This window comes from Cynocephalus volans, chromosome 5 (assembly GCF_027409185.1).
Source record: "Cynocephalus volans isolate mCynVol1 chromosome 5, mCynVol1.pri, whole genome shotgun sequence".
Taxonomy (NCBI): domain Eukaryota; kingdom Metazoa; phylum Chordata; class Mammalia; order Dermoptera; family Cynocephalidae; genus Cynocephalus; species Cynocephalus volans.
Genome location: NC_084464.1, coordinates 48,241,138 through 48,312,397, shown reverse-complemented (window position 1 = coordinate 48,312,397; position 71,260 = coordinate 48,241,138). Strand labels below are relative to the sequence as shown.

Below are 71,260 nucleotides of genomic sequence, written 5' to 3'. Positions count from 1 at the left end.
AAGATAAAATGGTGATTAACAGGGGCTGGGGGAAGTGGGGAATGGGAAGTTAGCGTTTAATGGAGAGTTAAACAGAGTTCTGTTGGAGTGATAAGTTCTGGAGATGGTGATGGTTGTGCCACCGAATTGTACATTCAAGAAGGATTAAAATGGGGCATGCTCAGTTGCTTAGAGCACGGCCTTATAACACCAAGGTCAAGGGTTTGGATCCCCATGCTGGTCAGCCACCAAAAATAAATAGAGTTAAAATGGTAGATTTTATGTTATATCCATTTTACCACATTTGGGGTTGACCCAGTGAGCGAGGAGGAGAACACAACACTCGAGGGAGACCAATGGCAGCCTGTCCGTGCTCTGACCCTGTCCTGGTCACCTCAGAGAGAAGTCAGGTCAGGTCCAACCCATGGGAAACTCGTCAGCCAGAAAACAGGCATATGTTCCCCTTGTGTGTGATTGTACCCTTTCCTCTCCCCTCGCAGGGGTAGCTCTCCAGCATGCTGCATGAAGAGGAGAGATTTGTTCAGTATGTACTGGGAGCGGTAAGAAGGTGATCTAGGTTGTGGAGGAATGTTTGTGCAGGGGGCTTGCCTACCTTGACCTTGGGCCCTCCCTTACAAACACTCCCTCCAGCAGGGTTTGCTTGAGCTCTAGGTGTCTCCACCCCCTAGCTGGAGCCAGCCTCTAGAGTTCAGGTCTAACCTCGGCTTCTGGAGGCCTGCCTCCTGGGCCTTCATCTGCACAGCCGTAGCTTATCATAAAGGCATCCTTATCCTGGGCAGAGAAGACAGTAAGTCTTAGATCCGTAAGCCTTTCCCCATTCCACTCCCTGCTGGCCAAACTCAACTTGGGACAAGACTGGGGCATGTCCAGGGAGCGAAGCAGGGAAATCCCGTTTCTCAGGGCTTAGAAGGGAAGAAAGGAGGGTCCGGGGAAGGGTCAGGGTCCTTGAGGAGCCGTGACAGTTTTCTGACTTCAGAGAAACAAATTCCCATAAGAGGAGCCCATAACTCACCCCTTCATTATTCTAGATACAGGAGCTTCCAAATTCCTACAAATCTACACCAACAGAAGCACTCTTTTTACCACCTTAAAGCAAAGCTGGCGCTGGAACAGCAGAATTAGAAACTGCCTAAGGAGAACCCAGGCTGGTGATGCTCTCATTTCCCAATGATGTGAAATGAGGGAGTTAGGGACCAGACCCCATGTCCCTTGACTTCCAGCCTATTGCCTGTCCCCATACCATCATTGCTCTTAGCTCCCCTATTTACATCTAGTGGCTTGGGGAATTTGCCTAGGTCTAGCTCTGCCTTCTTGTCATGCATCTCCATGATTTCTCTTCTGCAGGAGATGCTCTGGTAAAACAAGTACAAAATGAATGCCAAGATGTTCTCCTCCATGGTGGGCATCTTCTCTGTCCTCAACACCATCCAGTTCTTCATCTTTGAACTCAACCAGGTTACATACTTTGGCTATGAGGACATGTTCACCGTATATCTGAACACAAAGTCCAAGGCAGTCTCTTGGATAATGACCCACAGGCAGGCCATCAGTGTTGGCCTATCCGTCACCACCATCGTAGTCAGCTGCTTCCTCGTTTATTGCATTCACAAGAGTATCTACACAGGGCTGCCGATCTATGCCCTGTGGATCATCACCTACGAGCTCATCAGCTTCTCCGTGGTCCTGCTTACCAATGGGGCCATCAAAGAGCAGTTCAAGGAGATGAGATACTTGCACTTGATCTTCCAAATCTCACGGATGCTCCTACACTTTTGCTGTCTGCCCTTCATCATCAAGCATGCGCATTCCCTTTACAAGGACCCCAAGCAGTATCCTACAGGCCAGATAGGCCACCACAGACATTCCTCCATCAGTACAATGGACTCGTGGCCACCTGTCGGGCTGGGAACGTTGTACCGCAAGTTCAGCTGAACAGGAAGAAGAGTGAGAAAGAGAAGGAGGGAGCGATGAAGGGAGGGACGGCCCTCCTCGTCAATGGAACCTTCCTTGTCCTGCCTGCCTTCTCCTGACACTTCTTGCCTTTTCAGGGCTTTTGAGTTTTATGAACTGAGGAGTGATTCTTGGGCAAGGGAGGGGGCATAGATCAATTACTGTGTGAGTGAGTATGAGAGAGAGATTTGTTTTAACAGTTAATGATATACTGCCTTTGTGCTTACTTGACCATCTCATTGGTATATGTTTTTGTTTCTCATAGTCCCCTCCTCTCTGCACTTCCATAGTTTCTAATTTTTCTCTTGTGGATTACCCCACAGATGCCTGGTTCTGCTGAGTCCTTTTGGAGCAGCGCTGGCCAATAAAACTTACTGTGCTGATGCAAGTGTTCTATATGTGTGCTGTCCACTAGCCACATGTGGCTGTTGAGCACTTGCATTGTGGCTATTACAACCCAGTAACTAAATTTTAAATTTTATTCAATTTTAATCAATTTCAACTTCAATAGCCACCTGTGGCTGCCTCGCGGCTACCACATTGGAGAGCATGGTGTTCTGGAGACTCACTTACTCCTGCATGTTACCATAGAAAGGACCCCTCTCCACCTTCATGCATCACTCTCCCTTCCTCTTACTTTTCAGAAAACAATTCCTTGTGTTGATTCATAATAACATGGCAAGAAGAATTTTCATTTAAGAAAGCTCAAGGATTTCTCAACTTGAGCACTACTGACATCCTGGATGGGATAATTCTGTCTTGTGGGAGGCTGTCCTGTGCATTGTAGAGTATTTAGCAGCATACGTGGCCTCTACCCATTAGATGCCAGCAGCATCCTCCCGTCTCCTCCTGTGGTGACAACCAAAAATATCTCCAGACATTGCCAAATGTCTCCTAGGGGGCAAAATCGCCCCCAGTTGAGAACCACCATTTTAAAGCAGCACATCCTCAGTGTAGAGCTGGTCGGCCACTACTGTTAACTAATGGAGAGCACGTTTTACTGAGATTTCTTTACATTCACCACCTTGTGCGGTTTTAATCCTAATGCTCCCATTTTATAGTTTGATGAAGCTGAGACTCAGGGGGCTTGAGTGATGTGAACAAATACACGTAATAGCAAGAGTAGGACTAGATCATCCAACTTCATATGTGAAAGTCTTACATGGCTCCCTGAAACACTTACTTTTACTAAGACAGAAAGGAGGGACCTCAAAAACATTTTCCTCAAAAAATGTTGGCAGTAAAGTCAAGGAACACTGTTTTGACCACACTCCTCCAAATCATGAGCATAATGACCGAAGATCATTTTTATTGACACAGATGCCAGGTGCTGCTAGCATATCACTCACCTCTTCCCGCCACCTGGTGAGGGTAGCTGTGGACCTAGGCCAGTTCCAAAAATGGCCACAAGGTGGCAGTCAGTAATAAGCTTTTGCTTAGCTCTGTTTGCCTTCTAAGCCAGATCCTCTAAGGGTAGGTGATTTGGGATTCAGGGAGCTCCAAACTGATGACTGGGAGCTAATAGTGTGTGTCCCTACCCTAGTCTCAGAAGGCGTGCCTTGTCTGGTTGTGACTTGGTACCAGAAACACAGAAAAATAAAATATGGGCAGACTTCTGGGTTCTGCTCCCCTGTCCAAGTCGGGATCACTGGGGACTGGAGACTGTTGAAAAAGTATAGGGAGAACAGAGTTCTAAGAATCACCTCAACTGAGTGTTACCTGATGTGGGCAAGTTTGAAAGACAGTTGGAAACAAGGCTGTGCTCCCCTCTACATCAAGATTCAAAAGCGTTGTTTGTCTCTGCCTCTGCTTCTGGCCTCCCATTCTCTCTAGAACTCCTCCAGTCAAGTCTTCACCCCCATCACTCCACTGAGACTGCTCTTGTCAAGGCGCTCTCTACACTGCCCAATCCAGTGGGCAGTTTTCCACCTTTGCTTATCTGTTCTATCAGTGGCTTTTGACCTGCTGGTCCCCCTCTCTCCCACCAACAGGATCACTGCTCTCTCCCCTCCCCACCTACCTCTCTGGCCCCTCCTCATCTGCCTGACCTCCAAACACTCAAGTGCTCCCAGGCTCAGTCCTTGCTCCTGCTTCCTTCTCTGTCTCACTGGCTCCCAGCTTACCTGGTCCAGGCCCATCACTGGCAAGCCCCATTTAAATCTCCAGCCTGAACCTCTCCCCCAAACTGTAGATTCACTTATCCATTTGCTTCCTGGGTGTGGTAGATGGACTCTAACATGGTTCCCAAAGATCTCTGCCAGCTGATATTCACCTCCCCTTGAATGTGGGCTGGACCTAGTCATCCTCTTCTAACAAATAGAACATAGCAAAAAGAGATAAGGTGTCACTTCCAAGACAAGGTTACAAAAAGATGATGACCTCAGTGTTGCTTGCTTGCTCTAGGGAGGGAGGCCCTCTGCCATGTTGGGAGTGTCCCGGTGGAGCAGCCCACACAGCAAGAACTGACGTTGCCAGCCAATAGCCCATGACGAACTGAATCCTACCAACAGCGCTTGAGTGAGCTTGGAAGCAGATCCTCCCCCAGGCAAGTTTTGAGGTGACTGCAGTCCCAGCCAACCCCTCGACTGCAGGTGAGAGACCCTGAAACAGAGGACCCATGCAAACTGCGCCTGGATTCCTGGCCAAAAGAAACAATGACATAATAAATGTGTATTGTCTTAAGCTGCTGAGTTTTGGGATAATTTGCTATGCAGCAATAGATAATGCATGTCACTTCTTTACAAGTCAGTGCCTAGCAGTCGTCTAAAAATGTGTCCAGGGCTGGTTGGTTAGCTCACTTGGTTAGAGCACAGTGTTATAACACCAAGGTCAAGGGTTCAGATCCCAGTACCGGCAAGCCACCAAAAAGCAAAAAAAGTGTTCCAATCCACATCCCTGCTTTTCTGCTATAAACCTGCCCTAACCCCCGGTCTTTCCTGCCTCCACCCTTGTAGTTGCTCAGGTCAAAGACCCGGCAGGGGGCCGGCCCATGGCTCACTTGGGAGACTGTGGTGTTGATAACACCAAGGCCACAGGTTTATATCCCTATGTAGGGATGGCTGGTTAGCTCACTTGGGAGAGCGTGGTGCTGACAACACCAAGTCAAGGGTTAAGATCCCCTTACTGGTCATCTTTATAAAAAAAAAAAAGACCCAGCAGTCATCCTTGGGTCCTCTCTTTCTCTCGGCCTGTATCCAACCCCTCAACAAACCCTATCAGCCCCACCTTCAATATAGACCCAGATACCACCACTTCTCATCACCTCTGCTGCACCACCCTGGCAGTAGCAGCTCCAGACTAGTATCCAGATGCCATCCGTGTCCCCTCTACAGTCAATTCTCCACCCAGCCGCCATGAGGATCCTGTTGAAACCTCAGTCAGATCATGTCCCTCCTCTATTCTTCCAACCTGCCAGGAATGCCCACCACACTCAGAGTAAAAATCCCAAGTCCTTACCCTGTCTTGCCAAGTGCTAAGGGACCCAGTTCCCTGTCACCCCTCTGATTTCCTTTGTAACCACTTTGTCTTCCCTCCCTCTGCTGCAGCCACACCGGCCCCCTCGTGATCCCTCTAACACACCCAACACAGTCCAGCCTCATGGCCTTCACACTTGCTGTTCCTTTGGCCTGAAAGTTCTTGCCCCAGATAGACACCGGCTTCCTCTCTTGCTTCCTTTAGGTGTCTGCTCAAAAGTCCCCTTATCAGAGAGAACTTCCTGAGCAACCTATGTGAAACAGCCCTCCCTACCACACCCCTTCCCCCTCTATCCCACTTATGCTGCTTTCCTTTTTTCATAACACACGTTATTACCTGACATACTATGTATAGCCACCTACCCCCCAACCCCCCCAAAATGTGAGCGCCATATTTACTTCATTACTGTTTTCCCAGCACCTAGAACAATGCCTGGCCCATAGCAGGTGCTCGGTAAATATTTGTGGAATGAACGGACACAGACCCTCGGCAGAATAGAATGGCCCGTTGTTCCGGGTTTTCCAGCTGATGAGATGGACCGGTGAGGGGCAGACTCTTACTGCTCTCTCAGCCTCCTCTTCCTGTCCCTTTCTTCTGTCACTCACTTCTGCAGTCTCTGTTGAAGAATCGAGAGAGTGACAGGTGGGAAAATCCCCACGCAGGATAAGATTTCAGCTTCCTTATTCCTTTCCTCGTTCACCAGTCTTCTTCCCTTGCTCCGATTGCTGACACTAGAAACACCACCTCATCTCCCAGCTCCATCTCACCAAGTGTGAACAATGCAGGTGTCCCTGAGAAGGGCAAAACTCTAAGAGCTGTCACCCACCCCTGACACCTTTGGTTTGGGAAGATCCTCTGGCCTTCCTTCCTCCTCTTTTTCCCACAGTTTATTACTGTCACAGACCCTGAGCTAGGGACTGGGGAATACCATGGAAGCAAGATGCAGCCCACATTCCAAGGGGCTCCTGGCCAGGTCACTCGGGCCATTTGGACCCAATATAACAGGTGCAGGAGGAAGCACTGGGAGCCACAAGAAGAGTCCCAACTCTTAGAGGGTAGAGAGTTAGGGAGGTCTTCCTGGAGGAGGAGACCCTTAAGCTCAGTCCTGGAAGAGAGTATGATTTAGCCCTTAGAAGGGAGGGGAGACAAGGGAAAGGCGGGAGCATGAGGAGGTGCAGATACCCCTGGGCTAGTAAAGCTGTCAGCTCTCGTGGTCAGTCCCACCTGAGGTGAGGGGAGGGCTCCGTGCAGGGGGCAGGGGCCGGTGGTGTCAGGAGGAAGCGAGCGGGCACGGAACTTCCCCAGAGAGAAGAGGTCTCGCCTTCCCCCGGCCTCTGCTCTTACTGTCTGACCACTGAGTGTTTCTGAGCATCTTTCTCACCTGACAGCCACCACCCATAAGTCCCGGTCTCTCCCAGCAGCCGTGTCCCTCCGAGGATACTCTTCATTCCGGGGTGGCTTCTCCCCAGGGCTCAGGGTGTGTTTTCCTCATGGCTCTTGCCTCCGTTTCCCTTGCTTCCTTACCCTCCAACTCCCCTGTCTACTGCTCTTGTTCTTGGCCTTCGAAGCCCTCTTTCGTCCTTTCTTCAGTCCCTTCCGACTGTTGCTCTCTGCACAGGGACCAATGCTTTGCTTTGTTTTTTGTGGTTGTTGTTCCAATCACGGCGCCCACCCACCGAGTGTTCTGGGGGGTGTCCAGGGACACGTGGCCCAGCGACTGCTCCCTTCCCTTCCTCCCCTCACCACTACTATAAAGTGGAAACTTGTTGAGATGCCTACATTTTTTCCAGAAACAAATTATGATCTTATTCTCTAGGAAATAACATATATTCAAAATATAGAAAGGTCAATTCCTCCCCCCCACCCAGGATTTAGAAGTTTCTAAAATCTCTGCCTCCTACCAAGTCTGATTTTTCCCTCAGAAATACATCCCATGAGGGGTGACACTAGAATGCATCTTATTGAAAACAGAATGTTTGATTTTTCTCTCACCCCGACTGTGTGATGCTGACAAGGTGTATTTTCTGAGTGATGTGGTAGAGAATGGAACTTGAAGTTGGCCTTTCTCAAAGTTTTAGAGAAAAACGAAGGATTAGATGCACTGGGAGAAAGTAGCTGTAAAAGTGCCCAAGCAACCCGAGGTCCTATCGAGTTAGCAAATAGACTCTTTGCAGTTCCTTTGCAAGGAGCTTCTCCAGGCTGTGCCTCCTGCCTACTAACCTAACCTCAGCCCCACCCACCTGCCACACCCTGATCCGAGGATCTCTTGCATTTTCTGCGCTGATTGAGATGATTTGATTTAGCATTTGATCACCTTTATACAATACACACCCTCCTTCCCCACCGTCTGACATCCTGGAACACACCTATGTTTCCTAAACACAAGGATTCACGCCTTCCTTCTTGCTTTCATTTATCCATTCATCAAAATGCACGGCTTGTCAACTATAAGCTGGGCATTATGCTAAGAAATGAGGCAAAAATAAAAAACAAGACACAGTCTTGGCTCTGAATCAAGAAGGGGCCATGTGAAGAAATAATTACAGTATTATGTGATAAATCAGGTTACAGAATAAGTCCGAAGTGCTATGTTATCTCTATTTGTCAGTCATTCATTCAACAAATGTTTATTGAGCACATTCTATATATCAGGCCCTATTCTAGATGTTAGAGTGACAAGAGTGAAGAAAACAGGTAAATTCCTGCTCTCATGAAACTTACATTCTAAGGCGGGGAGACAAGTGATAAGCAAGTGAGCATACAAATCTATGTAATGATTTCAGATAGTGATAGATGCTAAGAAGAAAATAAAATAAGGTAATGTACTAGAGAGTTTTTCCCGGATAATGGGACTTTGTCAGTCCTAGCAATTCCACCCTCTTGTGATTGACAGGTTCAGGAATAGGCCCACAACTCAATGGAAAGGGGCAGCCAGGAGGCCTTTGGACAAAGAAGGTCTCTCTGGGGAGTCAATGCTTCACAGGACTGAGAAGGTCTGTGGGAAGGGCATTCGAAGCTGAGGGAACCAGTCTGGTGTGTCCAAAGAACAGTCAGAGAGCCAGTGGCTGGAGCACAATGGGGAGGGCGTGGAGGGTGAGGTGCATTGACTGGTCCAGCATCCATTTCAACCCCTCTAATGTATCTTCCTGTGCCTCAGAGTGGAAAGCTAAGCCCAAATATTCCAGCCTTCCTGGCAGCTGCCATCCTGGAGGCTGGACGTGGAGCGTGAACTTGGGAAGGTAGAAGTGAGGCGGGAGCTGTCTGCCTGCTGTCTTTGACTTTGCTACTGGCAAACAAGGTTGTGGGGGCGCCCTTTTCTCTGCAGTAACATTCCAGTGTTTGGTTACTAGTTTTGTGGGCAGCTGTAGCTCCCTGATCCCTGTGTTGCTACCATGGTTGTGGTTTCTAGAAATCAACCGTTCCCACGACAGCCTCCTGACTCCCAGCTTCCTGTTGAGGGCAATGACAGCAGCTCTCCTGCAGGACCAGGTTAGTGGTGTTATTCCAGGAGTCATTCCCAGAGGCCCAGCATGAAGACTCTTGCATGCTTCCCAACATTTTGCTTTTTTTTTCCCTTTGGTGGCTGGCCAGTACAGGGAACTGAACCCTTGACCTTTGTGTTACAACACCGTGCTCTAACCGTCTGAGTTAACCAGCCAGCCTTTCCAAAGATTTTGAAGGAAGTAATTCCCTATATTCCATCCCTTTCTGCTTCAGATATCTGGAGTGGTCTCTGGTTCTCTGCAGCTGGTTCTGAGTGATACAGGGGGTTGGGGGACCCCACCATTAAACAGAGAACCCATTTAACTCTACCCTCTGTTTCCCAGGACAAAACCAACTGCCTATTCATAACAAAACATCTCTCCTCACTTCAGAGCAGCTCAGACTTGATCAAGGAATTGTTGGCAGTCTTTGTTTTGTTTTCTGGGTTTGTTTTTTTTTCTTTTTGGCAGCTGGCCTGTACAGGGATCGAATCCTGGACTTTGGTGTTATCAGCACCATGCCCTAACCAATTGAGCTAACAGGTCAGCTCCATTTTTAGCAGTCTTCATAAACAAGTCCACATGTTTCTCTTTGCCGTGTTTGTTGAATTGCTTAAAGAATTTTAGTAGATGTGGTAGGCTTGGTTTCCGATAGCCCTCTTTCTCTGAGGTTACACGACTAGATGTTCAGCGACCTGCCCTTTATTACACATGTGTAGGACAGTCAGGTATGAAGGTGATACTGGTCTGGAGTTCCAGGTGACTTGCCAATTAAAGTTAACATTTATGGAGTGCTGCTGTGAACAAAGCTTGTACAGAAAGCACCAAGGGAGATGAAAAGCTCCCTTTTAGGTGCTTACAGTTCAGTGGCAAGAAATATGTAGATAGATGGTAAGGACTACTCCTGACTGGGTGTTTGCTGGGGCACTGCTCTGAATGCTTCACATGAATGAACTAATTTAATTCTCACAACAATGCTATGGAATAAATCATACTGTTTCCCCCATCTTACAGATGAGGAAACTGAGACCTGGGAAGATTAAGTCATTTGCCTAGAGTCACCCAAAAGTGGCACTGCTGGGATTTGAACCCAGAGCCCCTGTAGTTAATCACACTGGAACAGTGTGTGAGGCTCAAGGAAAGCATTATGAGAGGAAAGCAGAGGTAGAAGGAATTCAGCTTTAGGGAATGAGGGCAAGTTTCTCCTTCTCCGAAAGAAATCGCCCATCTTCCAGTCACTTCAGCAAACATGCACTGGACCCGGACTTTGCACTGGGCCTTGAGAAAAGTGCTGGTGATACAAAGATGAATGAGACCTGCTTTCTTGCCCTGGAGGGGCTCACATGGTAGGAGGGGAAACTGACAGCTAAGTACATTGTGATATGGAATAATGAAGGGTTCAGGGGTGAATAAACTTTTCACAGGTGACTTACAGGTAAGCTAAAGCTTCTTAGGGGAGGTGACACACAAGTTGGACTTTGAAAAATGAAGATGGTCTGCCAGGCCAATATTTGGGGGGTGACAGTGGGGGTGCTGGGGGTGAAGAGCAGAAGGCATCCCAGATGGAAGGAACGGCAAGTGCGAGGACAAGGCAGTATGAAACAGGACAGTGTGTTTGAGGAAGTGGGAGCTGGGCTGGGTTGCTGCAGTGAGAGTGAGTGGCAGCCATGTCCTGAAGGGACCCCTGCTGTGCTGAGGGGCGTGCACTTTGTTCTGGGGAAGCGTCTTTCTTTTTTCTTTTTTTTTTAAAAGATGACCGGTAAGGGGATCTTAACCCTTGACTTGGTGTTGTCAGCACCACGCTCAGCCAGTGAGTGAACCGGCCATCCGTATATGGGATCCAAACCCAGGGCCTTGGTGTTATCAGCACCGCACTCTCCCGAGTGAGCCACGGGCCGGCCCGGGAAGCGTCTTTCAAAGCAAGGATTGTAATCCAAGATAGTATCATGAAGTCAGTTTAGTAGGTTGAGACCAGCATTTTAAGAAATGAAAAAGAAATAGAATGGAATAGACTAGACGAGAATAAAATAGAGATAGAATACTCTTGTATTAAGAGTAAGTACCATTTTGTAAAAAAATGTTGTTTTAGTTTTATATCTTGTGATGGAGATTGCAACCATTCCATCAGTCCATTCTCCTCTTCATTTTAGTACTCCATTCCCCAAGTGTTGGCACATGGCTGTGCCACTAGAAACTGCATTTTCCAGGGCCGGACCGTGGCTCACTTGGGAGAGTGGGGTGCTGATAACACCCAGGCCACGGGTTCGGATCCCATATGGGGATGGCTGGTTAGCTCACTTGGGAGAGCGTGGTGCTGACAACACCAAGTCAAGGGTTAAGATCCCCTTACCCGTCATCTTATTTAAAAAAAAAAAAAAAAAAAGATGTTTTAAGCAAGTGAGTCATGTATCAGATTTGTGTTCCCAAGCTGAAAGGAATCTTAAGGATCACTTAGCCAAGATACTCCTTATAGATGGGAAACTTAGACCCATTGACATTAACCAACTGATTCAAGGTCTTGGAAAGGTGGTAAGAGATGGTCTTTTTTTTTTTTTTTTTGCAGCTGGCCAGTACAGGGATCCCAGCTCATGACCTTGATGTTATAAAGTTGTGCTCTAACCAGCTGAGCTAACTGGCCAGCCCAAGAGCTAGTCCTTGAACCCTGATTTCTGAATTCAAGACCAGGCCCCTTCAGTGTCACCAGTCAGCAAAGATTCACTTACCTTGCTCTCTCTTTCAATCTTCAAGCACTTTTCTACATCACTTTATTCCCCTAATTTTCTTATTAATTCAATTTAATTCAGCAAATATTTATTGTAAACCTATTATATACTAGGTTGTAAAGACATAGGAATGAACTTCATAAAATGCTTTGTAACTGTGTCATAAATAGATACCGAAGTAAATACAGATCTGTGCTTATGCAGAGATTCATACATGTACATATATGTCCTCTGACTACTGACAGGGCACAGAAGCAACTGCACACATCCAGAGCCCAGTTCTGGTTTTTAAATACCATTCTTCAATAAAAGGAACCAAGATTCCTTGGAGAATCGGTTGATTCCACTGAGGAGGGAAAACATCAGATGAGTCTGGAGCATCTTATAACGGCAGAAAGTAAGAAAGTGCCCCAAAAAGGATAGGAGCTTGTTGAAAGGACACAGGAACCAATTAGAAAGAGCTCCCAATGGCCAAAGCTGAAACAGTTTGAGCACCAAAATAAGTAACAGTAATGGACTCTATAACTCATAAAATAAAATACATATCCATGAGTCCATACTAACACAAATAAATAACTGAATCAACAAAATGACCTCCTTCGCTTATCTAGATGACTGGGAATACAAAGATTTAAAAACTCAGTAGCTGTGACTAGGCTTGAATAATTATACTTTGGGGCTGGCCCGTGGCTCACTCGGGAGAGTGTGGTGCTGACAACACCAAGGCCATGGGTTCGGATCCCATATAGGGATGGCCGATTAGCTCACTCGGGAGAGCGTGGTGCTGACAACACCAAGTCAAGGGTTAAGATCCCCTTACCGGTCATTTTAAGAAAAAAAAAATTATAGTTTGTAGTAACTGGAACTAAAATCAGTTGTAGCAGGCAAGTCCCAGAGTAGAAGGTGAAAGTCCTGGTTCTAGTCTTGTCTCTGCCACTCAACAGTCTTGTCACCCTCACCATCTATAAAAAGTAGGCATCTACCTTGCCTGCTTCATGATTCTGCAAAGGAATAAAGTGTATGAAAGAAAGTGAAGGGGAAAAGGAAACTCCTTAATCATCAAGTACTCTAATCATTTGTATCATGGTACAGTCGATAACCATAATTTGTGGATTCTGTATTTGTGAACTTGCCTACATGCTAATATTTATTTTGTGACCCCCAAGTCAATATTCACAGTGCTTTCACAATCATTGCGAACCTGTGCAGGGTGGTGAAAAGTCTGAGTCGCCCAAGGTGCATTAGTTGCCCACCCAGTATCCCAACTGAAGTGGAATGAAACGATGCTCTGCCTTCCTGTTTCAACTGTCCTTTTTGTGGTGAACAAGTGTCCTTTTTGTGGTATATTAAGAGCCATGCTTTTTGCATTTTTGTGCTCTTTGTTGGTGACTTTTCTGTTTAAAACAGCCCCCACGGTTAGCACTGTCTAGTTCCTTAGTGCAAGAAGCTGTAGTGCGCCTTAGAGAGAAAATGCACGTGTTAGATAAACTGCGCTAAAGCTTGAGTTTTATATAGTGCTGTTGACTGTGAGGTCAATGTCAATGAGTCAACAATATATACTTTAAAAGGTGTCTTTAAATAGAAACACACATAAAATAAGGTTATGTGTTGATTGGTTGATGAAAATGTCGTGATCGGAGGCTCCCAGAACCTCACCCTGTGTCTCCGCTAGGAGCAATGGTTCAGTGCTCGATAATTCAGTGAGTGTTCACGACAACTTTATAGAACATAACTACTTAATATAATAAGAATCAACTGTATTTGGCAGCACCTTCTATTTGCCTGCCCCATCCTGTTCTTTCTTTCATAGAGTCTCAATTTTTTCTTACAACATCCTAGAAAAGAAACAAAGAGGGCCAGCCAATTAGCTCAGTTTGTTAGAGTGCAGCCTTACAATACCAAGGTCAGGGGTTCGGATCCCCTGTACCTGCCAGGTGCCAAAAAGTAAAACAAAGAAAGGTATTTGCCTGAAGCAATCTAAAGTGTTGGAATTGGCCATTTTTTCTGCTATTTTTTTTACCCCTGAGAGATGTCTGATTAGCTAGCTGGGTACTTTGTTGTTCAGATTTTTCTCAAGTAGGTCAATTTTTTTTTTATGATTACTATGTTCACTTTTTGCCACTTTCAAAGAGAAAATACCCAGGTGACAGACTTAATTTTTTTTCAAAAATTTCCCCCTTTTGGGGCTGGCTGGTGGCTCACTTGGGAGAGTGTGGTGCTGATAACACTAAGGTCAAGGGTTTGGATCCCCTTACCAGCCAGCTGCCAAAAAAAATTCCTACTTTTTATTATGAACAATTTCAAACATACAGAAAAATTGAAAGGAGTAAAATGAACACCCATATACCCTCCACTTAGATGCCATAACTGCTAACATTTATATTTGCTCTCTTTATACACAATTTTTTCTTTTTCTTTTTCTTTTTGCTTACTGCTTACTTTGGAAGTAAGTTGTGGAAATAAAGACACTTCACCCCACAATAAAAAAAAAAAAAAGAAAAAAAGACACTTCACCCTAATTATGATTTGTCCAAGAGGATTATTAGTAACATACTTTCATCAAGGAAGAAGGAATCCATACAGCCAAACTTTCGGGGTAAAGTTAGCTACAATAAGTATCTGGAGGTTCTGTCTGAAAACTTTAAAGTGCTTTAAACCGGGTTAGCTCAGTTGGTTAGAGTGTGGTGCTGATATCATCATGGTCCAGGGTATGATCCCTGTACCAGCCAGCCACCTATACATAATAGTACTTTAAACCCCCTTCAGCATCCACCTCTGTCACACCTACCTGCCCATTCTTCACCAACTAAACTTGTTGTGCCACAAAGCATTAGTCTTCAAGGTACATCAAAAGCTATTTCATATTATGTGACACATAGTAATTGTACATATTTATGGGGTATAATGTGATGTTTTGATACATGTATACACTGTAATGATCAAATAAGAGTAATTGGCATATTATTACCTCAAACATTTAACCTTTTTTTGTGATGGCAGCATTCAAAATTCTAAAAATATGGAAAACCATGAATTTGTGTGACACTTGTGCAGGGGCCATGCTAATCATCTTTGTACTGTTCCAATTTTAGTATTGTGCTGCCAAAGTGAGCACTGTTGGATTATTTAGGTACCATTGCCTCTAGTAAGTCTTGGTTTTGTCCCGTCCACATTTTAACAGTGTCTCAGACAAGAGTGTCTTAAACATCTATGGGTTACAGACTATTTTAAGAAGAATCTCATGAAGGTTGACAAAAGCACACTCATAAATCTTTACATATATTTTCAGAGGGATTCCTGCTGAAGCCTCCCTATAAGGTCATGGGTCTCATGTTAAGAACCTCTATATAAGAAAAAAATATAAAGAAGACAAATTTGAGGGCCAGCCCATGGCTCACTTGGGAGAGTGTGGTGCTGATAACACCAAGTCAAGGGTTAAGATCCCCTTACTGGTCATCTTTTAAGAAAAAAAAAGAAGACAAATTTGTTGAGTCTACAGATGACAAGTAAAATGGGAAGAAGAGTGTACATGTCATATATTGGACCACCTACAGGATGAAATATGCTGGGACAATGGGGCCAAAATAGCAACATAGACTGTCATTGACAGAAATATCAAGTCCTACACAGTACTTAGATTTTAAAACTCAACTATAAAAGTGCATCGATGCATAATATTGGGTGGTTCATGCAAAAAAGTCCAGAGTTCAAACTGGTTAACTCAACAGAAACAGCTGCCAAGAAAAGGTAAGTAAAGGATTGCATACTACTGGGACTCAGGGCTCACCACCCTAATACATGATCATGGAAGAGTAAAATATGCCACCCAAAATATACATTTTTGGCACATTTTGAGATGGCTATTTGGAGAAATTTCAGACACAGGAATAGCTCAGAAAATCTGTTCTTTTGTAAAAGAAATTTGCACCTATTAAGGAAATCTACATTATTAAACAGTGGGTACAAGCAGAGCCTTTCTCTGATGCTCCTCACCTGCCTTAAGAGGATCTATCCCAGGAAGAAGAGATTGGGGGTCAACACCTAGAAGACAGAGATTACCACGGGCAGTACCCATTCTTCTGAGTGCTGCTGACTGAAAGGCTCTATCTACATAATAAAACAACCTCTGCCCCTCCCCTCACCCTTTTTAACTCATGTCCCACCTCCGCCAGCCCAAGCCTCTATTCCTTCTGTAGCCTCAATATAATATAAAACTTCCATCATCTGGCCTTTCTTTCAGTCTAATGTTTTGTAAGTCTCCTGTGCATATGCATGTAATAAATCTGTATGCCTTTTCTCCTGTTAATCTGTCTACTGTCAAATTTATTCCAGAGAGACTGAAATTATCGAACCTTCAGAGGGTAAAAGGAAAGTTCCCTTCACTCTTCAATACTGATGGAGTTTGGATGTGTTGTCCCCTCCAAAACTCATGTGGAAATTTGATCTCCAATGTGGCAGTGTTGGAAACTGATTGAGCCATGGGGGTGGATCCCTCATGAATGGATTAATGCTCTTCCTGGGGGAGGGGGTATTAATGAGCGAGTTCTCGCTCTGTTAGTTCCAGCGAGAGCTTGTTACTTAAAAAGATCCTGGCACCTTCTCTCTCCCTCTTGCTTCTCTCTCTTGCTTCCTCTTGCCATGTGATCTGCTTGTACCCGCCGGCTGCCTGCCACTTTGGCCATGAGTAGAAGCAGCCCGAGGCCCGTGCCAGATGCAGCTGTCCCAGAATCATAAGCCAAATAAACCTCTTTCCTTTATAAATTACCCAGTCTCAGGTGTTTTTGTTATAGCAACACAAAATGGACTAAAATAAATACTCACTGTATTTCTTCTGTTAAACAATGTCTGAGATACTGAGGTAGATTCAGGTGTCCTGTTTTAAGAAGACAAACTTTTTAATGGCAGCCAGGATGGTGAAGGCAATGGTGTATTGGTAAATGTTTAATAACTGGCTTTCCAGAAAGAAAAAAAAGAAAGAAAGAAAAGCCCTAATTTGTAGCATTTTGATTTCCATAATATAAATACTCCTACCATGGCTATCAATGTGATATTAATTGGCTCATAAAACTCCTGAACATTTTTATTTATTTATTATTATTATTTTTTTGGTGGCTGGCCAGTCAGGGGAACTCCTGAACATTTAACATTCAGTTCTCCTGAGCTGGGATGAGCTGAAACCAGCACACCACTGGGCAAAGGGGTCTGGAAACCAGTCCATCTATAAGCAGTCGAAGGACTAAGACCCCTCGGTGGGAATGAAGACATTTCTGGGGAACAAGACAGAAATGCTTGACTATCTGAAGACTTGTCACATGGGAGAGTCATCAGATTCACGTGGCATCAGACAGTGGAGCTAGGACCAAAGAAGGGAACGTAGCAGAAAACAAACTTCAACTCGAAACAAGGGAGAATTTTCTGTCCTAGAAGGGAAATGGACTCAGCTAAGGCAGAATGCCCACGGACAGGGTTATGCCAGAGCTTATTCTTACACCGTGTATAAAGGAGGTCCAGATGACAAGATGTCCCCAGATGTGGGGGTGGTATGGGGAGATGGACTGCAAAGAGCAAACTCAAATGTCTATGAGTCCACAATCCACTGTTTTGTTTGAGTCCTAGAATCACCACAGTGTTGTTTTCATAGCAGTTATATAGTATTTCAGCCACTTTGTGTGTTAGCTCAGCATTTGAGGGTGGATCTGAGAGCCCAACCTCCATTTGTAATGCAGTTTCTTCGGGAAGATGTGTCGAATTTCAAACAAATGACACACAAACTTTTGAAATATGACCCTTTGTTAGCTGGACAACTGTCTCCTGTGTACTTGTCCCTAAACTCCTTGAAGCTTCTAGCTGCCCTCCTAGTGTTACTGTTCTTGGATTTGGGGACTATGTCTGTGTTTGTCTTATTAAATTATGATTTTCTAAACTTCAGATTCTAGTGTGGATTTGACCAGACAGAAAGAAAGAAGACCTTAGACCTGGCTCCTTCTGAATCAGATTTTCCAGCTTAGCTTCATGATTTTGTCTGAAGTAAATGCCTAGGGACATAATAATAAATTAATAATAATAATAATAAATAATAATTATTATTATAAATAATAAATAATCTTGCTCTACTGAGAATTTACCCTGACACCTGCAACCAACATTCTCTTCTTAGGCCTCCAGTAGCTACTTGTATCTGTACAACACAGACAACATATTTTTGGTGCTTAGTTACAATTTATTATATCATTTTATTATGTGTCCTCTTGTCTGTTCTCCAGTTGTTCCATGTGCCTTGCTCTTGCCTTATCATGAGCCTTGACCTTGCACCTGCCCCTAACGTATTCATCTTGTAGGGCCTCCATAAAACCAAGGACGGCAGGGTGATACGTAAGGAAAGACCTTAAATGTGGAGACACATAAACTTAGTCAGAATTCTCCTGACATTTATTAGCCATGCGACCTTGGTCAATTCTTTAATTTTTTTTTTTTTTAATTTTTATTTCTTTTTTTTTTCATTGTATAAGTTCTTTAATTTCTGAGCCTTGGTTTTCTCATCTTTAAAAGGGAAATAATTATACACATGTAAAGTGTCTGTCACATGCTAGGCACCCCATGGTCAGCCCCCAAAACGAGCACATGCTGTATGACAGCATTTAAGTGAAATCCTAGAACTGGCAAAACTAATCTATAGTGACAGAAAGTAGACCTGTGGCTGCCTGAGGCCAGTGGGGGTGGAATGAGGAGACTGATGCAGATGGCCCAGGGAACTTTTGGGGGTGGTGGAAATTTTCTATATTCTGATTGTGGTAGTGGTTACACAAGCGCATACATTTGTCAAAACACATAAAAAAACTGCACTTAAAATGGGTGCTTTCTAGTGTATGTAAATTATCCCTTAATAAATCTGATTTTTAGTGAAATTGTCCATTTTCTTCCTTTCTTCCATTAAGGAAGACATTCCAGAGCCAAATATACATTTTAAGTTATCTTTCATTTTATTTTTTTTTTTTTTAAAAGATAACTGGTAAGGGGATCTTAACCCTTGACTTGGTGTTGTCAGCACCACGCTCACCCAGTGAGCCAACCAGCCATCCCTGTATGGGATCCGAACCTGTGGCCTTGGTGTTACCAGCACCGCACTCTCCCGAGTGAGCCACGGGCTGGCCCCATTATCTTTCATTTTAGATTATTCATATTACTATCTACTTTCCCCCATGGATCAATGTAAATAAATGAGAATTGACTTGATGTCCAATCTCACTTTCTCACTGACTTGTAGTATAAAATTGGAGAGGTGTTGGATAAGTCCGTTTCTGTTGTTTATAACAGAATACCTGAAACTGGTAATTTATAAAGAAATGAAATTTATTTCTTACAGTTTCGGAGGCTGGGAAGTCCAAAGTCCAGGGAACACATCCGGTGAGGACCTTCTCAGTAGGTGGTGACTCTCTACAGCAACTCAGGGTATCACATTGCAAGACAAAATGGCATGAGCAAGAGAGCTAACCTTTTCACTTGTCCTCCTTTTCCTTTTTCTTTTTAAAAGATGACTGGTAAGGGGATCTTAACCCTTGACTTGGTGTTGTCAGCACCACGCTCTCCCAAGTGAGCTAACCGGCCATCCCTACATTGGGATCCAAACCTGTGGCCTTGGTGTTATCAGCACCGCACTCTCCCAAGTGAGCCACGGGCTGGCCCTTGTCCTCCTTTTAAAGCCATCAGAACCACACCCATTGCTCCATGAATAGATTAATCCATTCACGAGGGTACAGTCCTCACAATCTAATCACCTCTTAAAGGCCCCACCTTTCAAATACCATGCTTCGATTTCCCTCCATCTTAACACTGTTACAATGAAGATCAAGTTTCCATGAGTCTTGAGGGGACAATTCACAGCAGGTGTCATGAGGGGTTGGAGGGGGCAGATACTGGGACCACAACACAGAGAAAGTATAAAGATACATTTCTTTAGAAAACCACTAACTTGGGCCGGCCCGTGGCTCACTCGGGAGAGTGTGGTGCTGATAACACCAAGGCCCCGGGTTCGGATCCCATATATGGATGGCCGGTTCACTCACTGGCTGAGCGTGGTGCTGACAACACCAAGTCAAGGGTTAGGATCCCCTTACCGGTCATCTTTAAAAAAAAAAAAAAAAAAAAAGAAAACCACTAACTTAATGGCAAAACGTATTTCTCTAGTGAAATATTAAAAGCTTGTCAAGGGCCGGCCCATGGCTCACTCGGGAGAGTGTGGTGCTGACAACACCAAGCCAAGGGTTGAGATCCCCTTACTGGTCATCTTTTAAAAAATAAATAAATAAATAAATAATAAAATAAAAGCTTGTCACAAAACAAGGTGGTGGTGATGACAACTGGGATGAAGAAGATAGTGGCCCGAAGGAGCCACTTTTTTCTACTCAGCATGTTTTCCCACACCCACAAAAGCTCCACTTTCCCTCTATGGGTGAAGGGGGCATACCGGATGTCTTTGAAGGAATTTTCCTGGAATCTGTCCCTACCACCTTTTTGCTTGTATCTCACTAGTCTCGACTTTGTCATGTGTCCACAGCTAGCTGAAAGAGAATCTGGGGGATTTAGTCTTTATCCTTAAGGAAGGCCACATGACTAGCTAAAAATTAGAGGTTCTATTACTGGGGAAGGAAAGGATAATGGATATTGGCATAGGCAACAATCAATCTCTGCTCAAAGCCCTATCTGTCAATAGAGTATTTTATATATATAATGGTGTAATTTTCAAAATTACCAAAATTAATTATGTACATTCATATTATGGCCATATCAGAATTATGTTTATCCACAGTTCTTGAAATGGAAACATATCAGTAGTACATTGTCAAGCAGGAAAAAAGTTACCAAAAATATAGGCTACGTTCTGTAATATATACATTATATATATAATTACATATGTAGTGTATATATATATATATATTACAGAACATAGCATTCACACACACACATAATCTGGATGTTCTAAAAGTATTCTTGGGTGGTAGAATTACATATATAACTTTAATTCACTTTATACTACTATTTTTACAAAATAGCGTATGCCATTTTTATAAGCAGAACAAAAAAACTATTTCACTTAGGAAATGTGTGGGCACCTGTGTATCAGGCACTTCATACGTGGAGCTGGAGAGAGCTCTGTGGCATTCTGGGGATCATCATGAGAAGACGGCGGTGACGCAAGGGGAGAGGACGCAGTCCTGTAGTGACTGTGCTGGGCGTCTTCCTCTGCCTCTCCAGAGCTACTGCCTGTCCTAGAGGCTGACCTGTGCAGACTGCAGCACCCAGACTCCTGCCTTCTGGCTTCCAGTTGGATTTGCCAGTGGGAGGCCCTGGTAGGACATGAAAGGAAGGGAAGAGAGAGAGGCCAGGGCATTTACTTCTTGCTCCTTCCAGGTGGGGTTACCACAGGATGACTGCTTTTATGGAATGAAGGTCACTCGCTTGTCAGGCAGCCTTCTCCACACCTAGGCAGTGCCCCCCTGTTCCAGTCCCTGCTCCCTCCTCTAGTCCTCGATCTCCCATTGTTGCAGCCCCAGGGTACAGCACAGACATTGAGGTTTCCCAACACCTGCCCACCTGTGTACACGGTGCTTTTGTACACGGTGCTTTTTTACACTCTTCTGCCATTACCCAATTTGAGTGTTCCATCTGTCTCCTGCTGGGATTCTGACCCTCACAGTGAGCTTGGGAGTGAGGAAGGGAAAGAACACCCAAGTTTAAAGGGCAAGGAGAGGGAGAGAGGAAGCAGGGCCTAAGTGGCAGAGGTCGAAGGCAAACCAGGGGTTATGAAACCAGAGCAGGAGTTTCAGGAAGGAGGCAGGTGCCAACAGTTTTATGAAAGTTGTGGGAAAGTCTGATAAGAATGAGATCTCAGAGGTGTACTGGGATGGGCCATCTGGAGGAGGAGCCGGGAAGAGGAGAGAAGAGAATTGGTGGAGGTTATGGGAGGAGGGGTCTTATTTGCAGGTTGGGAAGATGAGAGATGATGAGGCGAGAGAAGGGAGTGGGGCAGAGGAGAGAATCAGGCCAGAGGCTGGAAAAAGAGTTGCCAGGCCATGGAGTGAAGCAGCAGGGTCTTTAGTCCAAGTAGAGTAAGGCAGGTAGTAACTCTAGCAATAAGAGTGTATGTACCGGGCACATACAAGGGCACTTCAGAAAGGAAGGGGCTGGCCAGTTAGCTCAGTTGGTTAGAGCACAGCCTTATAACACCAAGGTCACGGATTCAGATCCCCATACCAGCCAGCCACCAAAAAAATGTAATATTCTAGAATGAAAATGAACTACAGCTACAAGCTGCGACATGCAAGAATCCTTATAACACAATGTTGAGTGGAAAGAACAAGTTCCAGATCACTACATGCATGATACTATTCTTATAAAGTTCAAGAACAATGAAAATTAAATGCTATTTAATTTAGGGATACATGCCTATAAAATAAAATTTTTTCTTTTAAAGTAAGAGAATGAAGGGCTGGCTGGCTGGCTCAGTTGATTAGAGCATGGTGTTATAACAACAAATTCAAGGGTTTGGATCTCCATACCGGCCAACTGCCAAAACAAGAAAAAGAAAAAGAAAAAGAATGCTAAACACAAAATTCAGGACAGTGGGTTATATGTGTGGAAGCAAGGGATGGACAAAGAGGGTCATATATATAGATGGATATTGTTAATGTTCTGTTTTTTGAGCTGGGTGGTGGGTTCACTACCCAATATAATAAAATACAATAATAACGGCAGGTCATGCTTGGACCAGTGATGAGAATACATCATGAACCAAGGATTATGATGAATCCAGTTCTGTATATCGGATGTCCTGTTACAATAAATGAAAATAAATACAGTCCTCTCAGCTTGACCCTAGTTCTGCTTATTTTTGTACTTCCTCCCACAGCAATGCTGAGGGGTCACTGCAACCTTGCTCTTGGCAATCGGGTTTAGTAGCGCAAGGCTGGGCAGGAAATGAACTGGGCGATGAGGCCATATCTGCTTTAACACTATTCTTGATAGGTCCTTTGTGGTGAGAATTTCCAAGAACCAGCACAGCAGTTGAAGGAGCTGAGCAACATTTACAAGAAATGTGCCCCTACACCACCCCAACCCCCCACCCCTAGGTCCCCCTTCTCTTCTCTTTACTGCCTCCAACTCTTCCTCCCTAGCCAGACCCAAGTGAAACGTAGTTTTCAGGAGGCACTGATGAATATTTCCACAGAACAGAACCACTTACCCAACTCTCTGGAGTCTGAGGAAGAACTGCCCTAACCTACAGATCTTGGGCCCTGAAGGGAACTTGAGATGACTAATCCACACAAATGTTTATTATTAAGTGGCAGTATAGCAGAGTGGCAATGAGCCTGGGCTGCCTGGGTCCTAATTCTAACCTGGCCACTTCTCAGTCTGTGACCTTTGACAGGATACTTCACTGCTCTGCATCTCAGTTTTCCCCATCTGTAAAATGGGTATAAATAATAGCATCCATCTACCTAATGGAGAGTTGTGAGGAGAAATAAATTAATATGTGCAAAGCATGAAGAACAGTGCTGGGCACATAGTAGGTACTAAATGAGCATTAGCTTTTATCACATAGGAACTACTATGTACACTGTAAGCTAAGTGTTACAAAAAATGCAGATGAATCAAGAAGACCATGATCTAGAACAGGAGTTAGCAAACTTTTCCTGTAAGGGGCCAGATAGTAAATATTTTGTGCTTTGCTGGCAGTATGGTCTGTCTCAACTACTCAACTCTGCCATTGTAGCACAAAAGCCATAGACAACACATAAATGAATGATTTTCCTTACGAACACTGACAATTGAGTTTCGTATGTGTAATTTCATGTATCACAAAATATGATTCTTCATTCGATCTTTTTTCAACCATTTAAAAATGTAACACTCAGACTTAGCTTGCAAGCTGTACAAAAACAGGTAGTGTGTCAGATTCAGTCAGCAGGTCACAGTTTGCTGACCCCTGGTCTAGTGGGGGGAGAAACATTTTGCCCCTCTGGATTTCTCTGCTCTGTCTGCACATTCAGTGCCTCACTTTACAGGTGCACAAACTGAGGATCATCCTTCAAAATCCAGTTGAATTGCCACCTCCTTTTTGAAGCCTTCCCAAATTACCTCAGCCAAGGGCCGTAATAACTCCAACTGATGCCTCCTATGTGATAAGCACAAACGTGTTCATTACTTTTAAAAATTTATCCTGAAATATTTTAGATAAACCAAAAGTTATAAAGAATAATACAAACACCTTAGTCTTCACCAACTAGCTCATGAAATAAGGCATTGGCAAACAGTTGAAGGTCCTTGTGCAGATACACCTCCCCACATCACAACCTCCCTTTTCCCCAGAGGTAATAACTATGGTCCTGACGCTGGGAACTTATTATCACCCTGTACTTCTTTGTACTTTTACTACATATGTATGCATCCATAAGCAGGAGATGGTATTTGTTTGCATCCATCATTTAATCCAATCCTCCTAATAAACCAATCAAGAAGTATCTCTATTTAGAGATCAGTTTCAGAGGGTGTAATAGCTTGCCCAAGGTGTGTATGTGATTGTGGTAGAATCTAAGCCCAAGGCTGATTCCCAAGTCAACGCTCCTCACTATTGCTCCCCTCTATATTCCACAGCCATGGCCTTATTAGTTATCTTGCTCCCTTTCCAAATTACATTTTAAACTGCCCAAGAGAAGAGACTAAATATCACCTTTCACCATTCTGATACAACTCCTCTATTTTGCACCCAATAGGAGCACAATCTGTATTTCTTCAGAGACATCTTTTTCCAGCATCCCTAGCAATCTCAACACTCGTAGATGGAAAAACAGCCAGAAACTCACTTCAAGGGAAAGAAGGGTGGGGCTCTGCCAGATTTCCTTAGAAGTCTGGAGAAACTTTAATTATTCAAGCATCAACTTTACTGGAAAGGGTGAGGCATGCTACCCTCAGACTCCAAGAGGTTGGTAGTATGTGTGTCGTGTGTGTGTGAGGAGGGTGGTTAGAGAAAAAGGGAACCTCAGAAAACCAGCCCCCCAGAACCAAGACATCCTTCCTTCCTCTCCACAGCCACATGGGGACTGAGCTGGGGCTTGGGACCTAGTCCAAACTTCAGGGTAGACAAACCCCAGAACTCGATGAGGAGTAAGTAGTGTGGCCTGGACCCTCAGGTAACTTGACAAGAGTTCACCTGGGCCAGGGTCTGAAGGGTGTGTGGATGCACACAGGGAGGGAAGAATATTAGAACTGCTTCGGATGTTTATAAAGAAACCAGAAACCAACATGTACTTGATATGCAAACTGACAGTGGCACACACTCCAGTGTGCCCTCAGAATATGTACTAAGTGGATTCATGGGTTCTACCACACAGCTTAAACCAAACTAATGCAAAATGGACAAGGGGCCTATTAAAGATTCCTGCAAAGAAACCACAGGCCGGGGCTGGCTGGTGGCTCACTTGGGAGAGTGTGGTGCTGATAACACCAAGGCCATGGGTTCGGATCCCTATATAGGGATGGCCGGTTAGCTCACTTGGGAGAGTGTGGTGCTGACAACACCAAGTCAAGGGTTAAGATCCCCTTACTGGTCATTTAAAAAAAAAAAAAAGAAAAAGACTACACACAAGTGGTAAAATGGCAGAGGTATTTCACCTACTGTCAGTATAAGCTCTTTGTTAACATCAAAACATGTTGTTTCCACCCATGCACTATTACTAATGACTAACCCTCAAACTAAAGGCAAAGGGAACTTGAATTATGAAAAGTAATAAAGATATAATTTTTCAATGAACCTAACATGGATTAAGGGTACATGCTCAAAATGTCTTACTAGTGGGAGACAAGTGAAAAAATCTTCGTTAAGTCTGGTAATATTGATATATTTGTTATCTCTAGATCAGCCCTGTCCAATAGAACTTCCTGCGATGATGGAAATGTTCTGTAAGACACACTAGGCACAACTGGTGTTTGAACACTTGAAGAGCCATATGCAACCGTATTTTTATAGCTCTTAAAATCTGAGTCAGGATAGGTTTATTAGGCCCCCGGTGCCATATCTTGTCCACACAATATTGGTCCTAAGCCTTGGTTATATATATGTTTTGGAAAGGTGACCATACTAGAACTTGCACTGAAGAAAACCAGATTTAGTCTGAAAGTTCCCTTTCTCCTACTTGTACAGGTCTTTCGCACTTACCAAATGCTCAACAAATGTATGTTAGCATGCCTCTGCATGGACAACGATTAGAAGCCACAAGTTAAGACAAAAGATTTTTATTCAAAAAACGCCAAGTATAAAAAAAAAAAATAAGATCTCTTTTATTCCCCTGTACAGTATTTCACTCGCATAAAACCAGCAGGCTACATGCTGCTCAAAACACAGCCCCAGAGAGGATCCGGAAGGCACACCATCCAGAACTGCTTTTCATATATCTATCCTATATACACAAGTCAGCAATGCCCCTCCACTATCTCCCACAGAGCCCAGACCCACTCGGGTAAGTAGGTGAGGGGCCCCACCGGAGTCAGGGAGCTACAGCAGCTGTCCTGCCTCAGTCCCGTCACCCCACAAACAGAGCAAGCATCGCAGCCCTCCCTAAAAGGTCCCCAAGTCAGAGGAGGAAAGGAGGAAAGAAAACTAGGGCAGCAGCTGTGGAAGCTTGGAGCAGGAAGGGAACCAAATAAATAAATAAATAAATACATAACATTGACCTCCAGGTTAGAATGCGCATCTTTCAAAAACAAAAATAAACAGGTAAAATAACTTAAAGGCAAAATTTTTTAAAAAATTAGATCAACTACAATCCTTTTTTATACTACCATGCCAACTGTACACACATTTACAGCTTTTCTGTTGATTTGCATTGTTTGTGCATTTTTTGTGTGTGAGGTCTTGGCTTTGAAACAGTTAAGTAAAAACCAAAAAGGAAGACCAGTTCACTCGGAGTTTTACTAAAGGGGGTGGAAAAAGGGCAGGTGGCTCAGCATTTGGCCCTGTAGCCTCTTCCATGGCACCTTTCAAATGAAGGAGGGGGCAGTGGGGACAGGGGAGAATAGGGAACCAAACCCAGGCAGATTTTTGGAGAAGCAGCAGGTAAAAGAGGCAAGTTCAAGTATTTCTCCCAGCACAGCCGGAGTCCCCACAGAAGGCACTCAGAAGAGTCGGAAGAGGTGACAGAGACTTAAAATGGTGCTAGTCTTATCCCATCCCAACCTGTTTCCCCCTACTCGACCCATCGCGGCATTCAGCAGAACTCGTGATGAGGGGAACAGTTCCATAGCAGGGTTCTGACCCACCCCCCACCCAGGGATTTTTAGGAGTCCAGCTATGATGGACACCTATGAGAAGGAGAGAGCATCTACAGGAGGGGTTGAGGCCTAGGACACCTGGAGTGGAGTCTCTTTCCCCTTGTTGGGAGGCAGGCTCCAGGGGCCTGGGGTCTGGAATGAGTTGTAAATGTTGTTCCTGTATCAAGCACTGTCCTGCTTGGTGAGAAGTGTCACTGGTACTTGGGAAGCTGAAGACAGACACTTCCCCTCTCTCAAGCATCTGACAGGGAGGGGAGGACCTGTCAGAAAGGCTGCTATTTGCTAGGTCCCGGTGACAGGCTGTGGAGATGGATCTCAGCAGTTTCCTGGGGCAGGAGGACATCTTGCATCCACGGATGGTTCTGGATTTCTTCAAAAGATGGCCTATCTGATGGTCTCAGGGCCAAGCACCATCTAATGAGATGCTGACACTCTGCAGAAAGCAGGATAGACAGAGGTTATGAATGATTCAACTTATTTTTACAATACAAAGATCTTCCCAATTTGCTTTCCAGGGGCCCACAAGTCTGGGGTCCCAAGGAGGCCATGCACTTTCCAGAACATTGTGTCAGGTAGTCTTCAATGGAAAGGTATTAACTAATAGCTGGATTCTTATGTCTGCTTTCAGCTAAAAATGGCTGCCCTCTTAAACCTGTGGTTTTAAAACTTCAATAGCTGGGGCCTTTTCCATGACACCCACTCACCAGCAATAGGAAGGATGATGACGAAGGATTTTGATGAGACACCACAGAGCATGATGAGGGGATTCAATTCACTTACTGACTTATAAACACGAACACTACCCGCAATGATGTCACTAGAAGCGCAATATTTAGAGAGCTACTGCCTTAAGGGAGGTGGCTAAAAGAACCCAACTTTTTACTCTAGCAAATAGCCAGGAGTTGAGGGATCAGGTATCTGGTACTTAAACTTTTCAGAGAACCAGACTGTCTTTTCTTCTTAATATGCTCACGCATGCTCCTTTGACCTCCCAAGGAAAGCTCAAATGCAAACCACATGATTCATGGGCCAGCTCAAGTGTAAATCATTGGCTTACAATTCTGCTAGGCCAAGGATCACAACATCTCCTGGAGAGTGAACCTCTCCAGAAATCAAAGACTGTTCCATGGGGACTAATAAGCCTTGTGATTCTTGCTTCTCCTTAACGAGGGGCTTCCAAAGTTACCTGAAGAGACCCTCTGTCTGAAGAAAACTTGGCCCCTGATGATCTCCTCATCGTGCTCAAAGGGAATATCTCCACACACCATATCGTACAGCAGGATCCCCAGGGACCAGACGGCAGCCGACCTGCCATGGTAGCGATGGTAGCGGATCCACTCTGGAGGACTATACACTCGGGTCCCTGGGAGCCAGGGGAACAGGAGAGAAAACATGCTTTTAGCAAAAATAAAAAGCAACTGGGTGGTATAACTCTTTTTTTAAAAAAGCACCACTTCCCTTCTCTCAGGACCTAGGTGAACTCCATTTTTTTCTCCCCTGGGCTAAAAGGAGAGTGGAGGAGCGGTTTCCGGCATCTCTCCAACCCAAAGCCTCACCCCACTTTCCCTACCAGCCCAAACCATAAACTGAAATTCTTTACAAACTGCTCCAAGAAACAAACAGGCTGGCTGCGGACCCAAAGCCTGAGGCCCGCATGTGGTAGGACCACCCGCAAAGGGATTAGGGATGAATGTCTGCACACTCAAGGGAGGTATCCCACAGACTATCCTTAAACTGCATTCAACACTGCCCAGGAGCCGGGAGAGAGATTCCCACCTCTGACATGACCCAACATAAGGCTATGATCCATCCAAAGCCAGGGTGCCCTTGGGAGGCCTTCCTCCCCACCCTTTCAGTGCAGGGACAGACACCCACACTCTTTCCTCCCCAGACTGGAAAGGTAGAGCTGCAGGGCGGGTTTCAGACCACGTGATTCCTGTTTACAAACTTTGGGTAGTAAAAAAAAGGGGGGCTATCCCGCCGGTGCTCACCAGGAGGCAGCAAAGACTCGAAGGAAAAAACATGGGAGGATCCGGCCAGCCATTAACTGTTAAATACAAAAAATGCAGCCCAACCCAGCGTCCTCCAAGGGCAAATAAACACAAACCACAAGCCCGAGTCACAAGTTTTGAAAGGCTGTCGTTTGTTAGGGTAAGCCTCTCAGATGATGACCCACCCTCCTTTGCTTTGATCTCAGGCTCTCCTTTCCTCCCCCTTTCTGAAAGAACCCGCTCCAAGCCCCTCCCTAGGATAGGTTTTCATCCTCCCTGCGGAGACACCCAACTAATTTTCAAATCAGCAACAGATCTTATTTCACAACATTCATTCCTGACTCCCTCACCCCACAACACCAAAAAAAAAAAAAAAAAAAAAAGAAAGAAAGAAAGAAAGAAAAGAAATTTAGTGGAACTACTGTTCGTATTCCTTAACCCTCCTTTAGATCAAAGGGGAGAAAAAAGCTGCAGCAGTAAAAACTACCTTACAGAAAACTAACTCCCTAGCAAAACAAAAATTTCAAAGCCGGCATCAATTTTCATCTCCCCCTCCCTCCTCCACTCATCCTTTTACTGGCGGGGAAACTGGGTCAGACTTCAGAAATCTGGGCTACGGTCGATTGCCCACAGTCTCTTATTCATCGGGAAAGCTTGGAACCCACCGAATTCCACTTAAAAAATAAAATCACGCCGGAAATACTGCAGGTTCAGCTGGCTTGAAATTCCCGGCTTTACTACGCTGCGAAGGTCTCCTTCGTCCCACCCCTGCTAGCATCGAGCCAGGCGGCCCAATGACCTTTACAAAGGGCCGGAGCGGGAGGCTGGCCGAGGCCTCCAGACCGGGCCGAGTCACCTGGGCAGTCCCTCCCCAGCAGCTCCCTCCCGGGCCTGGCTCACCATCGAAGTCCGTGTAGACGGTGTCCTTGAGCAGCGCCCCCGACCCGAAGTCGATGAGCTTGAGCTCGCCGCGATTGAGGTCGATGAGGATGTTCTCGTCCTTGATGTCGCGATGGAGCACCCCGCAGTTGTGGCAGTGCCGCACGGCCTCCAGCACCTGCCAGAAGAAGCTGCGAGCCAGCTCCTCTTGCAGGGCCCCCCTTTCCGTGATAAAGTCGAAGAGGTCTTGCACCGGCTCGGGCCTCTCCAGGATCAAGACGAAACTGTCGGGTCTCTCGAACCAGTCCAGGAGCCTAATGACGCCGGAGAAGCCCGAGCTCACCTTCTTCAGCAGGACCACTTCCATGGGCACTCGGGTGCCATTGGGCTGCAGGGGCGAGGGGGCCGCGTTAGGGCGGGAGTCGGGGGACGCCCCTCACCCCACCCACCCATCATGGGGGTCGCTCCCTCAGGCACTCACCAGCTCTCCCCAGTCGGAAATCCGATCCTTCTCCACGTGTTTGATGGCCACCTGGAATACCCCAAAGTCTCCATTAGGTCCCCTCGCTGAGGCCAAAACACACCAGTGCGCTCCCGCCAGGCACGCCCTCCCCACCGCGGGGCGCCCACTCACCGGCAAGTTGTCGGCGACACGGATGCCTGAGTACACAGAGCCGAAGCCGCCGCTGCCCAGTAGCGGGCCCACCTGGTACTGCGACTCCAGGGGCTCCTTCTCCTTGCCTAGGAAACGCAAAGGCACAGAGGACTCAGTGCCGGTCCGCAAGCCCCAGTTCCCCAACGTGGAAGTCCCGCCGCCGCCACCCATCCCCAGGCCGGGGGAGCGCTCACCGGGCGCCAGCTTGGTGGCGTGCAGGTCGTTGCAGGGCGCGGCGCGCAGGTGGGCAAGCGAGTTGATTTTGGACAAGAGCATCCCAACCTCCAGCGTGTCGGCGTAGAGACTGTGCCTTGAGGAGCTGCAGCAGGAGCTGGGGCTAGGGTTGTGCCAGACGCTGTGTCTATGGCTGTGGCTGTGGCTGCGGGTGGCGTTGCGGCTGCTGCTGCGGCTGCCGCGGAAGGCCGAGGGCGAGTCGGAGGACAACTGGGGGAGCTGCCCGGACTGTCGGCGGGAGGGAGAGCCGGCGAAGTCAGGCAGCGCTGAGGGCGGCGGGGTGAGCGGCTCGTGGGGCTCGTGCGGCAGCGCCGCGGGATAGGGGGCTGGTGGCTCCTGCTACTGCTGGTCTCGCCGCCACCGCCGCTGCTGCCGCCGACTCCTCTCAGGCCTCCTCAGCCACCGCGGCCGCTGCTGCAGACGCCCGGCTCGCCCCGCCGCCAGGAGTAAAGGGGCGGAGCGCGCCGGCGGGGAGGGCTCGCGGGCGGGCGGGGACGGGGCGGGGCCTCTCCGGGAGGCCTAGGCGGGGAGCCGAGCCGCTGGGCAGGCGGAGGGAGGAGAGGGGGTGGGGAAGCGGCGGGACAGGGCGACTCCCCTCGGCCCCCGCCCCGCGCTCTCCTTCGCCGCGCCCCGGCCCCGCCCCCGCCGGCGCGTCTCCAGCCAACCAGACGCCGACTGATCTGCATAACGCGGCGCGCCCCGCCCACCCCCCCCGCCCCACTCTCGCGGTCAGAATGGTCTTTACGCCGCCACGACGTGGCGGGAAGGAAAAGGCGCCAAAATGGAGGGGGAGGGGCGCCGGGCGTGAGGGGAGGCGGGAGCTGGGTGTCGGGCGGCGAGGGAGGAAGGATGGGGAGGGGCGTATCGATTCAAACCCAAACAATAACAAAGCCATCAAAGGCCGCCCGAGGCCGGCTCTGCGGCTCTCTGTTTCTCGGAGGTTTTTGGGTCAAGGGCTCGAGCTGGAGCATAACAAGTTGCGCAGAGACGACGGGCGTTGGTGTGTCAGGCGGGGAGGCCGGCGCGCCGGGGTGTGAGGGACTGTGTGTGGGGATGCCGACAAGGGTGGTCCTTCTGTGTGACTCAGACCCGAGACCTCCAAGTCTGCTTGGGCGGGTTGACGACGCGCTGTGGGCTGGGGTTGGATCCTGGGGAGCCGTGTGTGTGCGGGCGGGGACGAGTGGGGGGCGAACGACCGGCAAGACGTGAGTCACGGCGGTTTCACGGAGGGAGTGGAGGAGTCACAGGCCCGGAACAAAACGGGGGGAGAACTCGGCTTCTTCGGGAGAGGGGCACAGATCTCGGTTATTACAGCCGGCTAAAAGTCAGTCCCTGGATTCTGCGTTTTAGAAACGCAGAAAGGTGTCAGTGAATCCAGATTCCTCAGAAGTGCTGTGTGTCAAAGCACCCGGCAAAGAGGAAGTCACGAAACAAATGCTAATGTTATGATGCCAGATGCTGCCTCAGCCCTTCTGTGAGGGCGGCAGAGGGAGGAAAATTCCTCATCTAAACGAAGGTGGAGGGCGCGCTTGATTTAACCAGAGTTTTCACGTTATAGTCACCTTCCCATCAGCCTGTTATTGCCAGTCAGGCAGTGCCAGCAGTTGTTGGCTGACCCCAGCCTTGTCTCAGAGGAAATCCCCTCACCCTCTGCCCCCACTGGAAACAACGCAGAAAACTGAACAATTCCACTTTCATCCTTTGTCCTTTTAAAGTTCACGGAGAGTTGATAACGACGTGTGAAATGAGAAAATGAAAATTCTACGTAATCCATAAATTAAATTGTCAGTGGCCTAAGTAATTGAGAGCTAACTACATTCCCCATTTTCTTTTTTTTTCAAGTTCCTGCCATTTAAAGGGAAAACGAGGATGGTTATAGCTGCAGTCATTAAGGAATTTAAATGTTTCCTTGAAAAGTTTTCTGCAGTGCTTGTTTTATAATGATGCCTAGATACTCCACAACTTTTCTGAATTTGTCTTATAAAATATTACATATTTTCCTTTTGTTTGTGTACTGTGACCTAAATCATTCATTTTTGATGACTAGGAGAAAACCCAAGGGAATGAGAATCATTCCCCTTTTGCAGATAGGAAAATGAAAGAGTTAGGATGACACAGGGTCATACAATAGCTAAGGCAGGTGATGAAATTACCCAAATTCAACTCCTGAGTATTCAAAGGTTTCCCCTTATGAGGGTCTAAAACTTCGTTGGCACTGAACAGGACATCGATAAGTGTATGCGACTCCCACCTCCGTCCCTCTACCCTCCATTTCCTTTCCCAAGCCCTTAGATCTAGCCAAACGTGACTATCCCCACTTGTTCCCACTCACCTAGCACTTTCCAGACTTTCAACCTTTGCAGAGGTAGTCAACCTGTCCTGGGAGTGCCCTCTCCCCTTCACTTTCATTCAAAGCCTTTCCACTTTCAGGAAACAATTACAGTTCCAGAACAAATTGCTGAACAAACTCCAAACGTTTGTTTTTGTTTTTGTTTTTTTTTAAAAGATGACCGGTAAGGGGATCTTAACCCTTGACTTGGTGTTGTCAGCACCACACTCAGCCAGTGAGCGAACCGGCCATCCATATATGGGATCCGAACCCGGGGCCTTGGTGTCATCAGCACTGCACTCTACCAAGTGAGCCACGGGCCGGCCCCCAAACATTTGTTTACTGTCCTCTCCACTCATCTGAATACTGTGGGGTTTTTAAAAAATCGTTTTGTTCATTAACTTATTTTTTCCTTCGCAGCTGGCTGGTATGGGGATCTGAACCTTGACCTTGGTGTTATCAGCACCATGCCCTCCCAAGTGAGCTAACTGGCCAGCCCATCTTTTCAATTATTTATACGTTGTCTCCCTATCCCTTGAATGCACACTTTATCCAACATTTGTTGATGGAGGAAACCATAATGGTTTCCAATAACAGGGTCATGAGTAAAGTCAATTTATACCAAGTTTAAGTGAATTAAGTGGGTTTAGGCAAAATAAAGGTTGGGAGCAAGAGCTTTAAACTGAGTTAGCTTGGTTTCAAATCTGGGATCTAGCACCCATTAGTTATGGGACATTGGTCAAGTTACTTAACCATTCTAAGCTTTAGACTGAATGGAGATAATAATAATAGCACCTACCTTATAGGGCTGTTGTAAGGAGCAAATAAAATTCTGCATGTAAAGACTGAACTTCTAATAAACATTAGCTATTATGATGGAAATAATGCTGATTGTGAATATGACATTGATGATGAAAAGGAAGACTTTTGGAATGGTCTTACACCTTGAAGATTCCAAAGGTGAAATGCTGGATAAATACAGTAGTTGGATTTTAACCACCTTGGGAGAGAATGTGATTCAAAATACTTGTATATATTAAATCAAGTTCAACCTTACCTTTTCACTTTCTCTAGATCTTTGCAGGGCTAAATATTTAATATGTAATATTAAATATTTAATTAGAGCTAACATGTTTAAGATTTAAGATATGTTTTATATGGTAGGTGCTTCACAGCTAGAAGTTACAAAACATGGACCTTGCTTGGCAAACAGCTTTTATTTACTTAAAACTGCTTTTAAAGATAATTATTAAACATTCAGGTGTGTTTTGTGTTAAGTTACTCTTCGAGGGAAAGGAACTTGATGTTTTGATTCATCAAAATATAGTTTTCATAATAAAAAACAAGCACTACTTGTGCTCTTAAAGAATCTAATAAAGAATCCAAAAAATCACAAGTCATCCCAATAAGTAAATGACAAGTGCTTTTGGGAAGATAAAGGCTGTAATTATGCTAACAGTTCTCTGGAAAGAGGAGAATTTGTTAATATTAATTTGAGCAACATCCAAATACATCCTTAGGAGGTTTCCATATTCTACGTGATGTGGATTTAATCAAGTCATGTCAAAGGAATGACTTCAGCAATTTCTGTAATCACAGAAATTTAGAAGTTTGAAAGGGACCCCTGCACATGGTTTTCTTAAGTACCTCTGAGTATAGTCAATGCTCTTATGTAATTGGGACTGTATAGCTGTTTATAAGCTATTTGCAATTAATCAGGTGGAAATAATTTGGGTCTGCATCACTTTTGTCTCTCCTAAAAAAGATTACTGCATTTTTTCTCTTTTTTTCTTTTTCTTTTTTTTTTGAAGATGACCAGTGAGGGGATCTTAACCCTTGACCTGGTGTTGTCAGCACCACGCTCACCCAGTGAGCAAACCGGCCATCCCTATATGGGATCCGAACCCGTGGCCTTGGTGTTATCAGCACTGCACTCTCCCGAGTGAGCCACAGGCCGGCCCCAAGATTACTGCATTTTTTAACTTTAAAGATTAATTTTGAAAAATTCGCCACTATTTTTTATTTTTATTTTTTCTTTGTTTGGAAAAGTAAAAAGAAGGGGAATTTTGGAGAAAACCAACTGCAATACACTTCTTTCTATACCTTAAAATATCTTAAAATATTGGGGCCAGCAACACCAAGTCAAGGGTTAAGATCCCCTTACCGGTCATCTTTAAAAAAAAAAAAAATCTTAAAATATTTAATTTGATATGAAGTAGTCTAAACTTTAAAAGACTGAAGGCTCCTTTTTAAGTTGTAATAATTGTGGTAGTAGTGGGCAACTAGGAACCCAGAATGTCTCAGCTTGAGAATGGTATGGGAATCTATGTAGTCAAGTTAAAACTGGCTCTTGTCCTTGATAAGATGTGACATTTGTTTCAAGTTTATAAGTCTCTTCTAGCCAGTTTTCAGTTTCCTCAGCAAGGTTGGAGAAGAAAGGGTTTTTATTTTACAGTTAAGTATATTTAAATCCATTCCCAATTCATTTGTTTTTTAAAAGGAAATAAAAGTAACCCAGATTTATTTTTGGAATTTTACACATTCAGTACTGACAATTTGAATAAAAATAATCAATATTTATTGAAGTCACTGTACACAAAGATTTTATAGTTCTTGAGTATTGCTGGACAGGTAAAAATCAAAAGGAGTAGCTTAGGCTCCAGGAAACATGGAGACTGTTATAAAATACATTATTAGAAGACCAAGAAAACGTACACCTCATATCAAAAAGACCAGGCACATGAACAAAAGCCCTAAGTGTCTAACTGAAAAATAAAAGGGTCCCTTGTATGAGTGTGTGTATGCATGTCTGTGTGAGAGAGAAACAGAGAGAGAATGAGGATGTCCTATATGTCTGGGAGTTGGTGAGGGAATTGCCTGCCATCATTTAAAAAGTGGAATAAAATTGTTGATGTAAGACTTTGGAAAAGCCACAAAGTGCATCTACGTAAGAGAAAAAAAAAAATTGCTCAAAAAAGGTTTCATGAAACATCTTGTTAAGCACTACAAAGATGCTAATGAAAACATTTCTTTATTGTATATCTCATTTGTTATCTAATAGTATACAGCCTCGTTTTTCTGTATTTGTCTTGTCTCTACAACTATATTATAAATGTGTTGTGGGCAGAAACCTTCATCCTTTTATTGAATGTAAAGGCTAAGTGCTGAAAATGGGTTGGTGGAAGGAGCAAAAGAGACACTATACCAACAGCCAACATTGACTGAACATCAATGATGTGCTAGGCATTGTTCTAAGCACTTTTTATCCTTATATAAATCCTGTGGGGTTGGTGGTTTAGCTCAGTTGGTAGCACTATAAGTCAAGGGCTCAGATCCCCATAACAGGCAGCTGACAAAAAAAAAAAAAGTCCTATGACATGGGTAGTTTTACTATCCTCACTGGTTTACAGATTAAACAAGAGCAGAGAGAAGTAATTTGCTCAAGGCTAAGTGGCAGAGCAATCTCTTACCCACTGTACCATTCTGCTTTTCCAAGGAATTGGAATTTAAGATGAGTTTAAGAGATTTAACAAGGTACAGGGGCAGGCAGCTGTGGTGCGGGGGCAGAGTGTCCTGGAGTAGGGGCTGTGACGGTATGCGGGGACTGGGCTGCGGCAGCTGTGCTGGCTGCAGGACTAACAATTTCAGGAAACTGCTAAAGTTCCTGTGGAAGGAAAGTAGAACTTCATACAACATAATGGATGGAGAGGAGAAAACCTACGGTGGCTGTGAAGGCCCTGATGCCATATATGTCAAATTGATATCTTCTGATGGTCATGAATTTATTGTAAAAAGAGAACATGCGCTAACATCAGGAATGATAAAAGCCATGTTGAGTGGTCCAGGTCAGTTTGCTGAAAATGAAACCAATGAGGTCAATTTTAGAGAGATCTCTTCACATGTGCTATCAAAAGTATGCATGTATTTTACCTACGAGGTTCGCTACACTAACAGCTCCAAGATTCCTGAATTCCCAATTGCACCTGAAATTGTACTGGAACTGCTGATGGCTATGAACTTCCTAGATTGTTAAATAAAGTAAATTATAATAAACTGTTTACTTTTTTCAATATTTTTTAAAAAGTGATTTAACAAGGTAATCTATGCTTAAATAATGATGGTATCATCCACAAGGCGAGGGTTCTGGGGAAGCTGAAAGAGGTCAAGGAAGGCTCAGAGAATGTAGACTTTTTTTTTTTTTTTTTTTTATAAAGATGACTGGTGAGGGGATCTTAACCTTTTACTTGGTATTGTCAGCACCACGCTCTCCCAAGTGAGTTAACCGGCCATCCCTATATAGGGATCCGAACCCGTGGCGTTGGTGTTACCAACACCACATTCTCCCAAGCGAGCCACAGGCTGGCCCCAGAGAATGTAGACGTTAATGTGGACCTTATAGGATGAATAGGTAGAAAGGAAAGAGGGACTGGGGTGAGTAAAGTCAGGAATTGAAGCAAAAGAAGCTTTGTGTTATGTTCTTTGTATTCCCCAATACATGTGAAATGAATGAATAAAAGTTTCTTAACTAAATCAAAAGTAGAAAGCCAAAGAGAGAATTCAGTAGGACCTCCTGATGTCATGATGCATAAGGTGAAAGAAAGAGATGAAAAAGATAATGGACTTTATTTCAGTCTTTACAGATGAAGAAACTAGGAAGATTCTCTATCCAAATAATCTCTTGAAGTTAATAGTTTAGGAATATAGCTTACATGGTGCTTTACACGTAGGGTGTTCAAGTTCCAAATGATGATAAAAACATGAACTAACATGATTGGATAAAATCCACTCGATAATTTGGGGAAACACATTTTCAACATATACTTCCTCTTTTCCCACTCTGTTTTAGTTCTCTTTTTAGGTGACGTGCTGCTAAAACAAACATGGATAGCTCACCACAGCCAGAACGAGAACAACTTTACTACAGATACAGAACCATTTTCTATGACCTTTGATGAATAACTTTGTCAAAGATTCTCTGAACATCTAAATACAATCTTGTTCATTCTGAGGAACTAGTGAGCTGTGCTGTTCCTTTTATAGAAATGGTATTACTTTTCCCTGGATATGTTAAGATTACTTCAGTGTTCAGTGATGCTACTTTATTACAGAGACACCCACTCACTGGATGAGAAAGTCAAACTTATCACTGGTAGTCATCAGAGTTATATCTGAAGTCACTCATATGAATGGGAGTTATGTTGGCAAACAGCCAGTCCTTTTTCAGAGTTATAAAACAATATAGATTATGTTCTTTTTTTTTTTTTAACAGATGACCGGTAAGGGGATCTTAACCCTTGACTTGGTGTTGTTAGCACCACGCTCAGCCAGTGAGCCAACCAGCCATCCCTATATGGGGTCCGAACCCGTGGCCTTGGTGTTATCAGCACCACACTCTCCCGAGTGAGCCACGGGCCGGCCCGATATTATGTTCTTTAGCCCAAATTGCATACATGTCCCCAAGTTCAGTCTGTCCTTTGGACTAACTGAAAGGCCATTTAGACTTCTTGCAGCTTTCACTGACCACTCCAGCCAACAGTTTTTAAACCTGCAGCAATTATTTATACTAGTAATCTAACTCAATCATATCCTTTTATCTAAGTATTTACTGTCATCATAGCATCATCTTTAAGAACAGCAAGCATTGAGTGTCCACCTTGAAAGGACCAATGTTTCCCCAATGAGAAATTTTTTAAGACCACATAGCTCCCTTTGGGAGATGCTAAATAGATACTTTTAAAAACAGAATTGAACCCAAAGGAGAACATATCTAAGATACTGTGAATTTCCCCTGCCTCAATCTTTGCCCCTGCCATCTTTATTATATGTTATAATGAAAAGACAGATGGCTGTTTGCTCTTTTAAAAATACAGACCTCGGGGCTGACCCGTGGCTCACTTGGGAGAGTGTGGTGCTGATAACACCAAGGCCACGGGTTCGGATCACTATATAGGGATGGCCGGTTAGTTCACTTGGGAGAGCGTGGTGCTGACAACACCAAGTCAAGGGTTAAGATCCCTTTACCGGTCATCTTTAAAAAAAAAAAAATAGAGACCTCAGAGTCTCCACATGGGCTCCACTGTGTTGACTCTTGTAGGTCACGTGACTGCTGCCTTGGCCTTTGGCCCTTGTGAGGACTCAGCCCTTCAGTATCACTACCCCAAGTTACTGTGGGCTGCCCTGGCAGCAGTCCAGCTTGCCAGAGACTATGTGGTACAAACATCTTCACTTAAAGCAGGCACCACCACTGGGCACATCATGGCCATCATCAGTGCGGTGGTGGATGTCCAGTTTGATAAGGGATTACCACCTATCCTAAATGCCCTGGGAGTGCAAGGCAGGGAAACCAGGCTGGTTTTGGAGGTGGCCCAGCATTTGGGTGAGAGCACAGTAAGGACCATTACTTTGGATGGTACAGAAGGCTTGGTTAGAGGTCAGAAAGTCCTGGATTCTGGTGCACCAATCAAAATTCCTGTTGGTCCTGGGACTTTGGGCAGAATCATGAAGGTCATTGGAAAACCTGTCGATGAGAGAGGTCCCATTAAAACCAAACAATTTGCTCCTATTCGTGCTCAGGCTCCTGAATTCATGGAGATGAGTGAGGAGCAGGAAATTCTGGTGACTAGTATCAAGGTTGTGGATCTGCTAGCTCCCTATGCTAAGGGTGGCATAAATGGGCTCTTTGGTGGCGCTGGAGTTGGCAAAACAGTACTGATCATGGAATTAATCAACAATGTCACCAAAGCCCACAGGGGTTACTCTGTGTTTGCTGGTGTTGGTGAGATGACCCAAGAGGGCAATGACTTATACCATGAAGTGATTGAGTCTTAGTGTTATCAATTTAAAAGATGCTACCTCCAAGGTAGCACTGGTATATGGCCAAATGAAAGAATCACCTGGTGCTTTTGCATGGGTAGCCCTGACTGGAATAATTGGCTTAATATTTCAGAGACCAAGAAGGTAACAATGTGCAGCTGTTTATTGATAACGTCTTTTGCTTCACCCAGGCTGGCTCAGAGGTGTCTGCTTTATTGGGCAGAATCCCTTCTGCTGTGGGCTATCAGCCTACTCTGGGCATTGACATGGGTACTATGCAGGAAGGAATCACCATCACCAAGAAGGGTTCTATCACTTCTCTACAGGCTATCTATGTGCCTGCTGATGACTTGACTGACCCTGCCCCTGCCACTACCTTTGTCCACTTGGATGCTACCACTGTGTTGTCCCATGCTATCACTGAGCTGGGCATCTATCCAGCTGTAGATCCTCTAGACTCCACCTCTTGTATCACGGTTCCCAACATTGTTGGCAATGAGCATTATGATGTTGCCCATGGGGTACAAAAGATCTTTCAGGATGACCAATCGCCCCGGGACATCATTGCCATCCTGAGTATGGATGAACTTTCTGAAGAAGACAAGTTGACTGTGTCCCGTGCGTGGAAAATAAAGTGTTTCTTGTCTCAGTCACTCCAGGTTGCTGAATTTTTCATGGGTCATGTGGGGAAGGTAGTACCTCTGAAGGAAACCATCAAAAGATTCCAGCATATTTTGGCAGGTGAATATGACCATCTCCCAGAACAGGCCTTTTATATAGTGGGACCCACTGAAGAAGCTGTGGCAAAAGCTGATAAGCTGGCTGAAGAGCATTCGTTGTGAGGGATCCTTTTGGCAAACTAAGCACTCATCCTCTGTACTGTTCTTTTCCTTGCCCCTAATCTAAAAAGTGTTCTGTGTGGGCTGGCCCGTGGCTCACTCGGGAGAGTGTGGTGCTGATAACACCAAGGCCACGGGTTCGGATCCCATATGGGGATGGCCGGTTGCTCACTGGGTGAGCGTGGTGCTGACAACACCAAGTCAAGGGTTAAGATCCCCTTACCGGTCATCTTTTAAAAAAAAAATAAATAAATAAATAAATTAAAAAAATAAAAAGTGTTCTGTGTAAGCCACACAGGAGCCTTGATTTGAAGACATTATGTTCCGTGTGAAGAGTATTTAAGATTTCCAATAAAATGTACACTGCTCAAAAAAATAAAATAAGTAAATAAAAATACAGACTTTAGGGCTGACCAGTTAGCTTAGCTGGTTAGAGCATGGTGTTGTAACACCAAGGTCCAGGGTTCAGAACCCTGTATAGGCCAGCAGCTAAAAAAAAAAAAGAAAAGAAAAGAAATAATAAATACAGATTTCAGAACAAATTTTTGCCTTTTTCTGAAAAGCACTTCTATAAATTAAGATTGCCAGATTCCTAGGGCCAGCCCGTGGCTCACTCAGGAGAGTGCGGTGCTGATAACACCAAGGCCCCGGGTTCGGATCCTATATAGGGATGGCTGGTTGGCTCACTGGTTGAGCGTGGTGCTGACAACACCAAGCCAAGGGTTAAGATCCCCTTACCGGTCATCTTAAAAAAAAAAAAAAAAAAAAAAAAGATTGCCAGAGTCCTAAGCCAAAGGCTTAGAGAAGTAGATACAGTCTAATTTGTAAGGAGATAATATCTAATGTTAATTGAGCATTTACTATGTGCCAAGCACTATTCTAATTAATCACTTTATGTGCCATAATACATATTCATATATATATATATATATATATATATAGCACATATAGCTATATTTTTTCTTTAATCTTAATTATTATTATACCCAGGAAGGTAAATAACTTGCCCAAGGTCAACCGGCGAGAAAGATACAAGCCCTAATTCATGGACCTTGTATGGGGTAGTTCTTTGTGTGTTAGAGGTCATAGAGTACAGAAGGCTAAGAGCCAGTTTAAACAAAATCAGGAAGCAAAGTAATGAATGGAAAGACAATGGAGTCAGTGGATAATTTCTTTCAATATTGTGCCCAAGAGAAATGAATGCGGATTGGAACAATGTTAAAAGTTGATAGTGTGGGTGAGTGGTGACAAAGAGAATGGCTGCTGAAAATGTGAGTTTCTAGTGGCTAGGCATATGGGGTAAGGGTTTGCCTTGGGGTAAGGGGAAGCTATAATCTTTATTGCAGTGACATAAGAATCTCTTGTGTCTTGCAGCGGTATTGACTGATTCAGTCAATTAATTAATAAACATTTGCTGAACAGATACTATGTTCAAGATAGTATGCTAAATACGATGGAGATACACAGAGGCAAAAGACATGGTCCTAGTTCCTGCTTTAGGATTGTATAGATATATAAGATATATAGAATCATAAAGATTTAGAGCTGTAAGGAAACAAAGATTTTTCTCGTAGAATCTCTTTATTTTATAGATGACCAAAATCAGATCTCAGAGATGGTAAGTGATTTGCCAAAGTTCCCATAGCGTTCTCAGAGCAAGGATAGAACCCAGACTCGATTGCTATCTCAGCTTCTTTCTATTCTCTTATAGAGCTATAATTAGTAATGGAAGGTAATATTTGCTAAGTGGCAAATTAATGTATAGGCAACGAATGCTTCTTACTGTAATATGTTTACGAGTTCAAGGTCTAAATGCTAACTAAAATCTTTTCTGGGGAATTTACAGGTGCAAAGGGACTTTCCCAGTTCTTTCCTCAGCTGCTTTAGCATGAAAACAGAAAATGGCCCCATCTCTGTGCTCTCTGTGCACCTGTGCCACCTCAATCATACACGTCACATGTGATCTTGATATGTCTAGCTCAGTAGTTCTGAAAGTGTGTGGTCTCCAGACCAGCAGCACCTGGAAACTTGTTAGAAATGCAAATTTTGGGGCCCACTCCAGACCCTTTGAATCAGAAACTCTGGGGGTTGGGATCCAGTGATCTGTGTTTTAACAAGCTCTCCAGGTGACTCTGATGTGCTTTGGAGTTTGAGAACCCCCAGTCTATCTAACAACTCTCCAGAGAGAATGTGAATTCCCTGAAGGCAGCAACCACGTCCTCCATGGTTTTTCTTTCCCTAGCCAATACCAAGCCTTGACCATGGTGGATGTTAATTAATACTTCCGAAACCGAACTATAGGAGTGAACATGGCAAGGCAGACAACCAACATCTCATTGTCCAACTCTTTTTATATAATAATTAAAACCTTTAGGTTTACATTATGTTACAGGCTAAATGTCCCCCCAAATTCATATGTTGAAGGCCTAACCTTCCAATACCTCAGAATATGACTATATTTGGAGATAGGGCCTTTAATGAGGTAATTAAGGTAAAATGAGGTCATATGGGTGGACCCTAATACAATATGACTGGTGTTCTTATAAGAAGAAGAGGGCTGGTTGCTTAGCTCAGTTGGTTAGTGTGCGGTATTATAACACCAAGGTCAAGAGTTCAGATCCCCGAACCGGCCAACAACCAAAAACGAAAAAAGAGGAGGAGATGAGGCAACAGACACTCACAGTGGGGAGACCATGTGAAGATGCAGGGAGAAGACAGCCATCTACAAGCCAAAGAGAGAGGCTTCAGAAGTAAACCAACCCCGCATGCCACCTTGATCTCAGACTTCCAGTCTCCAGAATCGTGAGAAAAATTAATATCTGTTGTTTAAGGCACCCAGATTGTGGTCATTTGTTATGACAGCTCTAGCAAACTAATGTACTTCATAAAAAATTTTACAAAAGTACTGGCTCTGAAATCCAGGAACTCACATCTAAGTCTATGACAAAGACAATCTTATTTTTAGATGACTCTATAACAGTCTTTAGATGTTAACCATTGAAGTGTTTAAGAAATTTCTCTTTCATGCTTAACATGAGCACAGGTTTTGGAGTCAGACAAAGGTGGGTTTGAATCCTGACTCGGTCACTTATGAGTTGTGTGATCTTAGCTTCTAAAGACTCAGTTTCCTCCTCTGTAATTTGAGGCTAATAATAGCTCCCTCCTAGATATAATTCAATAATTGGCAAGTATATTATAGGCACTCATCACATGGTGCCTTTAAAAGTGATAATTAACCAAATTATTCATATTGGTCCTCTCTGGGAGATGGGATTACAGCAAAATTTTACTGTAATACTTGAATCAGTCCAACTAACATATAGTATTATGGTGACTTTTTAAGAGACTATATAAAATGATAGTTTAGGGCTAGCCGGTTAGCTCAGATGGTTAGAGCATGGAGTCATAACACCAAGGTCAAGGGTTGGAATCCCCATACTGCTCAGCACCAAATAAATAAGTTGATCATTTAAATATTTTTCAGGGAAAATGAAGAGTCAAGGGGAATAAAAGAGTAAGAATGTCAGGAATGTAATAGAAAGATACAATACCCAAGAATAGTTGAATTGTCTCAGACTGATGAGAGAATTAGACTATATGAAGGTAGCGATTATTGATTTTGTCTTTGTATATCCATAGCCTAAAATGGCACCTGGCACTTACTATAAGCTCAACAGCTTTGGCTGAATGAAAGAATTTTGCCTTCTGCAAAGGTGATTATACAAATACAAAGACATTTCAACCCAAGTTTACTTACACGGAACCGGTGGCTCTGGCATTTTGGCACTGTGCAAACAAAACTTTAATTTTAACCTGGGAAGGGCTGGCCCGAGGCTCACTTGGGAGAGTGTGGTGCTGATAACACCAAGGCCATGGGTTCGGATCCCTATATAGGGATGGCCGGTTAGCTCACTTGGGGGAGCGTGGTGCTGACAACACCAAGTCAAGGGTTAAGATCCCCTTACCGGTCATCTTTAAAAAAAAAAAAAAATTTTTTTTTTTTAACCTGGGAATTCCACTTTGTGGAAATAACCTAAGAAAATAACCCCAAAGGAAAAAAAAAAATGTTATTTAAAAAAAAGAAAAATCCTTATTGTAGTAATATCCAAAATAAAGAAATCCTGGAGTCATCTTCAAAGTCTTTCCAACCCATATTCAACATCTCCCCTCTATTGCTTTTTGACCAGTCCCTCCTGGCTGTCCCCAAACTGTCCTGCCCATTTTCACAACCTCTTACCTGAATGGCCTAGTACCCCATACTTCTGACCCTTTGGGATCAGCTTCCTCATTAAAACGTATTTGTCTTGTGCCTGATTATCTTTGGGACTCTACTCAGCCAACTAATGTGTTTAATTTAAACTGAGGTGCTAATGAGTGATAATGGCTGAATGTGAGTCCTCGCCTGGATAACAATTGCATTTCTGCATTTAGGCAGCACCTTACTCTAAAGGGTAAGTAATACATTTCAGGCATGTGTCAGGGCCGTTGGGGGAAGATATTTTAAGCAGGGGGATTTCCTCAAATTACACCATGTAGATGGCTGCCTATCCTACATGATCTGGCCAACAACTCGTTGGCATCCAGTTATCAGCACTCAGGGGACACTAGAGGAAACAGGTCTGTTCCTCTTCTTAACAGAGTTTGCCAGTAGTGACTGGACTATTTATGTCACTTAAAGGAAAAGGGCATTTACTTTGGAACCCACCCAGAAAGCACACATTCCCTGGGCTCAGAGAAGAACCTTCTCTACCTAGAATTGTAAGAACAGGGGACAAGCAACCCAAATAAAAAATCATCAGTTAATGCCCCTATGGTTTGCTGCAAAATAAACTCTGAAAACAATACAAAAGTTTTTAGGGACTTAGGACCTTTTTGGGGATGGCTGAGTGACTAGTGCCTAGATTAAACAAAATGAGTGAGCGAGGACATGCAAATACTGAGAAGGGATTGGCAATATAAGTTTCACAGGTGAAAAGATCCTAGACATCAATACAAATTTATGTGAGCACGTACATGAGAGAACATTGAACCTTATCATAAAAAATAGCTGCCTTTTATCATGTGTTAACTATGTTAACTGTACTAAGCATTTTACATACATTAAAAGATCTAATCCTCTGATACTGAGGACAATAGGGGTTGTTATTATCATTTCAGATATTGAAAGTGAGGCAAAGATAGGTTGTAACCAGCCCAAAGTCGATGTGAAATCTGGGATTTGAAGCCAAGTCCTTGAACACTCAAGTTCATGTTTGTAACAGGTGCTTAACAGCATTTCATATTTCAGGATCAAGAATTTTGTAGCTGAGGATCATAGAACTTTCTTTTTGATTATCCAGACCCTGATTATTGCTACTAAAAAGGTGTTCACAGGGCCAGCCCGTGGCTAACTCGGGAGAGTGCGGTGCTGAGAACACCAAGGCCCCGGGTTCGGATCCTGTATAGGGATGGCTGGTTGGCTCACTGGTTGAGCGTGGTGCTGACAACACCAAGTCAAGGGTTGAGATCCCCTTACCTGTCATCTTTAAAAAAAAAAACGTGTTCAGTACCTCACAAGGTAGACTGTTCCATATAGCTATACTTGTTGGGAAGCTTTTTAACATTAAATTAAAATCTGTTTCCCTGTAACTTCTCTTCATTTGGTCTTAATTGTGCTCTCTTGAGAACTCAAAACAAGGCTACCTCTCTCCAGGAAGCCCTTTTGGTATGAAGACAAAGGTCATGTGTTGGGGCTGGCCAGATAGCTCAGTTGGTTAGAATGCAGTGTAATAACACCAAAGTCATGGGTTCAGATCCCCTTACTGGAAAGAACATGTACTTTCCTGTCCTCCCCACCCCCCATTTTTGTGGTGGTCTCAGTCCCAGGAGGTCTCACCCAGTATTGCTCAACAGTTTAATGTTAGACTCACTAGTAACACAGAAAAGCCCTAAAGTATCGCCTATATCTTTCAGAGATCCTGGGTCTAAGTTTGGGTAATACAGGGCCGGCCTGTGGCTCACTCGGGAGAGTGTGGTGCCGATAACACCAAGGCCACACGTTCGGATCCTATATAGGGATGGCCGGTTGGCTCACTAGCTGAGCATGGTGTTGACAATACCAAGCCAAGGGTTGCGATCCCCTTACAGGTCATCTTTAAAAAAAAAAAAAAAAAAGTTTGGGTAATAGGTTTGATCCCAATTACTAAGGTACCTGTGAAACATCATCTTAGTAAGCCATATGACTGCCCCATAAAAGCAAGGAATTCATCTAATATAGCAAATAATGGTTACTGAGCCCTTTCTATGTGCCAAGAACAGTGCTAAGTGCTTCACAGCATCTCCCATCACCACCACTTCATGAGACAGGTACTGTCATTATCCCAGTTTTACAGGTGAGGAAACCAAGACACAGCTATTCTGAGGTCTTCTGCTCATAATCGCTTGTCAGTCTTTTCTTATGAGTGTGAAGAGAGGGTAAGGGCAGGATAGAACTTGCTGTCCCTGCAGTGAGAATTACATTTGCCGTCTCTGCTTACATACCGCCTCTCTACTTGGGCTTATTACTTTGCAAACATTTTGTGAGGAATTCTCACACAAACTCTTATTCTACAGTGATTAGAATTAGGACAAAGTATGCAAAGAAAGCTATGACACCCTCTAAGTCTTATCTCCAGGGTCAGGGAAGGCTTTAGAGAGAAGATAGCACCTAATGTGAGTCTTGAAACGTGAAAAGAAATAGAGGGATCAATTAGTGGAAGGACAGGATGGGGAAACTCCAATTTCAGCAATAAGGAACAGAATGTGCAAAAACCCAGAGGTGTTGCTGTGGATTGAATGTCCCCCCCAAACTCATTACTGTTTGGCCCCCTTGTAACAGTGTTAAGAGGTTGGGAAATACAATTATGGTATTTGAAATGTGGGGCCTGATCAGATTGGATCAGAGGACTGTGCCCTAGTGAATGGATTGATCCATTCATGGAGTAATGAGTTGATGGTTTAACAGGTGGTAAGGCGCTTAGTTCTGTCAGCTCTACAAGGACAGCAAGTGAGAATGTTAGTTCTCTTGCCATGTAATACTCTGGTCAGTTCAGGACTCTGTAGAGTTACCACAAAGAAGGCCCTCACCAGATGGGCTCCCTGGACTTTGGACTTCCCAGCCTCCAAAACTATAAGAAATAAATTCTATTTCTTTATAAATTACCCAGTTTCAGGTGTTCTGTTATAAGCAACAGAAACAGACTAATACAGGCATTAATTTGCATGGACAGAAAAAAACGATCATGTTATAGTAAGTAGTGTCCAAAAATTTCATAAACATATAATAGAGGGAAAGGGTGCATTGTTGTGAGGATAAAGAAAAACGGTTATTTTTCAGTCTGGTCTGTGCTATCACAAAAAGCACCCAAGGTAAAAAGAGTAAGATTTATTATTTATACAACTGACACTCACTAAAGTGAGAAAGTCCAAATGACTATGAGGCTGTCACTTCCCAGCTGTCCCTACCCCCAACACCCCACCAAGAGATCTTTTGTTTGCCCCCATTTGAGAAAGGGGGTGGGTGCTTAGTAGAGAACTAATTGTCAGTTGCTGTAACATATGAAATTCACATGATCACAGACTTTTACCTTGCTGCTGAGTATGTCCCCAGGGGTAAAAAGGGAGTAGAGAGAATTCCAGCTGAACAGGTAATCATAGGTGGTCGTAAAGAGCCGTGTGTGCCATTCTGGGGAGTATGAATTTTATCTGAAGGGTGACAGGAAGCCATGGAAGGATTCTGAGCAGGCCCAACTCAAGTGACACTTTCTGTAACAGCATTCCTGGGCCACCACCATGTATGTAGTTTATAGTTATTTGGTCCCATCTTTCCTTAGATCCAATACCCTGACATATATTTTTATGTATGTTATCCATATAAGGGGTCTTCAAAAAGCTCATGGAAGGATTCATATTATCTTTTAATTCTACCTTTCTATGAACTTTTTGAAGTACCCTTGTATATACAATATGTGCTTCAAATATATTTTTTATTTGAAGGCAAGAAGCAAAGCGAAAGGAATTATTTGTGTTCCTCTTATTTCACAATTCAGAGTTGAATTCACCATGTGGATGAACGGATGAAGTTGTGTAGAGGCAAAACAAAATTCTTAATGTGTTTGTAAATGTGAATGTGTCTTATACAACCATCTGTATTTATTCAAATGGAACCTTTACCTTCATATCTGCTTCATCCCATTGAACTAAAAAGTGCTTAGGACTATGGGGGACACTAAGCAAGTGTGAGCACTGTTGTGTATATAAGTATAATGTTGGGAGGCCGGTCGGTTAGCTCACTTGGTTAGAGAGCGGCACTGATAACACCAAACACCAAGGTCAAGGATTCAGATCCCTGTGCAGGCCAGCCACCAAGGGAAAAAAAATTTTAAAAGTGTAATGTTGATCACGGATGGAATCAATGTATCAAGTTGATATGTTTTGTAAAATAGGTGAAAGTGATAAGATCCATTACTAGGGCTAATTCCTCTTTCAACGTCTCAGTGAAAGCCCTTAACCCCCCCAAACCTCCATATCTTACCCTGAGGGACAGTACCTAGATTCTACAACCAAACCAGGCAGTAGAAAGACTTCACCATCTAGGCCAGTAGTTCTCAAAGTGTGACCCCTGAACCAGCAACAGCAGCACTCAGGAAATTGTTCAAAATGCAAATTTGCAGGCCATATCCCAGCAAGCCTACAGAATCAGAAACTCTGGGGCTGGGGCCCAGCATTCTGAGTGTTAACAAGCTCTCAGGTGATTCTGATGCTTGTCACTCAAGTTCCAGAACCACTGTTCCAGGTTACTCTGGCTGCCCTTTGCAAGGAAAGGTGGAGATGGGGGAGCAAAGGAACTTATTTCCAACTCTTTAGGAATCTTTGTCTATTGGTTTGCTTTGCCATTACCCTAATACAGATGGAACGTAAGGCCCATCAGACAAAACATGAACCAGACCTGTTCCACGGAGCAGTGAAGTCAGTTTTCCTTGGCTTTGCCTTTGGTGATTTTTAAAAAATTATTGCTTCATGAGCCACACTGGTCTCTGAACTTTTCCCTTTTCTAGTAAAAGTACAAATTCCAGCTGGAGTTCTTGACCAACAACATCTTTCTACAGAAGTTGCTGTCTTCAATGCTTTGCTGAGTTCCAGAGATAAGATAAATAATTTACCAAATGTAGGTTTCTGATTACTCACTCTATTAGCATTTAGAGCAGAGAGCTCTGGCCCCTGGGGAGTTTGCTTGGTTCAGATGCAGCCATCTGCTTTTGTTTTTTTGTGGGGAGTTTTTTTGGGGGGTGGGGTTGCCTGGAAAAGCCAGGGAGCTCCCAGCATCCCACACATACTTTGGGGATGAACTGCCTTAATCTTATGGGTTTTACTGGAAATTCTGGGGAGTGCTATTTTTTTATTATTTAAAAAATACACAGCTGCTAAGGCTTTTTCCCTTCCTCTCTCTCTCGCTCTCTCTCTCTTTTTAAGCTAAGTAAAAACAAAACTCCACAATCCATTTTCAAAGATTGTACAAAATAAGATATCTGAAAGGGTATTTTCAATCTTGTGCAATTTATTTATCCTAAATTCATACTGCACACTGTGAGTAATTTCAGGGAATTTTATAGAAGGGATTCATTAGACTTTCTCCTAAATCAAGTGACACTGTTTGGGAAAAAAGGAAGAGCCTAGTACATAAAAGCATCATTCTTCTCTCACACAATTTCTGAAGCAGCAGTATCAGTAGTGATAGATGCAATAGAAAATTATATCTGTAGTTATTCCACGGACTCTTTCATCCCTTTGGAAAAGAAATATTGAACTCTGTGGCCGGATGCTACAATATAGTGGTGAGGGGTCTTTTGGTGATCCCTAAGGAATAGAAATTGCATGTAGTCTCCCATGTAAGATTTTTGTATTTTCATGGACTTTTGTCATGCCAAGTTAGGATTGCATGTCCTACTTCCAGTGGTGAGTACTCTGTGAATAAATAAAAAAATAATGTAGTGACATCTTACCACAAACCTGACTCTTGTTTTTCTGTCAGTGATTTAGTAGAAAGTTGATTGTCTCCCAATAGCAAGTTGCACTAAAAGTCTCTTGCATGGAAATGAAAGTTGTGGGTTGCTTTGGGGCAAACACCTAGCTGAGTAGTTCGCTCAGATACAAAAACAACATATCAGAACAGGAAACACCACTAAAAGGGTGATAAAGGTAAGCTAAGGACACAAAAGGAATTCCTTGTGCTCCACAACTCTGGGTCTGAAGCAATTAAAGAGTGAAAGGTGTAAAAATGCTACTTGCTACCTATTTTGTGTTTCTCTAGGAGATTAACCTACTTTCCTGGCTCATTTTCTTCTTCCTACATCAGTTGATATAAAGGCTAGGGTAGCTGGCAGCCTCAGATGACTCCATCAGCATCTGTTATCTTAGTTCCGGCCTCTCAGGACACGCAGAGTAATTTACCTCTTATTCCTTTTTCTTCCTCCCCACAGTAGGTAAAAAGTCTGCCCCGAACTTAGACACATTCTCCCTTGTCACAAGACTCTGCTAAAGCAGTCGGTGCATGCGTCATTTCTTCTTTTTTGTCTTCTGACAGATCCAAGAGGCTGGAGCAATAAATCTGAGAAAAACGTAATATAAGTACACACACACACACACACACACACACTCGGGAGAACTCAGACTCCGCTCTCCACTTTCTCTCCACTTCTGCTTGCCGTATGCTGCATTTTAGAAGGTTTCATATTGCTCCTGCAACATTTTTTTGGTTGGTTGGATGACTGGATGAAACACAACCTTCCCTGCAGACATCAAAGCATGTCTCCAGCATAGCAAACTCTCCATCCAGCCTTTCGTCTCTCCGGCTACATTCCAATTTAATCGGGGCTGCCTTGCATGATAATCAGGCCTAATTACCACTTTATCCCTTGATTGTTGTGCTGAGTTTTGGAACTGCAGAGTTCTTTTCTCAGCTTTGGTTGTGCCTTCCCTCACCCTCCCCTCCATTATTTAGCATACCCAGTACTGAGATTTAGTCGTTACAATTAGCAAATAGGTGAAAAGGGCAGGACTGTGCCTTTGGGATATTAGTGCTCTATCCACTTAGTAAACTTGAATTCCTTTCACAACTGTTGGAAGACCTTGCCATGTACAGGATATTCTGAATACCACAGGAGTTTTAAGAGATTTATTACTAGGTTAAAGAGTAAAACAAAGGCCATGAGAGGATATCCTCATTACCCAGAGGTATTTTCCTACCTTCCTTCTAACCACACACACACAAGCACAAAATCTTTTATAAAATATTGAGACTAGAGAAAGGGAGTGTAAAGCAGGATTTTTGGAACATTTTTTCTAACTCTCCCACTTGATATGTTTTGATGACTTAATTTCCCTAATTGTAAAAGGAGTCACAGAAAAATAAGTGAAAAATGAGAACTCAACTAATCTTATCTACCTGCAGTTGAAACCATCCAGGCAGATAATCATTTACGTTTTGCTTTAAAGCCCTTTTTAATTTGTTATTTTTATTACGCATTTACTGAGTTCCTATATGTGCAGGCACAGTGTTCTGGGGATTTGAAGACAACAGGACACAACTCTTGCTCTCAAGAAGAACAAGCTAAAACCTTAAAGGACTAGAAGCAGTTAGAGAAAGAGAGCCAGGAAGATCTGGAGGGTCTAGATGTGAAAGTTTATAAAAAATATAATCTGAGTGAAACAAAAGTTGGCCATGAGTTGATAACTGTTGAAGCTGAGTATTGAAACATGATTGCTCATTATTACTATTTTGTCTATTTTTTTTTATAGGTTTGAAACTTTACGTAATAAAAAAATTAAAGAAAAAATCATAATCTGGGGGCGATAATCTGTAGAAACACCCGGAGGAAGCTGGCTGAAACACATATGCTCCAGCCCCACCCTAGTCCTACTCAATTTCTTGATGGGGTTCAGGAATCTTCATTGTTAACAAGCTCCCCATGTCATTCCTGTGCCTACTAAAATTAGAATTCTGTAGCAGAGCGGACAGTATGTGCCAAGACTGGAGGCAGAAGAAAGAAGGAAAATCATGTGTCAGAGAAGAAAAACTTCTCGGAAACCATTTAATGAGATGAGACAATTTTAGAACTAGAAACAGGACCTCAGAGAGTCTAGGCCAGAGCATCTCACGTAGTAATGTGCATAGAAATCACTTGGGGAATTTGTTAAAATGCAGTAGGTTGGGGTGGGGCCTGAGATTCTGCATTTCTAGTATCTCCCAAGCTAACAGGTGAAGCATTGCTGCTGGTCTGGGGATCGCACTTAGGTTAACCTTAATATCTTACAGTTAAGAAAACGGAGGCCCCAAGAGACTAATACCTGCTTTGTCGTTGCAGATATTGATTCTATTGCTTCGTGCTGCTGTTGCCTAAGGATGCTGAGCCTATGTAGGAGCCTGTTGCCAACTGATATCAGGCGCAGGCTACACTTAAATGAATACTGCAAATGTGGGGCGGTCCTGGAGTTGAGCCGACAGTACAGATTTCTCTTCAGCACCGCAGGGATGATTTGAGGAGTTGCAATGTGACTGTTCGACCACAGTCTGTCATTTCTTATCATTGTTACTGCATCTTCTAGGTCTGGTCTTGTGAATTCTTGGAATTCTGTGAGAATTCTTGGGCAGTAATTAGACTTATTGAATGAATGACCCTATGCACTAACATGTGCCCAGACTTCATCATATTATTGTCAATTGCTAGAACATTGAGCAAGGTAGCTAACTATCCTGAGTTGCAAAGACAATATGGATTAGTAACCTATTACATATACTCCCTACTATCAGGACAGGGGAGCACTTCTTGATACAGGAAATCCTTTTTCACACAAAGCTAATAAAGACAGGGAAATGATTTTCCCAGAGCTGGTACAGATTCAAAGCAGCTTTCTCACCCTCACCCTCCTTTAAGTATGGATAAGATAGTTAATCATCCTTAATGAAAAGAGATGCTTTGGGGGCTACTTCTTAACCTTTGAGTTTGAGGTTAAACTGCTTCTCTGTCAGTGACAGAACTCAAGACAGGGGGACCAAAGAACTGACCCGGGGGCATGTTTTATAATCACTAATTTCCAGGTAGTAAAGACTCAAGCCTCAAAACAATTTCTTTTGGAAAGAGGTGTCTCTGGGTTAGAACAGTCTGTGATCTTTCCCAAAGACATGAGCATGTCTCCTTGAAACATCACAAGTTACAATTATATCTTTCCCCCTGATCCAATGACGCATTTTCCCTGAGCCCCCCCCCCCCCCCCGTTTTTAAAAAAGATGACCAGTAAGGGGATCTTAACTCTTGGCTTGGTGTTGTCAGCACCACGCTCACCCATGGAGCTAACCGGCCATCCCTGTATGGGATACAAACCGTGGCCTTGGTGTTATCAGCACCACACTCTCCCGGGTGAGCCACGGGCCGGCCCATTCCCTGAGCCCTTTTAGCTAGAAATGCTAAAGAGGGGACAGGTGAATGGTAGGCATAATCTCCTAGCTGCTGCAGTCACAATCTGGGTGAGGTTTTGAAGCTTTTCTTAAGATCAGAGTCCAGGGGAAAGTTAATTTTTGTTTCTGGCCATTTGGATTTAGGCTTTTGTGCAGGTGAGAAGTAAGGATGTGGAATGCGTAAACTCTTTGGGAGATGGGATGTGGGGAGGGAGTAGGGCCTCCCTGGAGCCTTGGGCCATCAGTAATCTGCTTTGTGAATGGAGTTAAAGGAGGAGGGGGATACACATACTTGGAATTCCTTTATCTGGGTGGGCTCCTTCTCTTCAAACTTTCAGGATGTGGGAAATGGAAGATGAAAGAAGTTGCGTTTCCAGCCTATCAGGTTACAGTGTGTAAAATGGAGAGGGAAAGAAATGGGGGGTGGGGGGAAGGAGAAGGCTGCTCCGAGCTGGGACAGGGAAACCCAGTTTGGGAACTGGCTAGGGAGAGAGAGAAAGAAAGAGTGCTGGGGTGTGCAGATCACGTTTCACATCACATCAGAGCTGTGGAATTTCCTTTCTTCTGGGGGGAGCCCTGTGAAGATAAAGTGGGTTTAAGGTTCGTGGGTGATGAATAATAGCCCAAAGGTGACCGATGGTGTTACTAAGTGACTGGTGTTTACAAGCAAAGCTTTTGTGGTGGGGTTGGGAGGTGGGAGCTGGGGCCATCTTCAGTCTGAGTTGTTAAACAAATTCTGTGACCCGATGGAGTCCATGTATGGATTTTATTTGTGTCTGACCTCTGTGGTATGCAGCGCCCTGAACACTGGGGCAGAGAAGGGGAGCAAAAGAAATGGGAAGGTAATTAGAAAAGGCGGGAGAACCTCTAGTGTGGGTGAGGGATCCAGGGCCCTCCGGGCACAATCGGAGTTCTGCTTTGTGTCTCTGGTGTCCCTGGGGCAGTCCTGGCAGGATCTGTTTCTGTTCCACTTAACCCACATGCTCCACACCACTCAATTGTCGCTGCCCAGCTCTCTGAGGCCTTACCTCCCCAGAGATATGTTTACTGTATTTTTAAAATTCTTGCCTGGCACAAGTCCCTTCTTGTTTTCTGTCATGAGAGAGAGTGAGCACCCACCTCTGGGCACCTCTACACTGAGTGTGAAACAAGTGTGACACTTCTGCGAGACAGGGTAAGTGGTTCCTAATACCAGGTACACTCTCTTTTATTAGAGAACACTAAAAATAGTGGAAGACCATCCAGGTCAAGTTTGGACCTAAAACGAAACCCTGTTCTGGTAGAAACAGGCATAAAGGATAGGGGGTGGGAAAATGAAACTAAGCAGTGGGGACTAGTGGTGTGTTCAGAGAAAAGGAATATTTATTAAACCCTGGTACCAACCATAATCGGGCAATGTATTGTTCTAATATTATGATGAGTAGAAAGTTATTAGATGGCATGTAAATCATCACATCCTACAGATGACAAAAATATTGCTTGTTTTTAAAAACTTAGAATACAATAAAATACATTTGTCACAAACCATTCCAAGCTTCATTTCATCTGTTTTCTACTGTTTCAGAAAGCCGTTTAGGATTTTGCAGTATATCAAGGTCATCATTTTCAAACTTCTATTAGTGCCATATTGTAGCAGCATGAAAGCTTCAGTTAATAAAGATTTCTGGTTGATAGGTTACTAGAGCAAACAGACTTTTGCACTATCTTCTTTGAATTGCAACTGAGATATTACAATACACTGAGTCCATTTTGTATCATTTTACAAACCATACACTGACATTTTCCCACTTCTTTCTCCCTTTCCAAACACTGCCTCCCCGACAGTTTTGAGAAAAATAAATATGATATTTCCTCCTCTTTGCACTATCTCCTCAAAGCTACCTTTCCAATGTGAGCTATAGCCTTGAACCTGTGCTGGACTCAACTGAGATTGCCTAATCCATGCTGGCCATTTGTGACACCCACAGTCATTTTCTAAGATTGACTTTTTTTTTTTTTTTAAGAGGCCTATTAAATTTGGGGTAATACTATATTTGAACTGGTCCTTCTGGATTTCTGAGTGGTTTCCTAAGAACAGGTAAGGGTAGTAACTCGAGTGATATTTCCTGTGTGCCCAAAGGAAATAAGTCAACAGCATGTTTTTCTATTCTTAGTTGAAATGAAAATTAATTTTTGAAAGTTCTATAGTTAGCTTAGGTCATTGTAGCCTGCTGTTGACCTTAGTGGTAGAGGATCTAAGGACCCAAATGTTAAAATTAGAACTGACTTTGAGTACTGGCCCTATTTACCAGCCTGGCGCCTTATTTTTGTTTAACTAATTTGGCTTTTGCTATGTTCCAAGCACTGTTCTAAGCATTTTACAAATATTTGCTTGGCTAATCCTAATAGTGGTGTTATTACTATATAACACTATTATGAAGTAGTGTTATTATTATCCTCACTTTACAGAAGAGGAAGCTGAGACATGGAGATGTGAAGTAATTTGCCAACCTATGCGCATGAGTTTCTGCTTGCTTCCCTAGCACATCTCCTGTGGTGGGGAGATGTAGCTCTGTTTCCACATCGACCACCATGCAACCTTGGACAAATCATTCGGCAGAGTTAGGGTGCATGTCAGGTGTATGAAACTGTAGGCAGCAGGGGAGACATCAGCTTCTGACCTCATTACTCATTCTGTTTACAGCTTGGCCTCACCCTCCAGACTGCCCTGATTTCCCAGATAGGAATTTGGCTGCCCTCATTGACTATGATTCAGGTTTTCTCCCCAGCCACATTGCACCAGGCCCTCCTGTGTACATACCCCTCTGGTCAGACCGGCACCCAGGGACCCTCGCCTCCTCTCCTCGCTGAGACCGCTGTCAGAGGTGACACAGGGCTCTAGGAAATATGCCCCACTCTGGAACGTTTGAGTAGGATTATGGAAGACCTTGAATGAAATTTTGGGGGAAATTATTGAAGGGTTTGGAGTTGGGGAAATACTGTGATAAAGGAGGCTTTGAGGAAGATGAGGCTGCTGTGAGGGATAGATTATTAGAGGGAGGTCAGGCTGGAGGCAGGGGCCTCTGTGAATAAGCTATTGCAGTAGACAAGGAAGGGCTGGGCAGGGGTGCTCCATGGAAATGGAAAGGGAGAAGCATGTATGGGAGAGAGAAAAATCTCACAACACTTGGTTGTTGCCTGGATTTGAGGGCAATGGGGTAAGGAGAGTCACACAGCGATTCTTTGAGGTTTTCCCTATGAAGGCCCTGGGAAGCAGATGCCTTGCAGGACAGTAATAGAGTATTCGTGAAGAGGTGGAAAGGCCTAGCCTACTGCTTGGCAATCAGAGAGAGGCTCAACAAATGTTAGCACATGATTTATTTATGTCGAATGTCCAGATCTTGTCATTAAGATATTAACACCCCATGGAAGGAAAAAACTGTGAGACATGGTGAGCCTTGTGCACCTTCGTCTTAGGGAAAAGAGGGAGACTCCTGGGAAGAGGCTGAGGACAGGTAAACCCAAGGACTGAGGGGTTTCCTGCCAAGGCTTCCCTGTTCAGGTAACCGGGAGAATGGAACCTGCCAGATGAAAAGCTCCACGTTTACCTTTATCACGCTTATCTAGAACTGCCCTGGGCCAGGAGAGGGTGAAGGATGGGTGATGCCAGGTAGGAAGAAGGGCAGAGGTGACACAGACTGGATGAAAGGGAGCAAGTCCCTTCCATGAATCACGGGACTCCCAAAAGTCCATGCTTGGGGGCCTGGGCAAGGAGAAGAAGAGCCCCGGGCAGAACAGGGTGGCCCCAGGCAGAGCGGGGTGGCACCAGAACCACCCTGGGCAGGTGGCTGTTGCTGCCGCTGTTTTTCCTGGTCTGAGTCTGAAGTACAAGTGACTCCTAGGGCTTCCACCGAAACTGGTCTGTGGTTCCTTCCTGTTCTGGAGAAATGGACTGCTCTCCATTATTCAGTTCTTTCAGGCTTCTCCTCCTACTTGTTGTTTCATTTTCCATCCACGGCCTCCTTGCTGTCACCTCAGTTAATCCTTTCTCTTGTATCCATGTACCTTTTTCTTTTCATCCCTCTTATCTCCCTAGCAACTTAGGTCAGAGTTGAAAACAGTCCCCCAAAGAGGGGAAAATGCTAAAAGTAATTTTAAAAATCTTTATGTGTTCATGTTTGACCATACACCAGTTTTTATGTCTCAACTTTAACTCTGGGTTATGACTTGTAGGTGGCAAAGGACTGTGTCAGGCTTTGAGAAGGTGTTGTATAATGCATAGGCTGGGCCTTCCCTACAGATCACAGTTTGATTGATGGAGATAATAGTCTCAGCAGCCACCGTTTATTTTTCCGGTGCTAGGTGCTGTGTTAATGGCTTTTTATCCGTTCTCATCAAATCCTCCCAGTGACTCTGTCCATTTACATATGCCTATCCCCACTGGACAGATGAGGAAATTAAGTAACTTGCCCAGTGGTAGCTGTGAGTGTTGGTTCCAAGCTGACATTTATTGAGCACTTACTACCTGCCAGTCTCTGTACTATTGCTTCACAGTGAATCCTCAGAGCCACACTATAAGTACTCTTATTATCCTCATTTTCCAGGTCAGGAAGCAGGCTCAGAGAGGTTAAGCAGCTTGCAAATATCACGCTACTAGGAAATGGCAGAACTAGGCTGTGACCCCAGACATGGGATTCCTAGCCTTTGCTCTTTGACCACAGCATCTAGTCATTAAAAATCCAAGAGAAGCTCCGTGTAATTTGGTTTTTCCTCTGAACTGATCCCAGGGAAGGACCCTTGGGACAGCTTTATGTCGAGATTCCAAAGTACGTCCTGACTGTCTATGGAAGAGAGAGTTACAGCAGGAGAGGGCCAGGAGGATGAACTGGTTAATATCTGAGAAAGAAAGGTCAGAAGCAGCTAAGTGGTGTTAGGACTACCTCTGTCTGTGCGTGCCCTGTACCCTGGAAACACAAATAGCCCTCGGCTTCCACAGCTGGCAGGAAGCCTGCTGGAAGGGAAGCCCCATCTCAGGGAGCAGCAGCAGGACCCTAGGGCAGTGGCTTCCCCCTCTCTGACCTTTAGCTCAAGCTGATGAATTGGCAGCAACTGTGTGACATCAGGGAGACATTTTCTTCTTTGTGAGCTCAGCTTCCATTTAAAAATTCCTCAGTCACAAGACAGAGGCTGCAGAAGCCTGGGCACACTTGTGGCGGCAGCAGGTGATGTGCACTTGCTCCAAGTCCTCCAGAGGTCTGCGTAATCCCCGGGATTCCGGGTGGCTGCCGGGATGGCCATGTAAGGTGTGGTCGTTGGCCTTATTTATCCCTGTGGTGCTGCCAGCTCTCGGAAGCCCTGCAGGGATAGGATCTCAGAAGCCCTGCAGCGCCTGGGAGCCACTGACTTCCTCTGGCAGTTTCTTCTGTGTGACCAGTTTCTTCCTTCTCATTCTTACCCCTGGTGAACACCAGCACTCAGTTTAACACTAAGTGAGCTCAAAAGTTATCCAAAACATGTTTTTCTTGACTTTTGTGTGTGGAGTAGGTGGGGGGGGGGAGGAGGAATCTTCAGTCTAAACTTGAGGATGGTAGAAGGAACTATTGTTTTATTACAGCAAAGAGCAGAGTTGAAGGGGAACTTAGATCTCTAAATACTTCAAGCCCCTCATTTTACAGAGGAAACTACAGGCTCAGAGAGGGGAAGTGACTTGCCCAAGGTCTCACAGCAAGTCAGTGACAGAGGCTAGATTAGAACTGATTACCTTGGGCAAGTTACTTTTTCCCTCTGGGCCCCCGTTCCTTCATTACCAATGTGAAATGGTGGAGTTTAATGAGATCTAAGATTTCCCTCCAGATCTTAAAATATAAACCCGTAATTGATTGAATGACTCTCCCAGAGGGATCCTAGTAGATCCAGTGGAACAGAGCCCTGGACCAGGCAGGATTCATGGTGTAGTGGATTGAATTATGTTCCCCAAAACTCATTGAAGCTTGAGGTCCGGCCTGTGGCTCACTTGGGAGAGCGTGGTGCTGACAACACCAAGTCAAAGGTTAAGATCCTCTTGCCAGTCATTAAAAAAAAAAAAACAACACCCATTGAAGCTTGAATTGGTCCCCCAAATTTTAAGTATTAGAAACTGGGACCCCACTGTGACTGTTAAGAGGTTGGGAAATCCTATTACAGTAATTGAAAGGTGGAGCCTCGAAGAGGTGATTGGATTGTAGGACCATGCCATAGTGAATTGATTAAGAATGGTGGTCAGGGGTGTGGTTCTGAGGGCTTTAAAAGAAGAGAGAGAGCCTGTCTCTTTCTCTGCTCTCTCTGCTTCCATCATCTCGCAATGTGAGGATCCTGCGTCACTGTCACCACCACGAGATGGACTTTGGACTTCCCAGCCTCAGAAACTGTAAGCAATAAATTTTGTTTTCTTTATAAAATACCTGGTTCCGTGTATTTTGTTATAAGCAACAGAAATGGACTAACACACATGGCTAGGAAGGAGGGGGCCATTAGATGAACAGGTAGCTCCCAGACTTGGGATAGGTGATTCGTCACCTCTGCTACCTACTCCTCACCTCAGCCTCTCCCCCTGCCTTTGCTCTTGGAGACCAACATTCATCCTAGAGCAGCCATCCTTCCCTTTTTCCTCCCTTCCCAACCCACAGATACACGTACTACCTAATTTCTGCTTATTTCCTGGACCACTATTACTCCAGCTTATATATTTATAGTTTTCCAGTAGCATTTGTTGAGGAATCACTCACTATGTGTGAGGTACTAAACGTGAGTACCTTACATTATCATATTTCATCCTCCTAACCCTGAGTTAGGTTATCATCTTCATCATGCAGATGAAGAAACCCAGGCTCAGAAAGTTACATGCTTTCCCTTACTGAATCCTTAGAGCAACCCCAATCTGGCTGGAGACCAAGCTTTAGTTCTTAGCCCCTGCCCTGCTTTACCTCTCTCTCAGCCCAGAAGCCCTGACTGTGGACCATTAGTACAGTTGAATGTCATAGGTGCTAACAAGACTGAGGTCATTGGCTTTGTTCCTGTGAGGACCCCGTATCTTTGTCCTATTCAGAGGCCACAGACTGCACCCTTGAATTTGACCCCTTATCTCACAATGAATAGGTGGGACTGGGGCTCAGCCTAGGGAGAAGAACGAGGATCCTTTGGGTCTTTCGTGACTGCTGGACAAAAATTCAAAGTGATCAGTTATCATTTTGTTTCTCTGAGTTTCCTAGTAGCTAAGGAAGGTATAAGCCTGTCAAGTTGTTAGTTATGCTATATGGATTTATTAGCAGACATTTCCAAGAGGAGCAGTTTGAGCACTGTCCTATAACTGAATTCTGTAATTTGGGTACTAAAATATCTTTTGGCTACCATGAGTCATGTGCCTTGTGGCACCTACAGCTGGTCAGCAGTCACACGAGGTGGGGTGGAGACAGCAGCTGAAAATGCGGTATAACACTCTGTATCTTTAGGTTCCGGAGATCTGCCAGGAATGGCGATTCTTCTCAAACAGATGTGGTTAGGGGTCTGAAGGTTGAGAGGCTGAGTGGGTGGGATTTGGTTCGAAGCCATGCAGGTGCCCTCAGGGACAAGCCATCTCTTCGTTCATTCATTCCACAAACACTTACTGAGGACCTATACAGGTGGGTTAGATCTGGGACCGTGTAGATGCTGGGAATTCCAAAACTAGTACTCGAGAAGTTAACATGCTAACTTTGCCAACACATAGGCAAGCCATTATCACACAACGTGAGACATGTTATCCCAGAGCTATAGGACTTTGTAAAGGAGGAAATTACTCTTCTGGTGGGGGTGAGGTGCTGGTCTGGGATGGCCTCAGTGGGAAGGTGTCCTTTGAGCTGAGTCTTGAGATAAGAGGAAGGGAGGGTACATTCCAAACCCAGAGAGGAGCTGGAGCAAAGGTACAAAGGACGGAGTGAACACAGCCTGATCAGGGAACTTGGAGTGCAGCATGTTCTACAGAGAGTTGGCTTATTTTTTTACGCAAAGAACAACTTACGCAGGTATCAGTCTACATCACCCCATCATCATCATCTACAGAACTGAATATGTTCCAGACACTCTGTTAAGTGCTTTACTTACTTTTTTTTATAACACAATAACCCTAAAAGGTGTAGGTATTGTGAACGTCACTTTACAGTTGAGGAAACTGAGGCTTAGAGGGAAGTTAAGACACTAGTCCAGGTTAGGTAGCACCTATGGTTTTAATCACTTTTCTTTATATTCCCAGTTTCTTCTTTTCCCTTTTCTTTGTAGATGCCTTTTTTCCTTTTTTTCCGGTAGGGTGTGATTTTTTTCCTCCAGCACCTGTGAGTGCAGGTTCAGGCCCCTTCCTGTCTGATGGGGCACTCTGGGAGGTCAGCTTTGGTCTTCCCTATATCCCCATAGTGTTCCAGCATGTGAACCAAGCCTAATTTTTTTTAAAATGTGAAAATTAAACCCAAAGAGGAACCAAAATATACTCCGAAGAGTTTATTGTGCCACTACCACTGCCGAAGGCATTTGCCAAGAGACCATGTTAGTAAAGCTGGGTTTTTTATTGGAAAGTGGTCTTTTTTTGTTTGTTTGGATTTGTTTGTTTGTTTTTGGCAGCTTTCTGGAACCCTTGACCTTGATGTTATCAACACCACACTCTAACCAACTGAGTTAACCAGACAGCCCTGGAAAGTGGTCTTTTTAGGGGATGCACAGAGAATGTTAGGATTGAAAGTTAATTAGGTTCAGATTTTGGAGGGCTTTAAATGCCAGTCTAGAGAGTTCAGACTTCATTTTATGGGGGTAAAAAGAAAAATGGAAGGGAAAGGAATGTCTATTCTGCTCAGGCACTGAGCTAGCACACACCTTATCACATTCAGCCTCAATGAGCATATGGAGGTTTCTGAATTCCATTTTAAGATGAACTGTATTGGATGCATGATGAATTGGAAGGGTACAAGTAGAGATTCCGGTTCGAGTTATGTTGAAATCTGGGGGTGAAGAGTGGGGAGTTAGAACCTGAATTACAGAGATGGCGATGGTAACGAAAAGGGGACATTTTATAAAGATGCTAATATGTGATAAATATGTTTTTATATATTGACTCTGGTTCATCAGATTTCTAAATTTCATTTTTGGATATTAGGTTTTTTACTGTGGACACCACTCGTATCATTATAATACATTCTCTGGCAATCTTTTCTTTGAGCCCAGGATGTCACTTGTTGCCTATACCTGAATGAAACTCAGATATCCAGAAGCTTGACTCTGAATCTAAACTTAGCCCCCCACTGACTTGCAGAAGAGTCTAAACTTGGCAACATGCCTCCATCTCTCTTCAGGCAACGGTCTAAAAAGTAGCTCTCTACACCCCCACCCCCAACCCCCCAACTAATGAACTATATCTAATAGCCTCTCTTTAGAGAGTCCTTTGAGAAAGAGATGGCGTTTGTTTTTGACCTCATTATCCATTTCAGCCTGTCCTTGATGAAAATAATCGCCCCTTAGGCAGGTACATTCCTCACATTCCTTTCCTGGTTAGCTGCTAAGACGTTGTTAACCCCAGTGACCATGGGAAAATGCTGCTGTCTGCTTCAGAGAGTCTGAGGGGAGTGGGCACAAGATAACAAGAGGTGAAGAGGTCAGAGTGGAAGCCCTTTCATCTTTTCAGGCTGTTTCCAACCCAGACAAAGGATTCTGTCCAGGGGTGCAAAGCCCACGCGGCTTTATTTTATAGTCTGGCCCTGAAAGGGGGTTGGGAGGGCTGTGTCCTATCTGGATATTGTTTTGGAGGTGAATGCCTGGCTCTGGGGAAGTCCTCGACTCCTGGGGGAATGCTAAGTGGAAGGAAGGGCAAGCAGCCCCCACTTGGGCAGAAGAGACCACCCAGCTACTCAGAGGAGGGCGTGAACGGCTTGAATGGAATGAGCTGCCCTGCAGGAGCTATCATTCAGACAGTGAGATTAAGGGTGTGAGGCTGTTTAGCTGCTTCAAATCAGGGTAGCTCTTGGATTTGCCCTCAAAAGGAGAACGGGAAGAGGGTAAGCGGAGGGGGGAAGGGTGGCAGGGTGGTATAGAGATGAGTGGAGAAGTGAGGACCTTTGGGAAACTTGTGCAGGAGGAGATCGAGATTTCCTCCCGGCTTGCTGCTCACCTGTTTTACACTTTGACCAAGTCATTCTCCCTTTTGTGAAATGAAGGGATTGGAAAGATTCCAGAAGGTGCCTCAAGCTGCTGCCTTGGAGGAAAAGGAGGGGAAGACTTAAGCTGCTCCACCTCCTCCCCATACGCTTTCCCCCAACTTATTTCATTGACTGTGTTTTATTTAAAAAGCAATTTAGGGCCAGCCCGAGGCTCACTTCGGACAGTGTGGTGCTGATAACACCAAGGCCACCAGTTTGGATCCCTATATAGGGATGGCTGGTTAGCTCACTTGGGAGAGCGTGGTGCTGACAACACCAAGTCAAGGATTAAGATCCCCATACCGGTCATCTTTAAAAAAATTAAAAAATAAATAAAATAAAAAAGCAATTTAGCCACGTTATTGATAATTGATCTCATCAAAATCCCCAGCTCACTCTCCAACACCTTCATATAATAATGATAGCCTTTGGGGTGGGTGGATTTCCCATTGATCTGTTTTCAAATGTGAATATATATGTTGTGGTGCTGGACGCCTGTTTGCCCGCCAATGGCCTTGACCCTGCTCTATGCTCCAGGAGGCTGCTGTGTGCTTGCTCCCATGCCCTCCTCTGGCTTCTGGTTGGATTTAAGGGATATTTCTTCCCCTTCCTCCCTTTCAGATCACCACAGACTAGCGGCATCCCTCCACCAGAGGCCCCAGCTCCTGTCTGGGGCCCTCTCCAGGTAGCTCTCTCCTTGCCCCCTTCAGGCTTGATCTAGAAAAGGAAACAGCTCCCCCCTGCTCTGTTGCTTTTGCAAATGCTGCCCACCCCTTTGTAAATAGCCCCTTTATTAAATTCTCCTCAAATTTGCCAATTTTGAGTGTGCTATCTCTTTCTTGCTGCAACTCTGACTGTCGCAAATATATATCACACTATTTTCCAGATTACTATACATAATCTATGTGGACTATAGCTGTACAGCATGTGTTGAACATACATACCATAATTCACATAACCATTCCTTCATTGGTCCACATTAATTTGCTTGTGTTTTTTTTTTTCTGTATCAAAACCTCAATGAAATAATCCCTGGACAAGAAATAGTGGTTTCTATTTATTGCAGGATCTTCCTTTCCTTTCTGGGTTTAAATTCACAGCAGATGATTGATCCTTTTAACAGTATGTTTTTAGCTATGGACCTTGGCTGTCCTCAGGAAACTTACCAGTTGGCAGGACAAAATTGAGAAATGTTATGTCAGAGGAACAATGGACTCCAACTATGTGAGATGAGTAGAAATTCAAATATAGATGAGTGATGGTTATTTGGAAAAAGCCTGCTGGCTGGAGTGTCCCAGGACTGGGCCATCTTTTTTTTTTTTTTGCCCTGGCTGGCCAATACAGGGATCTGAACCTCTGACCTTGGTGTTATAGCACCCACACTCTAACTAACTGAGCTAACCAGCCAGCTCAGGACAGGGCCATCTAAAGCAGCATTTATCACCCTGGTTAAATTATTTATCAAAGTCCGAGAATTGGGCCCTCGCCTGATTTTGTCTGATTTTGTTTGATTGGAATATAAAATAGAATGCCAATTGTCTCATTTCAAAGAGAAAAAAAGTCTGTTAGGTGAACCTGAATCTTTGTGTCAAATAGAAGCCAAGTGGTAACCAGAGCATTGTGTGGGGAGTTCAAGTTCCTTGCAAGGAATGGGCAGATGACTGGAAAGCTTACAGGCTTCAGCCAGGCTTTCTCGCTACCTCCATCCTCACCCAGGTTTTCATCGTCACATGGGAATTATTGCCCTTGCAGCCACTCTAGGTTATTAAGACTTCCACAAACACTCATGGAGCCTTCCTGTGTACCAGGCCTGTGCCAAGCTCTGAGGGTCAGGATGACCATATCCTGTCCCTGCTCTCGATGGCCTTCCAGGGAAATGGCCATACAGAGGTCTGAAGCAGGTCGCTGCAACAGGACAAGGAACGAGCACTGATGGAGAGATGGCAGGGACTTGAGGGGGCCAGATGGTGGCAGGCTGTTGGTCTTTTGGCCTTCAGGTTCTCTCTCCTGTCACAGGCACTTAATGTACTGTGTGTCCACTGGTCAAGATACTTTAGTAACTTTGCAGTGCCAAGACTTCAGCTTGGCACTCAGCACCCTCCATTATGTGTCCCCTGCATCTCACTGCTCCACAGTACAACCCTCTATGCCATTTGCAACTTTCTTACAGTTGGCCCAGGGACATATTGCTGCATATTCCTATGATAGATATGGTCAAAGAATCACAGTAATAAGCATAGTACTACTTACTGCTTGTCTGTGGCATTCTACTAAGCAGTTTTTTGTGTTATTTCATGTAATCCTCACAACTCATTGCAGTGTAGGTAAAATCTTAACTCATTTTGTAGATGAGGACACCAAGGTTCAGAAAGATTAAATAACTCGCCTAAGTTACACAGCAAGAACAAGGCTGGGTAGAACTCAGCCCCCAGGTCAAACCCAAAGTCACCCCACTCTTGCCACTTCACTCCACTGAACTGATGGGCAGGAGAGGGCATATATTAGGGGTTAGTAATTTTGTCTCTTCATTCTTGCCGTTCGCTGAAATACTCACTTTCTCCTCTAATGGTGAATGAAAGCTGATGGATAAATGCTTCCTCTTTTTTAACTCTTGGTGGGGTCAGGCATGTCTCTCCCACAGTGGTGGTCAGCTAAAGAAAGCATCCTTGAGTTGTTTTTCCTTTCTTCTCTGTTTCTCTTTCCCGGTCCCTCATTTCTGCTTTCTGAAATTTCATTCCCATATAAGCTACCTGCATGCAAACCTTTTATTAAGGTTCTGCTTCTAGGGGAACCCAGGCTATGCCAGGTGGTATCCAATGCCATGAGACTGAATGAGATCAGCAACAGAGTGATGGAGATACGGAACAGATTCAAGGACTGAGCCCTGGGACCCTCCAGCATTCAGAGGTCAAGGAGATGAGGAGAACCTAGCACAGGAGACCCTGAAGGAATAACCAACAAAATGTAGTGTCTTGGAAGCTGGGAGAAAAAATATTCAAGAAAGAAGGGATGATGAACTGATCCTTGAGCAGTCAAGTAAGGTGAAGATTAAGTTATGACCGTTAGATTTAACCACACTGGACATATTGAATTGGGCTCAAGGGAGAATGGAATGGAAGAAAGTATAAATAGTTATTTCAGAGTTTTCCTTTAAAGTGGAGTAGAGAAATGGGTTGAAAGCTGGAGATGAAGTAGGGTGCTATGGTTTGAGTGTGTCTCCCAAAGTTCATATGTTGGAAATTTTTAAAAAATTTATTTATTAATATTATTATTATTTTTACAATCTAAGATGTTGTTGCAGAGCAGTTGGTGGGAAGGGATGTGTTGGAAATTGTCGTTTTGTTTTGTTTGGTGGCTGGCTGGTACGGAGATGTGAACCCTTGACCTTGGTGTTACAACACTGCACTCTAACCAACTGAGCTAACCAGCCAACCCTGTGTTGGAAACTTAATCCTCAGTGCAATAGTGTTGATAAGTGGGACCTTTAAGAGGCACTGCCCTTACAAATGAATTAATGACATTATGGTGAGAGTGGGTTCCTCAGAAAAGGATGAGTTGGGCCCCATTCTCTCCCCTTTCTCTCTCTCTCTCATTTGCTCTTGCTCTCTTGCTCATGTGACGCCTTCTGTCTTGTTGTGAGGCAGTAAGAAGACCCTCACCTGATGCCAGGACCTCAATCTTGGACTTCCCAGCCTTCAGAACCATGATCTAAATAAATTTTTTTTCTTATAAATTACTCAGTCTCTGGTATTTTGTTACAGCAACACAAAATGAACTAAGACATAGGGTCAAGAGAGACTTTTTTTTAAGATGGGTGAAATTACAGCATATTTATGTGCTGATGAGAATGATTCAGCAAAGAAGGAAAAACAGATGATGCAGGAGAGAGGAGGGAGAATTGCCAGAGTGAGGGGATGGATCTTGTGCCCAGTGAAGCTGTTTGCCTTAGATAGGAGCAAGCAGGGTATATGGGCAAATTCTCACATCCCCTGACTCATTGAGTGCTTGACTTGCAAGAGACCATTAAGATTTTGAATCTGCCTCCCACAATTCTTCACCATTTTGAATACGAGACCCAGGGAGAACTGACTCGTCAAAGGATACATCATTGATTAGAGGCAGAACTGGAATTAGAATCCAAGGCTGCTCCTGTACCAGTGAGCACATGAGCGCTCTCTCCATGGACAGAGCCCTTACCACATTCTACTCACCCCACCTAGGCTCTGGGTAGTGGATGGATAGCCTAGTGGGCTCCAGGAAGTACATTAGAAGAGGGAAATTGGGGCTGGGCCGTGGCTCACTCGGGTGAGTGCGGTGCTGATAACACTAAGGCCATGGGTTCGGATCCCATATAGGGATGGCCTGTTAGCTCACTGGGTGAGCGTGGTGCTGACAACACCAAGTCAAGGGTTAAGATCCCCTTACTGGTCATCTTTTTAGAAAAAAAAAAAAACATAGAAGAGGGAAATTGAGAAATGAGCGAACTTCAGAATAGGACCAACAAGCCATGAGTTAGTTAATTTGAAAGTCTACTGATAAGTGTAAGGGATCTCCCCAGCTGTATTTAGGACTAACTCAATCACTGTAAAGAAAGCTGTAAACTGGCAAGTTGGGTTGAGAACAATCTGCCAAAATGCAGAAAGAAGATAGTATAAATCCAAGTGCAAAGAGAAGGGCACGGATCCTTCTGGAATACAGATTCTTGGTTTCAAGTATTCCATCAAGCCTTGTTTCCTGATTTGAGGTTTGGAAATACAGTTCTTCTAAGGTTAGATAGAGTTAAATGCAGCATGAGGAGGGGACATTACGTTTCCAGAAGGGAGAGGCCACAACAAAAGAGACACAAACAAGCTGTTCCCATGGAGGAATCACAGACCAGCTTTTGCCTTCATCTCCAGTAATCTTGTAAAATCACTGTATTCTTTTTCCCCTAATTCCATTCATTTCACAAACATTCTCTGCAAATTTGTGTGATGTACTGTGCCTAGTGCTATAGGTATTGAGGGTAAGAGAGTAGCGGGTAGTGGTAGAGAGAACAGACCAACTAAAAAAGGGTCTGCCCTCAAATCTTTAGTCTTAGAGTAAGCTGTTTACACATTTGAGTGTGATTTGTGCCCACTGCTCATTTTCCTGATCATTTGTTCTGTTTTTCAGCCGTCTCAGTCCTGGTCAGAGGGGGTGTGTAGAATAGAGGAGACTGTGTCTCTACAACTCCCTACAAAGATAACTCCCTGACTGTGGGTTCAAAAATATAAATTATAAACCGCTCTAGGGTACAAATTATTCCCATGTGAGTTTGTTGAGCGTGATCCACTTATCTCTAGGGCTGATCGCTAGTTAAATCTTGCCCAAGTAGCTGAAAGCCTGTTTGTTTTATGACAGACAGGAAAAAGGGACACTCAATGAAATTCGGACATAGGATTGAACCCTAAGCCAATGCTGTAATATGTTTGCTTGGAATACTTAAGTGGATACAGTCTGTCATACCCTTCTCCCTCTGTACCAAGACAATATTGGAAGAGACGCCCAAGGTCCAGGTTCTGTCTTTCTGACACTCAGGGTGTTGAGGATAGGCTGAGGAGATGAAGAGCTAGAGTGTCACCATGAGATAACCCAGGAAACACTTACTTCTCTGAAGAGATCACCAGGAGTTCTTCATTTCTGTTGCCCTTTGCTGCTGTTTCAAAGCACTTGCAATATCACTGATTTCATGGAATCCTCACATCGCCCTGTGAAATAGGTGGAGCAGGTTTTATTATCACCGTTTTGCAGCTGACCAGGCTGAGGCTCCGAGAGGTGGCATGACTCAGCCCAGTCACATGGCTAATAAGCAGTTGAGCTGGAGCTTGAATCCAGGTCTCCTGACTGTGAGTGCCCAGGTGTCAGCCAGCCATTCCTTGACGGCTGAGCTGCTCCTCAGATGAGAGGGCATGGGCTTTGCTCCCAGGACAACCTGGGATTGAGTCCCAGCTCTGCCCTTACCAGCTGTATGACCTTGGGCAAGTTGTCTAAGGGTCTCTGTGTCTCTGTTGCCTCATCTGTAAAATGAGCAAAATAATAGTGCCTCCCCATAAGGTGATTTGGAGGAGTACATGAGATAGAGTAAAACAATGTCTGGCATCATGCAAGTCATCAATCAATGCTATATCACCCCCACCTCAAAGTATATTTTCCTCTAAGACACAACCCAGAAGAGAGTACTTAAGAATCTCGTAGATGGTTCCCTGCTTTCCTTCCTCCTGCCTGCTCTGCCCTTTCCTCTCTCACTCTGATAATGCTACGTGGAATATGTATGGCTTTTTACTTTTCAAAGTGCTTCCCCACCCAGCACCTCTTGAGATCCTCCTGACAACTCTATAAAATAAATAGACCCTGAAATCTTTGCTCCCTTATGACAAATGAGGGATATATGAGGTAAGAGAGGTGAATCGGCTGCCCCAGGGCAGCACCTCTGAAGCTGAGGAGCTGGGACTCTTCCCCTTTTACTTCCAACTCTTTGTTCCTGGAAATCTTTAATTGCATGGATTTACTTTTCTATCTTTGGAACTGGAAGCTGGGGACCTAACTGAATCTTTTTTTTTTTTTTTTTTTGGTGGCTGGCCGGCATAGGGATTGAATCTTGGGCCTTGGTGTTACCAGCATCACACTCTCACCAACTAAGCTAACAGGCCAGCTCTCCTAACTGAGTCTTTGCAAGCTCAGAATTACCTTTGAGAACTAAAACAGTAGGGAGCTTAGAGACTGCCCTCCCCACCCAGCCCACTCAGCCTTACCGCATATCCAGACCTGGGCCTGTTCTATGAATATGTCTGATCTTGGAATCTAAGCAGGGTTAGGCCTGGTTACGTACTTGGATGGGAGACCACCTGGTAATACTGGGTCTTGTAGGCTTTAGAAAAAAAAAAAAAAAAGACCTGGGCCTGG

The 71,260-nt window shown here is 44.3% G+C and overlaps 3 protein-coding genes, 1 long non-coding RNA gene and 2 pseudogenes across 4 annotated transcripts; 3 read left to right on the top strand and 3 right to left on the bottom strand.

The window, feature by feature from the left end:
- Nucleotides 1–1,371: 1,371 nt before the first annotated feature.
- TMEM217B (transmembrane protein 217B) lies at nt 1,372–1,932 on the top strand. Its single transcript, XM_063096383.1, has one exon. The coding sequence runs from the start codon at nt 1,372–1,374 to the stop codon at nt 1,930–1,932; it is 561 nt and encodes a 186-aa protein (XP_062952453.1).
- Nucleotides 1,933–14,642: 12,710 nt separating this feature from the next.
- LOC134379346 (U6 spliceosomal RNA) lies at nt 14,643–14,743 on the bottom strand (annotated as a pseudogene).
- Nucleotides 14,744–25,902: 11,159 nt separating this feature from the next.
- PIM1 (Pim-1 proto-oncogene, serine/threonine kinase) lies at nt 25,903–31,398 on the bottom strand. Its single transcript, XM_063098288.1, has 7 exons — nt 31,135–31,398; nt 30,673–31,051; nt 30,458–30,564; nt 30,305–30,355; nt 29,845–30,211; nt 28,140–28,316; nt 25,903–27,386 (listed from the first exon to the last, which is right to left on the bottom strand). The coding sequence occupies exons 1-7, from the start codon at nt 31,396–31,398 to the stop codon at nt 27,229–27,231; spliced, it is 1,503 nt and encodes a 500-aa protein (XP_062954358.1). The 3' UTR covers nt 25,903–27,228.
- Nucleotides 31,399–36,619: 5,221 nt separating this feature from the next.
- Nucleotides 36,620–37,074, top strand: LOC134377667 (elongin-C-like). Its single transcript, XM_063096217.1, has one exon. The coding sequence runs from the start codon at nt 36,637–36,639 to the stop codon at nt 37,072–37,074; it is 438 nt and encodes a 145-aa protein (XP_062952287.1). The 5' UTR covers nt 36,620–36,636.
- A 676-nt stretch (nt 37,075–37,750) lies between these two features.
- On the top strand, nt 37,751–40,696 carry LOC134379021 (ATP synthase subunit beta, mitochondrial-like; annotated as a pseudogene).
- Nucleotides 40,697–50,249: 9,553 nt separating this feature from the next.
- LOC134377668 (uncharacterized) lies at nt 50,250–70,053 on the bottom strand. The gene is made up of 2 exons (XR_010023556.1): nt 69,965–70,053; nt 50,250–51,317 (listed from the first exon to the last, which is right to left on the bottom strand). It is a non-coding gene; the product is annotated as an uncharacterized LOC134377668 (long non-coding RNA).
- Nucleotides 70,054–71,260: the final 1,207 nt, after the last annotated feature.

Bases quoted from the DNA above. Each gene is read 5' to 3' on its own strand.
- TMEM217B (XM_063096383.1), top strand. From the start codon at position 1,372: ATGAATGCCAAGATGTTCTCCTCCATGGTGGGCATCTTCTCTGTCCTC.
- PIM1 (XM_063098288.1), bottom strand. From the start codon at position 31,398: ATGCAGATCAGTCGGCGTCTGGTTGGCTGGAGACGCGCCGGCGGGGGC. The intron at 31,052-31,134 runs GTCTGCAGCAGC...GACCAGCAGTAG, and splicing joins GGCGGCGGGGCGAGCCGGGC to CAGGAGCCACCAGCCCCCTA. The intron at 30,212-30,304 runs GTGAGTGCCTGA...TCGCCCCTGCAG, and splicing joins TTTCCGACTGGGGAGAGCTG to CCCAATGGCACCCGAGTGCC.
- LOC134377667 (XM_063096217.1), top strand. From the start codon at position 36,637: ATGCGGGGACTGGGCTGCGGCAGCTGTGCTGGCTGCAGGACTAACAAT.